The 72089-nt window shown below is 32.9% G+C and overlaps 4 protein-coding genes and 1 pseudogene across 4 annotated transcripts; 1 reads left to right on the top strand and 4 right to left on the bottom strand.

The window, feature by feature from the left end:
* Positions 1 to 7813: 7813 nt before the first annotated feature.
* LOC131613227 (uncharacterized) lies at positions 7814 to 8497 on the bottom strand. Its single transcript, XM_058884915.1, has one exon. The coding sequence runs from the start codon at positions 8495 to 8497 to the stop codon at positions 7814 to 7816; it is 684 nt and encodes a 227-aa protein (XP_058740898.1).
* Positions 8498 to 15628: 7131 nt separating this feature from the next.
* On the bottom strand, positions 15629 to 16222 carry LOC131611249 (uncharacterized). Its single transcript, XM_058883330.1, has 2 exons — positions 16128 to 16222; positions 15629 to 15988 (listed from the first exon to the last, which is right to left on the bottom strand). The coding sequence occupies exons 1-2, from the start codon at positions 16183 to 16185 to the stop codon at positions 15699 to 15701; spliced, it is 348 nt and encodes a 115-aa protein (XP_058739313.1). The 5' UTR covers positions 16186 to 16222; the 3' UTR covers positions 15629 to 15698.
* Positions 16223 to 29373: 13151 nt separating this feature from the next.
* LOC131613226 (uncharacterized) lies at positions 29374 to 29860 on the bottom strand. Its single transcript, XM_058884914.1, has 2 exons — positions 29803 to 29860; positions 29374 to 29663 (listed from the first exon to the last, which is right to left on the bottom strand). The coding sequence occupies exons 1-2, from the start codon at positions 29858 to 29860 to the stop codon at positions 29374 to 29376; spliced, it is 348 nt and encodes a 115-aa protein (XP_058740897.1).
* Positions 29861 to 32878: 3018 nt separating this feature from the next.
* Positions 32879 to 34108, top strand: LOC131613225 (uncharacterized). The gene is made up of 2 exons (XM_058884912.1): positions 32879 to 33462; positions 33799 to 34108. Exons 1-2 carry the CDS (start codon positions 32879 to 32881, stop codon positions 34106 to 34108), a joined length of 894 nt encoding a protein of 297 aa, XP_058740895.1.
* A 6843-nt stretch (positions 34109 to 40951) lies between these two features.
* LOC131613224 (uricase-2 isozyme 1-like) lies at positions 40952 to 44608 on the bottom strand (annotated as a pseudogene).
* Between the last annotated feature and the right edge of the window lie 27481 nt (positions 44609 to 72089).

Raw genomic sequence — 72089 nt, 5'->3', positions numbered from 1 at the left:
TACATTTTGTTCTACTAGCTACTGTTTCACACTTTATTTTCTACTATCTCCAATTATAGTTTCATTTCATTATCATGGTTCCATTTCTATAATATATACCATGATATATTATCTAACAGGGTATATATATTAAAAACAAAAAAACAAAATAAAAGAATAGCACATAATATTGTAGCATTAAATGAAAGCATGACTTAAGTACCAATGAACATGACACAATACACACATAAAGAATAACTAATGATATAGGATAAAAAAAACGTAAATACCATGGCATATGTGGGGTTTCATCTCCATTTTTTATGCTACTATTATAATACATATATCTTAAGTAACAATGTGGCTACATTAAATTAATAAGGCAATGTATGGACATAGAACAATAAACCAAACAAATAACACACATTGAAAAGCTGGGAACGCCACATATATATATATATATATATATATATATATATATATATATATATATATATATATATATATATATATATATATATATATATATATATATATATATATATATATATATATATAGTCTAAGTGCCAAATGAGTCATGGAGCGGTACAACACACACGGCAATAAACAAAAAAACAGCATAGCAGAACCACATGAAACAAAAAATGAAAACAATGCCACTGCACACAGAATTTAACTATTGTTTCCAAAATCAATTTCTATTTCTACACAATAACCTAATCATGTTAATCTACCCATTGACCCAACCATACTAACCCATAATAATAAGGATTCTCCCCCTTACCTCTTCAATTTCTTCAAACCCTAGTTTTTGCTCTTCTCCTCTCTTAGCCTCCTTTCTCCCCTTTCTCTTCTCTTGAAAATGACCAAATGAAATAATATCTCTACTCTCACTAAATCCTTACTATCTTATGGTTTATAAAATGGGCTTAAAAGATAACACCCCTTCTAACTCTAGTAAATAGGCCCAATTAAACATAATCTCTTAATATCTCTATTTAGTTCAATAAACTAAATAAACACCAATACACACAAAGTTAATTAATTCAATTAATTATTGTATCTCATAAAAATTAAATAATTATTTAACACACCAAGTAAAATAAAATAATATAATAAAATAAATATGGATAACATCCTCTAATAACTCAATATCTCATATTTCCGGTCGAATCTTAATTACTCGGAAAATTCCCAAAACGCTAAATATTAACTCATTAATATTTCTAATACTAAAAATATTAAAATTTTCGATTAAATATTGATCCGCTATCCCAGACTAATACCGACTAAGTCGTCCCAAAACGCGAAAATTTCAATAAACATAAGAAATGACTAAATTAAGCAAATAATTATTAAAAACACCAAATAATATAATTACTAATATAATTAATAAAAATATTAATAATAATCGGGATGTTACAACTCTCCCCCACTTAGAATATTTTCGTCCTCGAAAATTCAATCGACACAACCATTCGACACCGAAACCACACTTACTCTCTCCCGATTCATACCAATACAAAACGTTCCACATCTTCAACCATACAAGCTTCCAAGGATGCCACTCCAATACTCGAATGGAATACCATGCAACCACACCGTTCTCTCGATGTCAAACTTAGCAAGTCTCTCCATCTGATAATCTATCATCACTGGAATAAAATAAGCACATCTCGTCAACCTATCCACAATGACCCAAGTCACTTCACAATTACTCGATGTTCTAAGCAACCCGAAACAAAATCCATAGAGATACTATCTCACTTCCACTCGAATATGATAACTGTTGCACCAACTAAACGGTTTCTGACAAGTCCAACTCAAATACACAATTCCGCTATATCCCTCTTCATACTTTGCCACTAAAAATTTTCCTCAAATCTTGACACATTTTAGTAGCATCATAACGTATACTCAAACCATTACGATGCCCTTCATCCAAAATTCTCTTTCTCAAATCTGAAACATCAGGAATACAAACTCGATCATGACTTCTTATGATACTATTCTCATCAATCCGAAAGTTATTACCTTTTTCCTTGCTTCATTAATGTCATCTTGTCAACTAATTCTAAATCCAATTTTTGACTCTCTCTAACCTCGTCAAGAATACCACAAGTAAGCTTCAACATACCAAACTTAACACACGAAGGCTTCATCTCACAAACCAAACTCAAGTCTCTAAATTGTTCCAACACCTTTAATTCTCGAATCATTGACATAGACATATGCAATGATTTCCTACTCAATGCATCGGTTACAACATTCGCTTTTCCAGGATGGTAATTCATCCCAAAATCATAATCCTTCGAAATTCCACTCGCCTTGTTTTTCTCATATTCTATTCTTGTAGTCACTACACACCTCATCTCGAAATCACAAACCTAAAGAAACTCTCTTCCTTTAACCAAAGTTCACATTTGGAAAACTTCGCATATAACCTCTTCTCTTTCAACATCGATAACACAATCTTTAATGTTCAGCATGTTCATCGTCACTCTTAGAATCAAAACATCCTAAAAAACATTACCTCATAGAACCTTATTTTCTTCTTACTCGATAAAACAGGCACGACTCTATGACTATACACTCATACAATTGAACCTCTTCTCAAACAACTCCTCAAATCGACTCTTCAACTTCTCCTTAGTCACTTTACACGCTACCAAGTTAGTAAGACAAGTCTATCTCGTCCAATACGATCTCGTCTTCTATCAACAATAGATTAAGGGTGATCAAGTCCTCAATTTGTCAATAGACAGTCGACAATCATAATGAAACATAAACCATCGTTACTAAACCATAATAGTGTTCCTTCAGAACTCGCACTCGAAATCAATTAAAACACCAATACCCAAAATATCTCTTAAAGTTACAATTACTTGCTCTAACTCCAAACAGTTCATACCAAGATTTTCATCAAATTGGTCTAATGGAAAACAAACTAAATCAATTCCAAAATATCTACCAAAGATGCTCAACGGATAATTCAAACACGCAAAAGAAGTAGAAACAAAACCGCAACAATTGTATCAATAACCATACTTTTATGCATAACAGGTAAAACAAGGTCCAATCTCATAGCGCAATCCAAAGAAATGAAAGAATACGTTGCACCATCATCAATAATAAAATACGTACCTCAGATTAACCTCTCTTTAGCAGTGGTCTCAGCACCAGGCAATGCAAATGTTTTTCCTTTCACTTACTCTTTCTTTGGCTTATCACATTTGGTACTAATGTGACCTCGCTCACCATAATTGTAACAATTCGCACTGGAACCAATTCTACACTTGTGTGCTTTGTGACCAATCTTGTTGAACTTGAAACATGTCACAAGAGTCCTATCACAATCCATGGCACGATGACCTTCAATACCACATCCGAAACACTTAAGTGGAGTAGAAGTTCCTCCCCCACTTAACTTCTTGCCAAAATCAGATTGTTCTATCTTGTCATCATATGGTTTCTCGCTGGATTGTCCTCTTCCTCGCTACAAATTTAGAAACCTCATTTCTTTCATTGCACGCACATCTTCTGGAAAATAGTTTTCCTAAAATGCATCACGGAAAAGAGTCCAAGTAACTTCAATACATTCTCTTTCAAATCTCCGCACAGTATTACTCCACCAATCGTCTGCTCCTTTCGTCAGCATGTGAGTACCAAACCGTACTTTTTGTACATCAGTGTAACTCACGACTTGAAAGATCTTCTCAATTTCTCTCATCCATGCTTGTGCTTTGTCCGGTCCATACTCTCCTTCAAAGATCGGCGGATTGCACCTTTGGAAATCTCCAAAAGCACGTAACTCGTCCTTTCCTCCATAATCGGCACTCTCTTGTGGCGCTTGTCCAATCGCACCAGTCCACCTCATCACTGCCTCAACATCAATGTTACCATTCCTTCTTGCAGCCATTGTCCTGAGACATCCAACAACCAAACAGACAAAACAGTATCGATTGTGTCAGATACACAAATCAAATACAACAGGATTAGATAACATTAACGACTATTGACCAACTGGTCGACCATGCTCTGATACCACTAATGTAACACCCCTTTTATACCCCAAAATAAATAAGCATATAATTAGAGAATAAGCATGCATATAATTCAAAAGGGCGTCACATTGACATTTTCAAAAACTAAAAGCTTTTAAAAAAACGACAACATTTATTTACAATATACAATACACCTGGTCATCCCAAATAACACCTAAACATTTAATTACAATTCATACAGAATATGCATTCACAGCGGAAAGTACTAAAAATACTCATGTATTTCATAAAATGATTCATGTCCCATACTATGATCATAACTCAGTAACACTCTCAATATAGAATAAACCATAATCAGAATATTTGGCTTAAAGTCTCTCAAACAACAAGTAGCCAGATAAACAGGTTCACAAGTTGTAACATAATATATAACCAAATAGAAACATGAGTTCAACACGCCTAGTCTACCCAGTGTTACATGACCAGAGCATTGACTCGCTACTTAATCATCAAACAAACTCGAAAGCTCTCCGACTAAATCTCGTACGAACCACTAATCGCCAGAACCTGCATGTCGCCAAACGAGGGCAACATTAAAACAGAAGGGTGAGAATACGAATCATTATGAAGAAAGTATAATAAGATACAATGATTCAATCAACAGTTATAGGAATTCATCACACTTATATAACCATGTAAATAATACTAACCAACATTTATTTCACATGTTACAAACATACATCAAAACTCAAGGAGTAATAATATTAAATTCCAATACTATATTCCCAAATAATAAACATAACTATAATTATCACATAATCATATATTTTACCAAGTCATGTGTCCAAACATCACCAAATCCAATTATCACATCTCATGTACACATAACAATCACATAAGTGCATATACTCAAACATCACATAACCTCAATGTGACTCAATACAAAACATGTGACTCAATGCATGTGGTACCCAATGTGGATCCAAAGTTCCACCGCTTCCGATTCATATAGAATATAGCCACGATTCAGATCCGGACAAGATCGAAGCCACCAAATGTAAACATATAGTTTACCGCTTTCCGAATTCACTCTAGAATCCAAGCCGCTTCCGATTCGGACAAGATCAAAGCCACTACGCATGTTTCCAATTAAAGATCAACGTAATCTACGTCTATTTCCATTCAAGGATCACCGTCTAATACCGTGTGATCCCACAGTTTCACCGCTTCCACAATAAAGCCGACTATGCCATGAATGAATGTACAATTACCAACCAATTATATATGCAATTAAGATCATCTCTACCATCTTAACATTCCGCATATCACAATAATTCAACTCGATGAATTATCCACTAATTATACACAACATTCACAACACATACATATCATTCACATATAAAAGGCCAATTAATCAATTACGATTCACAAAATCCAATTAACACTAGTATCCATACTATCTCATGTTAATTATCATTTTTGCCAATTATACATGAACACACACTTTCCACATCAAGCAATTAATCATTAGAATTAATGCTATCCAACTACTCATAGAGAATCAATATTAGCACAACATCATGGCATATACATATATTTATTCTCAAAATAAAAATATTCAAGCCAAAACACAATTACGGACAAATTCTCAAAATACCGTAATTTACCGATAAACCGAATAATTTATCCAACTCCAAGTATATTCCAATTAAATAGTCTTATCGAAATTAATTCAACTATCAACTTAATTAATCAATTAATAATTACACTATATTAATTTAATTCACTTCTATTTCTACTCCATTTCCAATTTTTAGAATTCTATTGCTCAAGACCATCTTTTTTATTGAAAAGAATATTGCGCTAGCTTTCTAACGCTTGGAACGGAGACTCAAACGGAGTTACGGTTCAAAAGATATGAATTGTTAAAGTTTCAACAAAAAAACAACACCGACATCACACACTGACAACTCTAAACATGTCAGAATAACACAAAACAATTAAAAGTATGACTCTTAATAACTCAAAACAACTCAGACAATTTATTGTCAACTCTAACAACTCTATTGACAATTCTATTAAATTGTTATAATTATTTATAAAGAATATTTAAATCAAACACAATTTCGGTCGATTCGTAAAATATCACAATTTCAACAAAATAACACCACCACGTTAATCTACTAATTAAACTTAGCTACCACGTAATTTTTCATCAAATTCCGAACAACTAATTATACCGCTTAATTCTGTTATTCGGTCAAACGGAACGATTTTGAATTACATTTTGTTCTACTAGCTTCTGTTTCACACTTTAATTTCTACTATTTCCAATTATAGTTTCATTTCATTATCATGGTTCCATTTCTATAATATATACCATGATATATTATCTAACAGGGTATATATATTAAAAACAAAAAAACAAAATAAAAGAATAGCACATAATATTGTAGCATTAAATGAAAGCATGACTTAAGTACCAATGAACATGACACAATACATACATAAAGGATAACTAATGATATAGCATAAAAAAAAACGTAAATACCATGGCATTGAGGTTTCATCTCCATTTTTCATGCTACTATTATAATACATATATTTTAAGTAACAATGTGGCTACATTAAATTAACAAGGCAATGTATGGACATAGAACAGTAAACCAAACAAATAACACACATTGAAAAGCTGGGAATATATATATATATATATATATATATATATATATATATATATATATATATATATATATATATATATATATATATATATATATATATATATATATATATATATATATATATAGTTTAAGTGTCAAATGAATCATGGAGAGGTACAACACACACGACAATAAACAAAAAAACAGCATAGCAGAACCACATGAAACAAAAAATGAAAACAATACCACTGCACACAGAATTTAACTATTGTTTCCAAAATCAATTTCTATTTCTACACAATAACCTAATCATGTTAATCTACCCATTGACCCAACCATACTAACCCATAATAATAAGGATTCTCCCCCTTACCTCTTCAATTTCTTCAAACCCTAGCTTTTGCTCTTCTCCTCTCGTAGCCTTCTTTCTCCCCTTTCTCTTCTCTTGAAAATGACCAAATGAAATGATATCTCTACTCTCACTAAATCCTTACTATCTTATGGTTTATAAAATGGACTTAAAAGATAACACCCCCTATTTACTTCTAACTCTAGTAAATAGGCCCAATTAAATATAATCTCTTAATATCTCTATTTAGTTCAATAAACTAAATAAACACCAATACTTATTATATCTCATAAAAATTAAATAATTATTTAACACACCAAGTAAAATAAAATAATATAATAAAATAAATATGGATAAAATCCTCTAATAACTCAATGTCTCATATTTCCGGTCGAATCTTAATTACTCGAAAAATTCCCAAAACGCTAAATATTAACTCATTAATATTTCTAATACTAAAAATATTAAAATTTTCGATTAAATATTGATCCGCTATCCCAGACTAATACCGACTAAATCGTCCCAAAACACGAAAATTTCAATAAACATAAGAAATGACTAAATTAAGCAAATAATTATTAAAAACACCAAATAATATAATTACTAATATAATTAATAAAAATATTAATAAAAATCGGGATGTTACAATTTCCACCATTATACACATGAAAAGATAAATCACCATACCGAGACTTCAACACATTATACCGAAGCGAATTTTTCCCTTAAAAAATTCTCCACCTCCACTTGTTAAGAAGGGCTAAATTAAACACCAAAATATTTTTTACCCCCAAACCCCCTTTTTCAAATTTTAAGTTCACATTCTTCCAGCTAACTTAATGAATCCTCCTCTTTTCCTCCACTCCTCCCATAAGAAATTACTTTGAATCCTAGTGAACTCTTTCACCACCTTCAATGGCATCTTGTAGAAAGACATAGTGAAAATAGTTAAAGAACTAAAAATAGACTTCAAAAGAGTAATTTTTCCTCCCAAATTGAAAAACTGATTTTTCCAACCTCCCAACCCATTCTTCATCTTAATCAAAGGAGGATTCCATGTCGATTTCTTTCTTGGATCAAAATCAATAGGAATACCAAGGAAATAGAAGTTGATTTCCCCTACTTTACAAGAGAGAAAGAAAGACGCCGCTTTTAAAAAAGAATTCCTATTATTTATACCAATCATCTTACTTTTATGATAATTATTGCCAAGGCCCGAAACAAGTTCAAAAGCTCTAAGCACCATCTTAATAGCCCAAACATGCTTCCATGTCCCTTCTCCCACTATTAAAGTATCATCTGTAAATTGAAGGATATCCACCCAACAAAAACCTTTTATATCAAATCTTCCAAATTCACCAACTTCAATGGATTGCCTCACTAACCCCGTTAGCCCTTCCGCCACTAAACCATAAAGAAAAGATGAGAGAGGATCACCTTGTCTCAATCCTCTAAAAACACCAAACACTTTGGTAGGACTCCCATTAACAAGAACCGACATATTATTATTGAAAATCAATAACTCCATTCACCCCATCCATCTACTTTCAAATCTCATCCTTTTCAACGTGTAAATCAAATAGCTCCAACTTACTTTATCATAAGCCTTCTAAAAATACACTTTAAAAAGAAATCAATTTCTTCTTTATTTTCTAGCATAATCCACCACTTCATTAACCATTAACACACCATCCAACAATTACCTTCCGGGCACAAAAGCATTTTGGTAAGGAGATATAATGGAATTAAGAACGTCTTTTAATCTCTGCACCAAAAGTTTGGATACTACTTTGTACATGCATCCCACCAAACAAATAGGTCTATAATCATCCAAACTTAAAGGATTAAGAGTCTTCGGAATCAAAGTAAAAAAAAGAGAGGAGGTAATCGACTTTGAAAGAACGTTGCCGTAATAGAAGCAATTGAAGTAATTAAAAAAATCCTCTATAAGAAAATACCAACAATTCTTTAGAAAAGGAATGTGTAACCATCCGGGCCCGCACTTTTCTCTCCCCCACACCCCCAAATCACTTCCCTTATTTCACTTTCCTTAAAAAGTTTTTCAATATCCACCGCTTCCTCCTCATTAATACTTTTAAATTCAATACCTTCTAACAAAGGCCTATCCTCTTCCGAGTCAACAAATTTATTACCGAAGTGATTGAAAACCGCCTCCGTAAACTCTTCCACCGAATCCACCAAACCTCCCTCCACATGAATATGGCCTAAATTCTTAAATCTTATTTTATCTCTCATCACCTTATGAAAGAAACCACTATTAGAATCTCCCTCTTTAATCCACTTCAATCTCAATTTTTATAAAAGCATGTTTTCTTTAAACCTCAAATTCCTCCATGTACGACTAGACACTTCCTTTCTCTTATCAAAATTTTCGGATAGCATAGTGTCGGAATCCACCTCCAATCTCTCATCGACATAGTTTAAGTCTCGAACCCCCTCTTCCACCTCTGAGTCAATCTTCCCAAAAACTTCCTTATTCCACCTTCTTAACTTGTCCTTTAAGAGTCTAAGTTTCTCTTTTAGAACAAAATCGCCTATCCCTTCCATTTTCAATTTTTTCCACTCTTTCTCCACAAAAGGTGCAAACGAATCAAAAGAAAACCATTCATTATTGAATTTGAATAGTTTAGGACCCCAATTAGTAATATTCGTCTTAATCCAAACCGAGCAATGATTCAAAATATCCCTATCTCCAATTAATTGACCAACCACTCCCCATATATTAACAACATTATTCGATTAGAGAAATCTATCAATTCTACTCATCGACTTTCCATCTCCATTATACCTAGAAATTTTTTCCCTTTACTCGGAATATCCACCAAAGCACTTTTATGAATAAACTCCGCGAACAAATCCACTTCATTAGAATATACTACCATAGACCTCCCTTTCCTCTCTCTACTATCTTCAATTGCGTTGAAGTCCCCTCCCATAATTCATTCACCATCTTTGTAAGATTCCTTCAAGTCCAACAATTCACTCCACATTCTTTTCTTCTTGTTCAAATCACGCAAGGAATAAATATTAACCAAATAGTACATGTTATCCTTCCAAACAACTTTGATTCACAAAGATCCTTCCCCTTTAAAACAACTAATGACGTCCACACTACCGACCTTCCACAAAATTGACAACCCCCCCCCCCCCCACATTCCCACTGAATTAGAAAACGAATAACCAATTTCCGCAGAACTCTAAAAACTTTTAGCAACCTCTTCTTTTAAATTTGTAATCTTAGTCTCTTGAATCATAAAAATATCCGCGTTTCCTTTTTTTATCAAAGCGTTTATCCTTCTCTTTTTAAGCGCATTCGCTCCCCCTCTAATATTCAAACTTTCAATAATCTTTTCAACCCCTTTTTATTCACCCTCCCTACCTCCATCTCTTTATCACCTCCATTCTCCAAAATATCAATCCTACTCTCCAAATGACTCATACCCTCCGCATCCACAACCCCCAATGCAACGATAGTCGACAATAATTTTCCACTAGATTTACAATCCAAAAAATCCCAAAGTTTCCCATTGTTCCTACAAATATCAGATTCTTCCGAGTTCCAAGACTCGGAGCCAGTAATTTGAGATTTAAGAATACCTAAAAAAGCAATCGGAGAACCGTAGTTATATTCTCTCAAAATTAAAGAAAACGTCTTCCCGTCAATATCAACCTTGAAAACATCTGGAGTTTTGAAAGCAATGTCAACACCCAACATAATTCTAGCGACATCAAAGCATTCTCCTCTTGAAGTATGTTCGTCAACACAAATAAAAGAACCCATTTGTGCCGCCAAAGCCACAAAGAATTATGCGTTCCAAGCGTGAATCGGAATTCTAAAAGCTCTCAACCACACCACCCTAGTTTCGTCGACCTCTGTCTCGCTCCACTTCTTAATTTCAAGAAACCAATTCTTCAACCAAGTCTCACCCTCTGCTATCAAGTCCTCTATAAATCCTTCCTCCGATTCTTCAAGCAAACATAAATTTCCCCCATCAGTGTGACCTTAATCGCAAACAGTCCCTCTATTTCGAAGTGAGTTTGAATATTGTATGCACAACCCGGAATTGTAACTCGGCCTACATACGCCTTACTGAATCTCAATCTACTCTCCCCTTAGATGACACCCTGAGACGCGGTTCCTCCTCCTTCTTACTATCTTCTCTCGCATCGATTTTGTCCACGACCTCCGCGTAACTCCTCTTATCCCTCCTTAGAACAAACTTTCCCCTGTTATCCCTTCTAGCGCCTAAGAACGGATTCGCTTCCTTCCTAGTCTTACAGTCCGAAAATTCTCTGTTATTCGCCCCTCCTACCACCACACTCCTTTGATACCTCGGTAAATTGGCGTGTATCTTCTTTCCCGATATTTGAATATTTTACAACCAAACCGCCAGCATTCTATCGTCCTCCACCTCTTGAAATCTAGCAAAGCCAAACCTTTTTCCAATCTTATTTCTCCTTGGTGAAATGGTGACTTCCACCACCCTACATATGCACCCAAACAGAATGAAAAGTTCCTTGACAATCGAATAATCTGGAAACTCTAATATATAAATCGAAGTCGACAAGGCAGCCTCTTCTCGATGATTCCTGTTCCTCCCTCCTGCTGGAATGATAACCACCTTGGCTTCAAATCTCTAAACCTCCAATTCTGCCTTACCTCCTTCCATTACCCTTCACGAAAATCCCACCGTCAAGCGCTCATTGGAAGCTTCTGTCGGAATCCTAACCCCCAATTTTCTCTAACCCCCAATTTTTTCTGTGTGTAACACTATTGAATTTATAATTAGTTCTTAAAGTTGCCTCAATTATATATATATATATATATATATATATATATATATATATATATATATATATACTAAATAAAAATAGTTTATTTATAATTCTTCATTAACATACCACAAATATTAATTAAAAATCCTCTTTGGACAATCCTTCTAAGATCCTATATCACAAATATTCCAACAATGATGAACCAAGATATTTCATAAAAATAAATGAGAAAATTTATAATAAAAGATTTTTTCATAAAATTTATATGCAAAATAAGAATAATTAATATTAAAAATATATAAAAAATACTTTAAAGTGGGAGTTATATAGAAGACAAATGAATGGTTTAAAGTAGAATAAATCATTCACTTATAATAATAGAATATAATTTGAAATGTGACATTTTAACATTTTTAATCAATCATGTTTATTTATTTATTTATTTATTTATTTATTTATAATCATAAAGATGAGAAATCTTTCAAATTATTCTTGAAATTATATTATTAATTTTATTAACTGTTCAAGAAACATAACTTTTCATATAATTTTTTTTAGCCAATCATATATAGTCATACTAAGATCAATTTGACAATATAAAATTTAATCACATTCAAATTGCTTAGTTATGATGGAACTCTGCCGAAATTCATCAAAATTATAATCTTAATTGTTCAAAATTAAATTATATAGTTTTACCAAAACCGTGTTTTAGATATAATCATCAAAAAAGTTTATTTGTGAAAAATTCTTCAATAATATTTTAATATTAAATTTGTAGTTTTTTTATTTGCTAGTTATTAGAGGAATGGGCCCTAATAATCAAGAGTTCGTGCTGAGAGGTCATGGTACTGTTCAAATATTGTTCTCACTAGCAATAAACTCAATATTCTCCAAAATTAAACTTATTTACCACTCAAACTCAATTGTTTTGGTTTAATTAAAAAAAATTGTAGTTCTTCATCAACAATACCACAACTAATTTATTTGTAGTTCTTCATTAACAATATTACAACTAATTGCTTGCCACCGTTTGGTCTTTTTGGTTACTTAGGAATGGTGTGCGCTTTCGGAAGGAACCTTGGAGCATTAACTATACCGTTTGGAACATTAAGTTCTTGGTTTGGAAATGGTCATTTTGTGGGAAGATTACCCATCCCAATTATACTTTTTACGATTTTTGTAAGGATCCGCTTTTCTTCCTTTCGTAAGGGTAATTGGTGTGTAATTTTTCTTTTTGTCGGGCTTTCCCGCTCCTCCTTTGTAATCGGGTTGGAGAACCCTTAGTTCTCCGTTTAATATTATTTCTTGATTACAAAAAAATAAATTATTTGCAGTTCTTCATTAACGGTATCACAAATAATTTTCTTCTGAAATCCTTCTAAGATCCTATATGGCTATATCACAAATTTATAACAAAATATGTTTCCATAAAATTTATGGTTAAGTCTAAGGTGAGGGTTAAGTCCCTCACCGGTTAAATATCTAAAAATAATTATAAGATTTAATGAATGATTTAGATTTAATATTAAAAAAATGAGAATATGTCAATTTAAATGAATGTATTTTAAGTGAGAGTTAGTGAAATAAACAATCTACATAGAATATAATAAACTCAACCTAATCTTCTTGCTCTAAGATTATTAATGAAAAACAACAACAACATACAAAAGCATTTATCAACAAAACAATATTATACAACATAACTTGGTATTATAAAATGTTTCTAGGACACACCTTTTATTGAAACTAATCGTACATGGAACATGAATCAATTAGGAGGTTCATCTAGGTGGAGAAGTAATGCAAAAGAAATATAAGGAGTAATAAGTTTACACAACAACTTCATAGTTCTTATATTTCTTCTCATAGTTTCTCAAACCAGGTGAAGTTTTGCTGCTGTTGTTTCTTCATTTACTTTTCTTGTGACTTAATAATATATTGTTCTTGTTTTGAGTCCTACAAACATCATGAAAGTTATCAAGATATGAAACCACAAACTTAATTTTCAACAACAAATACATGCAACAAAATTAAAACACTAACAAAAGTATGGAGTTCATATTATTGTGAAGCTATGAAGAAGAAGTACCAGGTGGATGAAATTTTCAACATAGCTTCATACTTCTTGTACTTTATTCCTGTTAAGGTCGTGAAGACGAATCTAAAAAAACATTCAACAAGATGGAACAAAAGAGATAATCATAAACTATGTAACAAGAAGATGAAAAAATATTAATAACTTATGTATGAAGAACAAGAATCACGGATAATAATGAAGAAGAAGAAGAAAAATGGACGCTAGGGTTTAACAGCGAAGGATACGGCGCTACTGTAAAAAAGTGAGAGTTAATTTGCTTATATATGGGTATACTATTTTACAACGGTTATAACTAACAACCGTAGCGATATTTTATTATTTATTTAAAAATAAATAAAAACGAAAAGGCACGTCTTAACGTTAAAGGAATAAAATATTTGAGAGAGTTGAGGTTCGAACCCATGAAAGTTTCATTCTATTACCACGGTTAAATGATCCACCGTTATTATACGTTGATATTTTTTAATTAAAAAATTTGTTAGCGCCTTAGTTTAGATATGTCACCACATTGTATTGATAAATCGTGGTGACTTTGGCGTTGTTGTATATGCATTTTGTAGTAGTGATTAGATCATCCGAAATTTGAAGAGGCGAAATAAAAAAATAAGTTCTGTAAAATTAAGAAACACTTCAAGTGGCGGTGACGGCGGCGAGGCTATATGTGAAGTGGCGCTTCAAGTGGAGGCGATGGCGGAGAGGCTACGTGTAAAATGGGTTTTGACGAGGCGGAGATTATGTGCAGTTTCAATAAAAATAAAAAAGAAAATTTTGTTCAATGATGTAATGAAGAATAGGGTGAATAAGTTGGAACAAACATGTAAGCTAATATGGAAAAAAAGAACGTGGTGTATTTTCTCTTTGTTTCTAACGGCGACCGTCTAGAAAAAATTGAAACTGTGATTGAGAAATATGGAGAGATACTAAAACTATAAACAATGGCATACGAAGTGTAAATTAAAACATAATAAAATTGAAATTTAACGAAACAAAAATCTTACAAAAAGTAATAACACTTTAACACATGTGAAAAAATACCTACAACTAATTTTACCTATTCTCATATTTATTATAATAGATCTGAAACATTCATTTAATCATGTATATATTTTTAAAGATTTCATCGGTGAGGGACTTAATTGAGCCTCATTTTTTTTTTTTGACAAAAACAAACTTAACTTCTTTCATTATTCAAATAAAAGAAAATACAAAGAGGAATCTCGTCAAACAACATGCGTTGGCCGCCCACTTAACGCTTAACAACAACTTAATAGGAGAAATAATAAAATTAAACTCTAAATTGCCACTTAAGTTTGACCTTAGTCCATGGACTAAGGACTGAGAATCACTTTCAAACAAAACATTGCCAAGGTTTAGGGTGCAAACACTGGGATAGCTTTACCAAAATTTATATGCAAAATAAGAATAATTAATATTAAAATTAAAAATATATAAAAAAAAGTTTTTGGTTGTTGACAAAAATAATTCTAACCCATATTATGGTGGGAGTTGTAGAAGACAAATGAAATAACATGATAATGTAATTTAAAAGAATTAATGAATATTTAATAGTGGGAGTTTATAAGGAGACACCATATTAAACCTCCATGCATATTCATAACTAATTATTACCATAATAAATAATAAAAACGAAATTAATATAAGAATTTAAAAAGAACAAAAAATATCATAAATGGCTAAATATATTCGATATTACAATCTAATATAACACCTCTTAGTGGTTTCAAAACTTATACAATCCGTAACTACTTTATTTTTGTTTAACATTATCATATAGTTCTAACATCTAAGAACATGCAACTTGGGAAGAAATTGGTTTAAATGCAAATTGAGAATCAGAAGTATAGGTGAAGGAGACAGATTTAAATCCATAAAGTGGTGCTCCTTGAATGAGAAGACCATCTTGGCTAAATATTGCTGGATCAACAGGTGTGCTTGATTTAAATCCATTGACATTGAACTTCACTTGTGATTGAGTACAAATACAGTTGTTGGTCACGGTAACATTCCACACTGAACCTGATGTTTTGGTTTGTTTAACCTCAATGGCACTCAAAGCACAAGGCTGTCCATAAGCTACAATATCAACTATAAATTAAACATCAAAATAATAAAAATAACAAATAAAATAAATTAGCTATTATTCTAAAATGAAATAAAAAATATTTTTAGAGATTATTCATGCTTATAAAATATGAAAGGTATGATATGATACCTTGGAAAGCTAGGGCAAGGAAGAGAGTGAGGAAAAGAATGTTGAAAATAGAAGCCATTTGAGATTTTTGAGAGTGTAAGACTTCAAGGTGTAAAATAGTGTTTATGTGAGATATAAAAAAGAGGGGGTAGTTGTTACACTATTTATAGTATCAAGTGAAACCGAAAATTAAACAATTACTAATTTTATGTTGAATTTTTTTTTAGCAAATCTGAATTCTTTTGAAAAATTCATTGATTTTTTTTCTATTTGATTCAATTCAATATTTTATTTAATAAAATATATTTGTTTTCCATCTATTATAAGAATGTTTAATTTTAAAAAAATAATTAATAAAAAAAATAATATATTATTATAATAATAAGAGCTTAAAGATAGTGCATTGTCAATTAGGGGTGGAAATAGGCTAGGCTAGGCTAGGCTTTAGAAGGCCTGAGCCTGGCCTACGATAAACTTAGAAGGCCTAAGCCTGGCCTAAGGCCTATCATAGGCTCGGTTTTTTGGCCTGGCCTGGCCTTTTTAAAAGCCTGGCCAAGCCTGAAAGCCTATATAAAAAGCCTGTATCTCATTAAAGTTTTCAATTAATTTATATAATTTAAGAAGTCTTGTAGGTCGACCTATATATACATATATAAGTGGACCTATTTAGCATTTGTTATATATATATATATATATATATATATATATATATATATATATATATATAGGGTAGTCTATTTAGCTTTTTTCTTCTTCTAATATATGCATACATGGACCAACTTATTTAACATATCTTTAATATATATGAAAATATAGGCCGGCCTATAAGGCTTCATAGGCTTTTTTAGTAGCCTAAGTCTGGCCTATTTAATGAAATAGGCTTTTAAAAAAGCCTAAGCCTGACCTATTTATTAAATAGGACTGGCCTGGCCTAGGCCTATGTAGGCTGGGCCGTAGGCCCCTGTAGGCCGGCCTGGCCTATTCCCACCCCTATTGTCAATATAAAAAAATGTGCGTGTATCACAATCCTTAAAAAGAAATACTTTATATATAATTTAAATAAAAAGTTAAACTCTTATAAAAATTAACTGTTTGGATTTCACTGACAGTGTAAAAACTACTTTACACTTCGGTGTGTTTCCATTAAATTCTAATAATAATGTTAAATTTTTATAATATTTTTTAATAGAAAAATAATATGTTAATGATTTTTTATTCAATTCAATATTGCATTTAATAAAAAAATATCAGTTTCTCATCTATTATGGAAATGTTTAATTTTTTAAATTAAAAGTTTGTATTCAAGAAGGCTGTTTTCATTTTTCAATGGTCAAGGCACATTGTATTTAAAACAATTTTTTATTACTCCTTTCCGTCTAATATTATTTATAGTATTTTACTAGATTTAGAAAAAATAATAAATGTAAAAAGATACGTTTATTTATTTACCCATACAATTTATGTAATAGTATTTTTTAATTGATGGTTAAAAACGTTAATGTATATTTCAATTAAAATATTTTAAACGTTAAAATATTTCAATTAAAATATTAAACGTTAATTGATGGTTAAAACGTTAATGTATATTTCAATTTAGGTGCTAGTATTATTATTTTTATTTTTTTTGAAATCAAAGATGCAATTTAAATTAATAAAGGTACTAGTATTATTTATTTACCCATTTGAAATATACTTTTTATTACAAGTTTTGGAAGGAACTTATTTATAGTTTTGTTTAGATTAATGTTGGTCTGAAATTTTTTCCTTCTGGTTTTGTAGGGTTTTTTTATAATCGGACAAAAGTACTTGTGATACTCTGAATAATATAATTCTTACTTCTAAAAAAAATTATTATTACATAATCTTAGTCAACATTACATTTTATAATCTTTTCTCACTTGAGTTGTTGTTGGTTGAAATTTTTTTATCCGGATTTTCTGTCTTTTGTAATCGGACAAGGGTATCTTTAACAGGGTCGGTCCCGATTTTTTAGAGCCCCTGTGCAAATAAGAAAAATTGAATCATAATAAGAAACTAAACAATCAATCTTGAATTTTTTTTTTTTTTTTGTCGTCGCATCTGAGTCAGAGGTCTGACGATGAAGAGTTAAAAGGGAGTTAGATGCGTGAAAATGTGTAAACATATTAAGAAAGGAGATGTGAATTTTATATTATCACTGATGCAATCAAATCATGTCAATGTAATGAGTAAGAGAGTATTGTACAAAATCAGTTGTTGAATATCCGCTTTCATAAATGATAATGAATTATATTTAATCATAAAAATAATAAATTATATGATTGTCTGATGACTTTTTGAATATTTAATTATAGATAATATTAAAATTTATGCAAAAAATTTGAAATAAATTATAAACAACATTAAAACTAAAAAATAGTTTTAATTATTTCGATTGAGTTTCAAAACTTTAAAACTTTAAGACATAATAGTAAAAACCTCAAAATTTTATTGGAATTAATATATAAACATAAGGGAAGCTAAACTAATTTAAAAGAAAATTATAAAATTTTATAAATACTACATCAAATTAGATTAGCTCTGATCAAATTGTTATAAAAAAATTTAATTTAATAAAAAATAATATTGATTTTCTCAAGTTTTAATTTATAATTATAAAATATAATCCAATAATATATTTCCCAAGTTTTAATCTATAATTATAAAATATAATTCAATGATAAATTTTTTATAAAATAATAATAGACATAAACAATTATGTATTATTTTTTATTATATAAATTTAATAATAAAATATTTTATTATATAATTGTTCTTTTTAAAAATAAACTAAATTAAGTATTTCTATGAGTTATTCTAATACATAGTTGGCTTTTTAGTAAAACAAACAAAATAAAATTGTACAAAATGCACTCATTTAAATAAAACAAAAGAATAAAATTGTAAAATCTATACATCCAAGAATCAAACTAGGAACATAATGATGTAACTACACACCTCTATCCACAGGGCTAACGCTGCAAATTTAAAAAATGTTTACAAGCACAGTATTTATATTTAAAATTTAGTATAATTTGTTAACTCTTTTTTCAATTTTGAGACCCCGATTTTTTGAGGTCCTGGGGCATGGGCCTACTTGCCCTGGCTCAAAGCCGGCCCTGATCTTTAATACTCTCTTTTTTTTATAAAGCTTATTTACAAAAAATAATTACATAATAATAACATAAATAAAAAATATTAAATTTTTCTATTATGAAAAAATTTCTATTCAAAATTTTAATTATATTACAATAAATTAGAGTTTCCAAAATAAACTACCAAGTATATCTCTTCTAAAAGAAATAATAGTATTATTTCAAAAAAAAAAAAATAATAGTATTATTTCAGTAGTGAATATTTCCAAATACCTTCAGGGTAAAATGAAGATATCATATATGAGATTAACCGTAAATAATGATCATTAAAATAATTTTTTTAGTTAAAATTTTAATTATATTACAATTAATTAGAATTTCCAAAATAGACTGTAACGTATATCACTATAAACAATAATAACAATACTCATTAGTGAATATTTCCATTAATTACCTTATGGATAAAATGAAGATATCATGGTATGCTTGCACCTTTTTTGACAAGTTTTTCATCATTACACATATATGTAAAAAAGAAAATAGTTGTTTGGATTTTTTTCTAATATAAGTTAAACATCTATTCACGTATTTTGATTCTTTACCTTTAATATTATATGAAAAATATGCTAAATCTACTTTTTTTTTAATTTAAATCTTCATAAGTGAATTTCGACATAATCCTTCTCTCCCTAGCAATTTTCTTAAATATCATGATTACCGTGAATCATAATAATAAAGTATAATCTCAGCCATTATATTAAACTAAATTAACAAATAAAAAATTTAATTTATTGTTAATTTAACCTTGACTTGTCAATTAAGGAGGAATGTATGAAATTTAGGGATGGCACGGGCATAGTTGAAGATATGGGCCTAAAACTTATACTCATCCTGCAAAAAAAAGTGAGAGCGGAGCGGGAAAAGCCTGCGGGTAGGGATGAAAATAGACCAAACCGCCCTACATAAGCCTATAGCCTAGCCTATTTGTGTAAACAACCTCCGGTTTATAGATAAACAATCTCCGGTTTACCTAGCTAGTCACAATCCAATGCAATCTTTATCTTAAAACCTCCATCTAAGACAAGAGAACCTCCGCTCACTCCCAACCACTGCAATGGTGTTGAACAGTTTCCAATCCCAGGAAATGTATCAACAACTTAGCACTCTCCTTCTATTGATTACATTCTTCATACTACTATCTTGAAGTTACATACTACACCTCTTACCTACAGGCTTCGAGGTTCACATGGTAACCTTCCCTCAACCCGAGAGGTTTACCTTGACAAACCCTAATGATTACATTTTTGAATACTCGGTTGTCTCATTTTCCTAGGTTACAATTGGATTTGGGCTTCTAATCGCAGCATATTTGCAGTTACAAATTAGTAAAAATTTGCAAAGTTTATTCTTTTATAAAGATTTTTATGTGCTATACTACATAAAATTCATAAAGTTTGTTAAACTTGCAAACTTTTGAATTTTGGACGATTTTCACACGGTATACTAAATAAAATATATGAAGTTTGTGAAACTTTTATACATTGGTATCTTTTAAGTTTATCGTGTGTTATAATACATAAAATTCACGAAGTTTGTTAAACTTGCAAACTTGGTATTTTGGAAGATTTTCGTGTGCTATACTATATAAAATACACGAGGTTCGATAAACTTTCATACATTGGTATTTTGGAAAATTTCCGCGTGCTATACTACATAAAAGTCACGAAATTCGGTAAACATGCAAAATTTGGTCTTTTTGAAGATTTTCGTGTGCTATACTACATAAAAGGCATGAAGTTCGTTAAATTTTCAAAAATTTGATATTTTGGAAGATTTTTATGTGCTATACTACATAAAAGTCACGAAGTGCGATAAAGTAGCATACATTGGTATTTTGGAAGATTTGCGTGTGCTATACTACAAAAAAGTCACGAAGTTCGTTAAACTTGCAAAATTTAGCCTTTTGGAGATTTTCGTGTGCTATACTTTAGAAAAGTCACGAAGTTTGTTAAACTTGAAAAGTTTGGTATTTTGGAAGATTTTCGTGTGCTATACTACATAAAATACACGAAGTTCGATAAACTTTCATACATTAGTATTTTGAAGGATTTTCGGGTGTTATACTACATAAAAGTCACGAAGTTCGTTAAACTTGAAAAATTTGTCCTTTTTTGAAGATTTTTGTTTGCTATACTACATAAAATTCATAAAGTTTGTTAAACTTGCAAACTTTGATATTTTGGAGATTTTCATGTGTTATACTACATTAAATACACGAAGTTTGTGAAACTTTAATACATTGATATTTTGTAAGATTTTCGTGTATTATACTATATAAAAGCCACGAAGTTAGTTAAACTTGCAATATTTGGTCTTTTGAAGATTTTTCGTGTGCTATACTACATAAGAGTCACGAAATTTGTTAAACTTGCATGCATTGGTATTTTTGAAGACATTCGTGTGTTATACTACATAAAGTCACGAAGTTAGTTAAACATGCTAAATTTAGTCTTTTTGAAGATTTTCGTGTGGTATACTACAGAAAATTCATAAAGTTTGTTAAACTTGCAAACTTTGGAATTTTGGAAGATTTTCCTGTGTTATACTACATAAAATTCACGAAGTTCATGAAACTTTTATACATTGGTATTTTGAAAGATTTTCTTGTGTTATACTAGATAAAATTCACGAAGTTAGTTAAACTTGCAATATTTGGTCTTATGAAGATTTTTCGTGTGCTATACTACATAAGAGTCACGAAATTCGTTAAACATGCATGGATTGGTATTTTTGAAGACTTTCTTGTGTTATACAAGCTAAAATACAATAAGTTCGTGAAACTTTTATGAAGGATAGAAAAACACTTAGAAAGGGGGGGTTTGAATAAGTGTAACTTTAAAAACTCTTAAGATAAAAACAATGAACACAATATTTTTATCCTGGTTTGTTGTTAACGATACTACTCCAGTCCACCCCCTTAGAGTGATTTACCTCAACTGAGGATTTAATCCACTAATCAATCTTGATAAAAGGAACGTTAGAAGCTACAAAAGGCAAATTCAGTAAAAGCAGAGAAAAGCATGGCTCGAGGCAGTTGACAAAATAGTGAAAACATTAAATGCAAGGGTGTCCAGTCATGCAACGCATTAAATGCACTTCAACGGTCATCTTCTCAAAAAGCCTATATATATGAAGTTCTGATCAGAAGCAACGAACAACTCTTGCAAGAATACCAAAACGCTGCTGAAATCAAAACATACGAACTTCATCTTCAACCTCACATACTTTGTAATATTTAGTGAGTGATAAGCTTAAAACTTAAGAGAAATATCACAGTTGTGATTATAGCTTTCTAAGAAGCATTTGAATACTCTTGTAAACATTTATTTTACATTGATTTGTAAAATGTTCCTAGAGTGATCAGTGAGATCAGTACACTCTAGAAGACTTAGAAGTTTCTAAGTGTTGATTTCCTAGAGTGATCAAGTTGTGATCTGTAGACTCTAGAAGACTTAGAAGTTGTCTAAGTGGAGAACCATTGTAATCAAGTTTGATTAGTGGATTAAATCCTCAGTTGAGTTAAATCACCTTGTCAGGGGTGGACTGGAGTAGTTTAGTTAACAACGAACCGGGATAAAAATAACTGTGTGATTTATTTTTATCTTCCATTTTTGGAAACAACCCTTATTCAATCCCCCCTTTCTAAGTGTTTTTCACTCCTTCAATTGGCATCAGAGCGCCGGTTCTAGGTGCAAACACTTAACCGTGTTAGAGAAAAGATTCAGGGAGAAAAACACAAAACGGTTGAAACAGCTACTTCAACTCCTACTAAGCAAAACAACAATGGTAACAATGGAAGCAATAACTTCAATGGTTACATTAGACCACCAGTCTTTGATGGTGAAAACTTTGAATACTGGAAAGATAGACTTGAAATTTATTTTCTATGTCAAGATGGTGATCTATGGGATTTAGTGTTGGATGGCTACAGAAATCCTGTGAATGCTCATGGAGTCAAGATTTCTAGACAAGCTATGAGTGACGATCAAAAGAAAGAGTTCAAGAATCATCACAAATCAAGAACTATATTGTTAAATGCTATCTCACATGTTGAGTATGAGAAGATCATAAATAGAGATACTGCTCATGACATCTTTGAATCTCTGAAGATGACTCATGAAGGAAATGCACAAGTCAAGGAGACAAAAGCTCTAGCTCTAACACCATTCTGAAAGAATATGACTTGAGCTTCAGAAAGTTCTTATCTAGAGGTATTAGCAGAAGTCAGCTAGCCTCTATGATATATAGTGTTAGTGGAAACAAAGGGATAGGTATAGGCTTTGAGGGAGAAACCCCATATAAATTTGAACCTGTTGATAAAATGATCATTGAATACAAACCTTTATATGAACAGTTCAAGTATGGTCATTCTCATGATATCAAACACACATCTCATTCTAAGAGTTTCCATATCACACACACAAAGAAAAATGCTGTTGCACATTCTGGAAAATCTCATGTGAAATCTCAGTTCAATCAGAACTTGAGAAGGACTAACCCCAAAGGACCCAAAAGAATGTGGGTACCTAAGGAAAAGATAATTCCTGTTGCAAATCTCCTTCATAGATCAAAAGACAAACATGTCATGGTACCTGGACTCTGGGTGCTCACGTCACATGACGGGAAGAAGTCTATGTTCCAAAGTCTGGAACTTAAACCTGCTGGAGAAGTAAAGTTTGGAGGGAATCAGAAGGGCAAAATCATTGGCTCAGGAACCATATGTATTGGTAATTCTCCCTCTATAACTAATGTTCTTTTAGTAGATGGATTAACTAATAACTTATTGTCCATAAGTCAATTAAGTGACAATGGTTATGACATAATCTTTAATCAAAAGTCTTGTAAAGATATTAGTCAAAAGGATGGCTCAATCCTACTTACAGGCAAGAGAAAGAACAACATTTATAAGATTGATCTTTCAGATCTTAAGAACCAACAGGTTACTTGCCTTCTGTCTGTTAATGAAGAGCAGTGGGTCTGGCATAGAAGATTGGGTCATGCTAGTTTGAGAAAGATTTCTCAGATTAACAAACTTAATCTGGTCAGAGGAATCCCTAATCTAAAATATAAATCAAATGCTCTTTGTGAAGCATGTCAGAAAGGGAAGTTTTCAAAACCTGCGTTTAAATCTAAAATTTTTGTCTCTTTCTCTAGGCCTTTAGAACTTCTGCACGTTGATCTTTTTGGCCCAGTCAAAACAGCATCAATCAGAGGCAAGAAATATGGATTGGTCATTGTAGATGACTGTTAGGTGCCAAATTGTGTTAATATTTAGTTTAATTAATGGCACCTTTCGACCGTTTTAATCGTATATTCGTACAATTCCCTGAAGTTTTAGATAATTATTTATAGTTTATAATTTTAAGCTTTCTTTTAATGATAATATGTGTTTTAGTTGTGATTTTGTAGGTTTTAGCCATTTTTGAGAAGTTTGGAGCTTGTTTTGACCATGATAAGAGAGTGCTGGGCAGAAGTATGCGCGCGTCGCGCGGAGATGTGGGCGCGTCGCGCCCTGGGCAAGATATTTTAGAGCTTCAAAGCAGAGAGTTGCGCGCGTCACGCGCATGGGCGGTTTATATTTCTTAAGTGTAATGGCGCGAAGCGCGCTGGAGGGCGCGACGCGCCCTGGACTGAAAATTGTTTTACTATATAAAGAGTAATTCTGATTTTTGGAAAGGGACTTGACATTCTTAAGAGCTCAAAAACCCTAAACACTGTAGCAAACTAAGAGTTGAAGATTAGAAGCCTTGATCGTCGATTAATCGCCTTTGATGCTTGTTGATCTTCATTCTTCACTTCTTGAGCAAGCTACCATCCTCATGGATAGCTAAATCTCTTTTGTATCAAGATAAGATGTAATCTTCCTAGCTTTTTGTATGTGTTCTTGTGAATATATTATGTATGAACATGTGATGATCAATATAGATGGTTTAGTTTGTTAAGTAAAGATTTTCTTTGGTATAAGTGTTTGAGACATCAATATTTGTATCTAGATCTAACTTTATCATCTATCAAACTATAAATTGCAGACATGGATTTAGCGTTTGATGTTTACTTAGTATCGGTTTTAAAACGTTATTTGTATTGTTTAAAGGATGGAGAAATCGTCGGTTAAACAATACGGTAAATCTAACTATATCATTGCGGACACGGATGATATAGGCGTCGATACGTAATTATGTTGATCGTTACCATGTTCATATACGTATATTTATAAGGAGACATACAAATTTAGGTCGATGAAATCGAATCTTGATACATTTTCTTTAACTTAGAACTTTCATTACTTTACTCTTTGCTACTAAAAGTGTTGAATGATCTTTTGCAAACCCAAACTTAAAGTAACATTAACTCACGATAAAATAGGCTATAGAACGGCGGTGATATCGCAATAATCCATGTGGATACGATATAAACGAAAAGTACACCACAATACTCTTTCAACAATGACTATAGCAGATGGACTTGGGTAAAGTTCTTAAAACACAAGGATGAGTCACACTCCGTGTTCTTTGACTTCTGTAATCAGATTCAATCTGAAAAGGAATGTAAAATCATAAAAGTCAGAAGTATTCATGGTGGTGAATTTGAGAACAGGTTCTTTGAAATTTATTTCAAAGAAAATGGTATTGCCCATGATTTCTCTTGTCCTAGAACACCACAACAAAATGGAGTTGTAGAACGAAAGAATAGGACTCTACAAGAAATGGCCAAAACCATGATCAATGAGACTAATATGGCTAAGCATTTCTGGGCAAAAACAATTAACACAGCTTGTTATATTCAGAATAGAATCTCCATAAGACCTATTTTAAATAAGACTCTTTATGAATTGTGGAAGAACAGAAAGCCCAACATTTCATATTTCCATCCATTTGGATGTGTCTGTTATATTTTGAATACTAAGGATAATCTGAACAAATTTGATTCCAAAACTCAGAAGTGTTTCCTTCTTGGATATTCTGAATGCTCTAAAGGCTACAGAGTATACAATACTGAAACTCTGACAGTTGAAGAATCAATCAATATCAGATTTGATGATAAGCTTGGCATTGAAACTAGAGAACATAATAATAGTTAAATAAAAAATCATTATAAAATAGAGAACATAATAATAGTTAAATTAAATAAAATACACAAATCCAAAAACATTACAAAATCAATTAAATAATTTAATCAATAAACTTAATTACTTGCTTTATAATTAAAATTTATAATTTAATAACAACAATAAATAAATATTAAATAGTATTTAATCAAAATTTATGATCTTATTAATACTGAATCTCGATATTTATGATTTCTTTTTTTTGGTTAATCTTTATTTATGATATCACTAATACTAGAAAATTTAAAAATGTTTTTTTGAAAGTATTAAAAATTAAAAACATTTAATAACAACATTTTTTTTAATAGGCAATGAAATATATTGAACAAAGACGAAGCATAAGGTGTGCTCCTCCCATTACAAAAGCCCACTCCCCGCTACTCAAAACGAGTAAGCGGTAAAATGTGCCAAACATGAAAATTACAGTTTTTTGCTATCTTACAGTTAGAAAACAACCACTTCCAAGAGCTAAACATAATTTCCGACATACAATCTAGGAAACTAAACTTTTCGTTCTTGAAAATGATCGCGTTGCGAATCAACCAAATGTGCCAACACGTAGCAAGCCAAATAGCTCATAAAATATTTCTTTTAGCTAAGGAGTTCACTTTATGGTAGATGAAGGGAAAAGTGATGAAATCCACCAACGAAAAATCCGTAAAACAACCTAACCACTCGAACACCTTCAACCATATCTTTTTCACCACATGACAACCACCTAAAAGGTGAGATAAATGCTCCTCCTTCAACCATATATTTTATTATTTGTTATTTGTTATTGATAATATAATAAAATAATGAAATAAAGATTTTTTATATATGGGAAAAATTCAAATATTGTTATAATAGACTTTTATATATATGACAAAAGTGTATTGTTTGACCCAAACACTTCTTTAAATATTGTTATTTTTAACCCACAGGTAACAAACAAATACCGTGTGAACGCACAGGTAACACACCAGTATTATGTGAAAGCACAAGTAATTATTATTTTAAATATACATTTTTTAAAATAATAAATGAAAAATTGAAATATATATTATTAATATAAAACTATTTTGATAATATAATTATGTTTTTTACCTACTTTTTATTTTAAAATTAATTATCTTTTTTGGTTAAATAATTTTGTTTTTATTAACACTTTTATTATATTTTAAAAACAAAAGCGTGCATACCACACATTCCACACCAGTACCGTACGTATCAGCACGGTTAAATGATTCAGTTTAGATAAGTCACCCACAGTGTAATGATGAACCGTGATGACTTTGGCGTTGTCGTATGTGCGTTTTATAATAGTGATTAGATCATCAGAAAAAATATGCGAGGCTACGCTTGAAGTGGGTTTTGACGAGGCGGGGGTTCTTTGCGGTTTCAATGAAAATAAAAGAGGAAATTTTGTTCAATGAAGTAATGAAGAATAGGGTGAAGAAGATGGAACAAACATGAAGGCTAATCAAGAAAAAAAATAAGGTGGTGTACTTTCTCTTTGCTTCTAACGGCGACCGTCTAAAAAAATTGAAACTTTGATTGAGAAATATGAAGAGATACTGAAACGATAAATAATGGTGAAATGATAAACAATGGCATACGTTGTAAATTAGAACATAATAAAATTGAAATTTAACAAAACAAAAATCTTTCAAAAAGTAATAACACTTTAACACATGTGAAAAAAATTACCTACAACTAATTTTACATATTCTCTTATTTATTATAATATTCATTTAATCATGTATATATTTTTAAAGATTTTTAACGGTGAGGGATTTAATTGAGCTCCACCTTAAACTTCACCAAAATTTATATGCAAAATAAAAAATTAATATTAAAAATATATGAAAAAAAACATTTTTAGTTGTTAGACATTTTTATAATAATTAATAGGGTAATGCTAACTTGTGCCCCAAGGGCACATGTTTAAAAATCTATAAATAGAATGTTTGTGTTGGATATAGAAACTTTGTGTTTGAAAATTGTGTATTAATTTGATTAAAAGTTGATAGTTAATTTATTTATTTACTTTTTCAATACAAACATTCCATTTATATTTTCTTATCATGTGCCCTTGGGGCACAAGTTAGCATTACCCTAATTAATATTAAAAATATTTTTATATTGTAATAGTTAAAAAGTAACATAAAAATATAAAAAACAAAATAAAAAAAATTTAATTATAATTATAACAAGGTAAATATGTAAATATAATTATAATTAATATAAATCACCTCCTCTCCCCTCCGAATTCTCCCAAATCGGAAGGACCAAAAAGTGATTTATGATGGAATTTGGTCCTCCCATCTACCTCCCCTCCCCCTCTTAAAAATTTGAACCAAACACCTAAACTATTATAAATCTCCTCCCCTCCATTTACCTCCAACCAAACGGACCCTAACGAAACAAAAATCTTACAAAAAGTAAAAACACTTAAACACGTGTGAAAGAATTAACTACAACTAATTTTACATATTCTCATTTTAAGTTTAAGTGGTGTTTTATTATAATATATCTACTTTTAAAGGTTTAAAAGGTGAGGGACTTAATTGAGCCTCACTTTAGGCTTCACCAAAATTTATATGCAAAATAATTAAGAATAATTAATATTAAAAATATATGAAAAAAATACTTTTAGTTGTTGAGAAAAACAATTCTAACCCATATTATAGTGGGAGTTATAGAAGACAAATGAAATAACATGATAATATAATTTAAAAGAATTAATGAATATTTAACAGTGGGAGTTTATAAGGAGACACCATATTAAACCTCCATGCATTAATGCATATTCATAACTAATTATTACCATAATAAATAATAAAAACGAAATTAATATAAGAATTTAAAAAGAACAAAGAATATCATAGATGGCTAAATATATTCGATATTACAATCTAATATAACACCTCTTAGTGGTTTCAAAACTTCTACAATCCGTAACTACTTTATTTTTGTTTAACAATCAAAAATATAATTCTAACATCTAAGAACATGCGACTTGGGAAGAAACTGGTGTAAATGCAAATTGAGAATCAGAAGTATAAGTGAAAGAGACAGATTTAAATCCATAAAGTGGTGCTCCTTGAATGAGAAGACCATCTTGGCTAAATATTGCTGGATCAACAGGTGTGCTTGATTTAAATCCATTGACATTGAACTTCACTTCAGTTTGAGTGCAAATACAGGTGTTGGTCACAGTAACATTCCACACTGAGCCTGATGTTTTGGTTTGTTTAACCTCAATAGCACTCAAAGCACAGGGTTGTCCATAAGCTGCAATATTAACCATGAATTAAACATCAAAATAATAAAAATAAAAAATAAAATAAATTAGCTATTATTCTAAAATTAAATAAAAAAGATTTTTAGAGATTATTCATGCTTATAAAATATGAAAGGTATGATACGATACCTTGGACAGCTAGGGCAAGGAAGAGAGTGAGGAAAAGAATGTTGAAAATAGAAGCCATTTGAGAGTGTAAGACTTGTAGATGTAAAATAGTGTTTGTGTGAGATATAAAAAAGAGGGGGTAGTTGTTACACTATTTATAGTATCAAGTGGAACCGAAAATTAAACAATTACTAATTTTATGTTGATTTTTTTTTTTTTTTTTAGCAAATCTGAATTCTTTTAAAAAATTCATTGATTTTTTTTTCTATTTAATTCAATTCAATATTTTATTTAATAAAATAGATTTGTTCCCCATCTATTATAAGAATGTTTAATTTAAAAAAAAAAAAAATAAATAATATATTATTATAATAATAAGAGCTTAAAGATAGTGCACTGTATCACAACTCTTAAAAAGAAATACTTTATATATAAGTAAAATAAAAAGTTAAACTCTTATAAAAATTAACGGTTTGAACTTCACTACCAGTGTAAATAATATTTTACACTGTCGGTGTGTTTCCATTAAATCCTAATAATAATGTTAAATTTTTATAATATTTTTAAATGGAAAAGTAATATTTTAAGGATTTTTTATTCAATTCATTATTGCATTTAATAAAAATTATCAGTTTCTCATCTATTATGGAAATGTTTAATTTTTTAAATTAAAAAGTTTGCATTCAAGAAGGCTGTTTTCATTTTTCAATGAATTGCATTTAATAAAAATTATCAGTTTCTCATCTATTATGGAAATGTTTAATTTTTTTAAATTAAAAAGTTTGCATTCAAGAAGGCTGTTTTCATTTTTCAATGGTCAAGGCACATTGTATTTCAAACAATTTTTTATTACTCCTTTCCGTCTAATATTATTTATAGTATTTTACTAGATTTAGAAAAAATAATAAATGTAAAAAAGATACGTTTATTTATTTACCCATACAATTTATGTAATAGTATTTTTTAATTGATGGTTAAAACGTTAATGTATATTTCAATTGAAATATTTTAAACGTTGAAATATTTCAATTAAAATATTAAACGTTAATTGATGGTTAAAACGTTAATGTATATTTATTTCAATTTAGGTACTAGTATTATTTATTTTCCCATTTTAAATATACCTTTGACAAGTTTTGGAAGGAACTTATTTATAGTTTTGTTTAAATTAATGTTGGTCTGAAATTTTTTCCTTCTGGTTTTGTAGGGTTTTTTTATAATCGGACAAAAGTACTTGTAATACTCTGAATAATATAATTCTTACTTCTAAAAAAAATTATTATCACATGAAATTCTTAGTCAACATTACATTTTATAATCTTTTCTAGCTTGAGTTGTTGTTGGTTGAGATTTTTTTATCCGGATTTTCGTTCTTGACTTTTTAAATGCCCTGGGTCATAATAAAAAACTAAACAATCAATTTTGAATTTTTATTTTCTTTTTTTGTCGTCGCATCTGAGTCAGAGGTCTGACGATGAAGAGTTAAAAGAGAGATAGATGCGTGAAAATTGTGTAAACATATTAAGAAAGGAGATGTGAATTTTATATTATCACTAATGCAATCAAATCATGTCAATGTAATGAGTTAGAGTCTTAGAGAGTATTGTACAAAATCAGTTGTTGATTTTCCACTTTCATAAATGATAATGAATTATATTTAATCATAAAAATAATAAATTATATGATTGTGTGATAATTTTTTGAATATTTATTTATAGATAATATTAAAATTTATGCAAAAAATTTGAAATATTATATAAAAATTATAAACAACATTAAAACTAAAAAATAGTTTTAATTATTTCGATTGAGTTTCAAAACTTTAAGACATAATAGTAAAAACCTCAAAATTTTATTAGAATTAATATATAAACAAAAGGGAAGCTAAACTAATTTAAAATAAAATTATAAAATTTTATAAATACTATATCAAATTAGATTAGCTCTAATCAAATTGTTATAAAAAATTTTAATTTAATAAAAAATAATATTGATTTTCTCAAGTTTTAATTTATAATTATAAAATATAATCCAATAATATATTTTCCAAGTTTTAATTTATAATTATAAAATATAATTCAATGATAAATTTTTTATAAAATAATAATAGACATAAACAATTATGCATTATTTTTTATTATATAAATTCAATAATAAAATATTTTATTATATAATGGATTTTTTAAAAATAAACTAAATAAAGTATTTCTCTGAGTTATTCTAATACATAGTTGAACCAGGAACATGCAACCACACACCTCGATCCACTGGGCTAACGCTGCAAATTTAAAAATATTTAGCAAGCACAGTATTTATATTTAAAATTTAGTATAATTTGTTAACTCTTTTTTCGTTTTTGAGGCCCTGGGTCATGGGCATGCTTGCCTTGGCCAAAGCCAGCCCTGATCTTTAATACTCTCCTTTTTTATAAAGCTTATTTTTAAAAAAAAATATTACATGATAATAACATAAATAAAAAATATTAATTTTTTCTACTATGAAAAAAATTTCTATTCAAAATTTTATATATATTACAATAAATTAGAGTTTCCAAAATAAACTACCAATTATATCTCTTCTAAAAAAAATAATAGTATTATTTCAAAAAAATAATAATAGTATTATTTTAGTAGTGAATATTTCCATTAAATACCTTCAGGGTAAAATGAAGATATCATATATCAGATTAACCGTAAATAATGATCATTAAATTAATTTTTTTAGTTAAAATTTTAATTATATTACAATTAATTAGAATTTCCAAAATAGACTATAACGTATATCACTTTAAACAATAATAAGTAATAACAATACTCATTTGTGAATATTTCCATTAATTACCTTATGGATAAAATGAAGATATCATGGTATGCTTGCACCAACCAAGATTTTTTTTTTGACAAGTTTTTCATCATTACACATATATGTAAAAAAGAAAATAGTTATGGAGTAACTCCATAGATGTTTGAAGAAGCTCCAAGACAACACAAGCTTTAAATTTCACCCTAAATGTGAGAAGCTAGGTATAACTAGTATTTGCTTTGTTGATGACTTGATGTTATTCACTAGAGGGGATGAGAGGTCTGTACAACTCTTGATGGATACTATCACTCTGTTTTCTGCAGCAACAGGTCTTAAAGCTAGCCCCACAAAATGCAGAGTTTATTTTGGGGGAGTGGATGAGAATGTTCAACAAAGGATTCTGAGCATCACTGGCTTCCTTACTGGCAGTTTACCCTTCAAATACCTGGGAGTTCCACTCATGAATAGGAGTCTGAATGTTAATGTGTGTAGGCCCTTGATTGACAGGATTACTTCTAAGATAACACATTGGACTGCCAGGCTCCCTAGTTATGCAGGGAAACAACAACTTGTGAAAAGTGTGTTGTTTGCTATTACTAACTATTGGATGCAGGTTTTTCATTTGCCCAAGTGTGTGACCAAACATATTGAAGCTATGTGTAGAAGCTTTGTATGGAGTGGAAAAGCTGAGATTACCAGGAAGGCACCTGTTTCCTGGAAGAAGATATGTGAGCCAAAAAATGCAGGGGGCCTAAACATCACATCACTGAATGAATGGAACATAGCTACTTTGGGGAAGCTCCATTGGAACATTGAGTCCAAGGCTGACAAGATGTGGGTGAATATATACTATATCAAGGACCAGAATTTCTTGCTATGGTAACCAAAGAATGATTGTTCTGTTTTGATGAAGAGTTTAGTAGCTTGCAGGGACCATATTACACAGACTACATACTGGCAGACTGTCCTACAGACTGGTTGCTACAAAACCTCGAGGATGTACCATAGTCTGAGAGGGGAAAGAGAGCATGTGCCATGGAGAAAGATTCGATTCAAGAATCTGGCCAGACCCAGGGCTCAATTCCAGATGTGGCTGGCCCTCATGGATAGAATGAACACCAAATCCAGGCTCCAAAAGTTTGGTATCCAAACTAATCTTAGATTTGTTTTCTGTCCTGAACAGGAAATAATCAATCACCTATTCTTTGACTGCAGGTGGACTAGAGTTATTTGGGCTCAAATGCTACACTGGATAGGCTACCATCACAACCCTGGTATCTGGCAGTATGAGAAGCAATGGCTCACCATGGAAGCTAACAAGAAAGGATGGAGAAGACAAATCCTCAAAGCGGCAGCAACAGAGCTAGTGTATGCATTATGGCAGAACAGAAACTCCATAATTTTTGCTCAAGGAACTCGTGATGACCATGTATTAGATAGAGTTAAATTCATTGTCTATACAAGATGTTCTAGGCATAGAATTATTATCACACACTTTGATGAAAATACTCTTTGCATAGAGTAAGATGTTTATTGTAACCTGGCTCATTGGAGCGGTATGTACTTCATGGTTTTTTTGGAAATAAAATTTAATTGATTCCACGAAAAAAAATTGTTGTTTGGATTTTTTTCTTATATAAGTTAAACATCTATTCACATCTTTTGATTCTTTACCTTTAAAATTTATATGAAAAATATGCTAAATCTACTTCTTTTTTAGATTTAAATCTTAATAAGTGAATTTTGACATAATCCTTCTCTCCCTAGCACTTTTCTTAAATATCATGATTACCGTGAATCATAATAATAAAGTATAATCTCAGCCATTATATTAAACTAAATTAACAAATTTAATTTATTGTTAATTTAACTTGGACTTGTCAATTAAGGAGGAATGTATGAAATTTAGGGATGGCAAATGGTATATCCGTCCCGTTAAGAATTTTTTGTAAAAGCCCACAAAAATAAGATAGAACGGGCATAGTTGAAGATATGGGCCTAAAACTTATACCCATCCTGCAAAAAAAGTGAGAGCGGAGCGGGAAAAGCCTGCGGGTAAGGATGAGAATAGGCCAAACCGCCCTACAAAAGCCTATAGTCTAGCCTATTTATGTAAACAACCTCTAGTTTACAGATAAACAACCTCCGGTTTACCTAGTCATTATCCAATGCAATCTTTATCATAGAACCCCCATCTAACACAAGAGAACCTCCGCTCACTCCCAACCACTGTAATGGTGTTGAATAGTTTCCAATCCCATGAACTGTATCAACAACTTAGCACTCTCCTTCTATTGATTGCATTCTTCAGACTACTATCTTGAAGTTACTTAAAAGCTTCCTTCAAGAACACTACACCTCTTACCTACAGGCTTCGAGGTTCACATGGTAACCTTCCCACAACCCGGGAGGTTTACATTGACAAACCCTAATGATTACATTTTTGAATACTCGGTTGTCTCCTTTTCCTAGGTTACAATGCTTCTATTTATAACCTATTCCCAACTGGATTTGGGCTTCTAATCGTAGCATATTTGCAGTTATAAATCAATAAAAACTTCTGCTAAAAATTAGGTCTTCAATCAAATCCTTCTAAATTGTCTCCATTTATAGAAAGTCTTTATTCTTCAATATTCTTCTTGATTCTTTTTGACCTTTTGTTCCGCGCCAATAAGGATTTGCATAATATTCTTCTGAATATTTTGTATCTGTTTAAATAAAGTTGAATCTTCTTGCATCCAATTCAGCAGGCGCAATGTCGAATGCAGCAAGTCTCGACATCTTCTAAGACATGTTGTTCCAGATATTGTATACCTTCAACCCAACATGTTTCATTATCTCTTGTACCTGTTCTCATACAGATATATTATATTCCATTCTTGTAGCTAGTATTTTTTTTACAAAAATCAATGCCAACCCTAAAATTACAAAACTTACAAACATTAATGAAAAACAACAACAACATACAAAAGATGTTATCAACAAAACAACATTATACAACATAACCTGATATTATAAAATGTTTCTAGGATACACATTTTATTGAAACTAATTGTACATGGAACGGGAATCAATTAGGAGGTTCATCTAGGTTAAGAAGCAATGAAAAAGAAATATAAGGAGTAAGAAGTTTACACAACAACTTCATACTTCTTATAGTTCTTCTTATAGTTTCTCAAACTAGATGAACTTTGTTGTTGTTTCTTCATTTACTTTTCTTGTGACTTAATAATGTATTTTTCTTGTTTTGAGTCCTACAAACATCATGAAAGTTATCAAGATGTGAAACCGCAAACTTAATTTTCAACAACAAATACATGCAACAAAATAAAAACACTAACAAAAGTATGAAGTTCATATTGTTGTGAAGCTATGAAGAAGAGGTACAATGTGGATGAAATTTTCAACATAGCTTCATACTTCTTGTACTTTATTCATGTTAAGGTCGTGAAGACGAATCTAAAAAAAAGAGAACATTCAACAAGATGGAACAAAAGAGATAATTAGAAACTATGTAACAAGAAGATGTAAGAATATTAATACCTTATGTATGAAGAACAAGAACCACGGATAATAATGAAGAAGAAGAGAAAAAATGGACGCTAGGGTTTATTAGCGAAGGATACGGCGCTACTGTCAAAAAGTGAGAGTTAATTTGCTTATATATGGGAATACTATTTCACAACGGTTATAACTAACAACTGTAGCGATAGCCCTTTTCTTATTTATTTAAAAAAAAAAAAAAATGGCGCGTCTTAACGTTAAAGGTATAAAATATTTGAGGGTGTTGAGGTTGGAATGAATGAAAGTTTCATTTTATCACCACGGTTAAATGGTCCACCGTTAATATACATTAATATGTTTTTTTTAATTGTTACCACCTCAGTTTAGAAATGTCACCACAGTGTATTGATGAACCGTGGTGACTTTGGCGTTATCGTACGTGCGTTTTGTACTAGTGATTAGATCATCATAAATTTGAAGAGGCAAAATAAAAAATAAGTTCTATAAATATTAAGAAACGCTTCAAGTGGCGGTGACTACGGCGAGGTTATGTGTGGAGTGGCGCTTCAAGTGGCTGCAAGGCTATGTGTGAAGTGGGTATTGACGAGGCGAAGGTTATGTGCGGTTTCAATAATAATAAAAGAGAAAATTTTGTTCAATGAAGTAATGAAGAATAGGGTGAAGAAGATCGAACAAACATGAAGGCTAATCTAGAAAAAACGAACATGGTGTACTTTCTCTTTGTTTCTAACGACGACGGTCTAGAAAAAATTGAAACTGTGATTGAGAAATATGGAGAGATACTGAAACAATAAACAATGGTGAAACGATAAACAATGGCATACGAAGTGTAAATTAGAACATAATTAAATTGAAATTTAGGGTCCGTTTGATTCAATCGCGGGGAGGGGAGGGATTTTAATTACATATATGTTTGGTTCAAAATATGAAGGGGAGGGGAGGGAAGGAGTTTTATTTACAAATATGTTTGGTTCACAAGGAGAGGGGAAGTATTTTAAAACTAATTTACACTTTTAACCTTGTAATTTTACTATAAGATTCACGATATTTACTATTTATAAGTATTCAATTCGATAACATCAAAAAAAATTTTAAAAATGTAACAATTATAATATATAGTTTAAAAAAATTATCAAATACAATAAAATCTAACAAAAATATTTGAAACAAAAATATTCCAATAATTAAAAAGTAACATAAAAATATAAAAAAAAAAATAAAAAAAAAATTATAATTATAACAAGGGTAAATATGTAAATATAATTATAATTAATATAAATCACCTCCCCTCCTCTCCGAATTCCCCCAAATCCGGGGAAGCAAAAAGTGACTCAGGAGGGAATTTGGTCTCCTCCATCTACCTTCCATTTCCCTCTTAAAATTTGAACCAAACACCTAAACTATTAAAAATACCCTCCCCTCCATTTACCTCAAACCAAACGGACCCTAACGAAACAAATATCTTACAAAAAGTAAAAACACTTAAACACGTGTGAAAAAATTACCTACAACTAATTTTACATATTTTCATTTTTATTATAATAGATCTACTTTTAAAGGTTTAACTGGTGAGGGACTTACTTGAGCCTCACTTTAGACTTCACCAAAATTTATATGCAAAATAAGAATAATTAATATTAAAAATATATGAAAAAAACTTTTAATTTTTGAGAAAAATAATTCTAACCCATATTATAATGGGAGTTATATAAGACAAATGAAATAACATGATAATATAATTTAAAAGAATTAATCAATATTTAATAGTGGGAGTTTATAAGGAGACACCATATTAAACATCCATGCATATTCATAACTAATTATTACCATAGTAAATAAAAACTGAATTAATATAAGAATATAAAAAGAAACAAAAATTATCATATATGGCTATATTCAATATTACCGTTGATAAAAAGAAAGTGGTCGTTGTTGCTTGGAAGACTTGTTGCAGGAGAGTTAATGAGGGTGGTCTGGGAATCATTTCCTTAAAGGCTTTCAATTCAGCAACCAATATGCAACTGTGCTGGAAATTCATGAATGTTAATCAAAACTAGTTAGTTTTGCTTAATGGGAGAGTGAAAAGAAATGGAAGGCTCATAACATATGCCATCAAATATTCTATTTGGAATGGAATTAAAGAAGCTCATGACAATGTTATGGACAATTATATGTGGAGCATAGGCAATGGGAGGAATATCAACTTCTGGTCAGACAACTGAACTGGAGAGATCTTAGCTAACAAGTATCAAATTTCCAAGCAATTTCAGTATGCCCTTACCTCTAAAATTAGGGACTGGTGGAATAATTCCTAGCAAATTCAAGATAACATCCAAGTGGGTCTTCATGATCTTATGAGCAACATTTCCAAATTCTCTATAGTTGCAGCTGAAGTTGATGACCTTTTTGCTTGGAAACATAACTCATCTGGTATCTTTATTGTCAAGGAAGCCTATAATACAATCATCAAACCTTGTCCTTCGATATCCTGGAAGTTATTCCCTTGGGACATTGACTATCCTCCGTCGCACTCTATGCTGGTCTAGAGATACATCCAGAATAAAATGCCAATTGATGAAAACTTGTTGCTAAGAGGATTCTCGTTTCCTTCCTTATGAAACTTATGTAGTGCTTGCTGTGAAACTTCTAGCCATATTTTCTTTGACTGCGGCTTTGTAAGGAGTATGTGGAACTAGCTTGTCAAAATGCTAGATATCAATCTGTTGATCACTAGTATTGATCTTATGAGCAACATTTCCAATTTCTCTATAGTTGCAGCTGAAGTTGATGACCTTTTTGCTTGGAAACATAACTCATCTGGTATCTTTATTGTCAAGGAAGCCTATAACACAATCATCAAACCTTGTCCTTTGACATCCTGGAAGTTATTCCCTTGGGACATTGACTATCCTCCGTCGCACTCTATGCTGGTCTGGAGATACATCCATAACAAAATGCCAATTGATGAAAACTTGTTGCTAAGAGGATTCTCGTTTCCTTCCTTATGCAACTTGTGTAGTGCTTGTTGTGAAACTTCTAGCCATATTTTCTTTGACTGCAGCTTTGTAAGGAGTATGTGGAACTAGCTGGTCAAAATGCTGGATATCAATCTGTTGATCACTAGTATTGAAGATTGCAAAGAAATTCTTAACTATAGCTGGTCTCCTCAAGCTAAGGTAGTCATTCATACTTGCATAGTTGGTATATTCTACCAGATTTGGAATGATAGAAACAAAAAGAGGTTTAAAGAAAAAGTAGCTTCTTAGAATTCATGTGTGACCATGGGATTAGCTCAAGGTAAAGTAGTTGGAAACAATACACAAAGGATCTCTAACTCTTCTATTTCCAACTTCAGCTTGCTCAAAAGATTTGACATCAACATTAAGCCAAGCAAAACTGTTAAAACAATTGAGGTGCTTTGGTCTCCTCCTACTTTGGGTTGGATAAAATGTAACATTGATGGGGTTGCGGTTGGTAATCCTAGAGTTGTTGGGTGCGGGGGAATTTTTCGGGATCACAATGCTAACCATTTGTTAATCTTTAGTGCTTATTTAGAGAAGAACAATTTGGAGTCGGATGAACTCATTGTGGTGATTATGGCATTAGAAATGGCTAAACACAAATAATACACTCAGCTTTGGATGGAAACGGATTGTAGTTTTATGGTTAAGGCTTTCAAAAACCATGCCTTGGAGCCTTGGAAACTTCGGTCTCATTGGCTTTGTTGTTGGGATTACACGTTGCATATTGATTTCAGGATCACCTATAACTTTAGGGAAGCCAATTTTTGTGCAGATTCTTTGGCTAGCATTGGTTTACACTCTAAAACTAACTCTTGGTTCAACCACATTCATAATGATATTATTAGGGATTACTTGTTAAACAAGAAGGGTACCCTTAGGCTAAGGATTTGTCATTAAGGGGTCTTGGCTTGGTGCCCCCTTGTGTAATTGGTTTTATTTTTGTTTAATGATATTTTGTTTTTTGGTTTAAAAAAAATATTCGATATTACAATATAATATAAAGCCTCACAGTAGTTTCAAAACTCATACAATTCGTAACTACTTTATTTTTGTTTAACAGCTAGTCAGAGACCTGTGCTGTCGTCCGGGTGCATTATTTGTGGTGTAGTATTTTTTTAAACAATGCGAAAAATATGAAGTAACGAAGTTTGACCAAATTGCATATATAAAATGGAAATGAATCATTTAAAAAAAATTTACTAATAAGATATTAGTAGTATGAAAATTAGGTTCTAAATTAAAATTATGATTCACAAAAAAAATTTAAGATAATTCAAAAACACAATAGAAAAATAGGGCAAAGTATTGAATTAAATAATTGACGGTCCAACAACAATAGAGCATAACATTACCCATTATATAATTCAACATTATAGCAATAGATGGCCCAGGTTAGCATAAAAATAAATTAAAAGAAAGTAATATGGGACACTATAGGTTAAAGAGTAAATAAAATTGAGAAAAATCATTAAAGATATAGTCACATGTAAACATTCCAGAAAAGGGACAAAAAGGGACATGAGAGATGGAAGAAAAAAAGAGGAAATTTTGCAATTTGAAAATAAGAATTATATCTCTTAAACAAATATAGTTGATGATTGAAATAAAATAAATATTATACAGGTAGTGACCGTAAGTTGGAAAACTAATTGTCTATACATTTATTGGAAGCTCCTTTACGTTGCTTTTGTTTTTTTAAAATGCTACCATCATTTTTATTTATCAAAAATACAAATTAAAATGAACCTAATAGAAATTTAAGTATAATAATATACGAATATGTCAACCAATGTAGCTTTGCTTCTGTTGAATAATGATTGCTACCTCACAGAATGCTTAAAAACTTCAACCTGCGTTACAAATACAAATACAATGAAGATAACATAATGAGACTCAATCCACAGCCATAGTAAGTATTCTCCATATTTTCTAAACCATGAAAAATCTATAAAAATATATATACTCATAAAGTATGACAAATAAGAATGGAGTAAAATATAAGGATAAAAAATATAAAGAACTATGAATAAGGATTAAAAAATATAAAGAACTATGATTACATCAACAAAACATGGAAGTTAAAATATAAAGTTTACCGTGTCTTCAACTTTTCTAATTGCATCAGTTTTTGAACTATTATTAAATTTCAAGTTGTAGACAAACTGTGTGCACACAAATAAAAAATAAGTGAATTCTAAAATATTGATTGATTTCTTAGATATAGGGATTGATAAATATGAATTTAGAAACTAAAATAAACCACTCAAAATCAACTCATGCTTATGGAGAATACACAAAATGGAAAAGGTTAACTGGCATGAAATGAATATTTAGCATCTTTAGTTGAATAAAAGCTATAAAAGGAAACCTGAAGCATAACATATAATACTTAGACAAAGAGGGAAGGACACCGAGAAACCTGTTAATCGTCGCCTTTTCCATTTGGTAGAGAATGCTTTGAACTGATGAACTATAGACTCTTTTTGGAGGTCCAAACAATGTGTCAAGCATAACTCTTTTCGTATCTAGGTACTCAGGGTCGGTCCTTTGAATTTGTGTGTCTTGGACGAATCAAAAGAGTGATGCCCCTATAATTTTTTTAACAATAAATACATAAGGACAAAAGAAATAATTGGATAAAAACAAATTTTTATTTGACATTATGCAGAAAGAATACAAGTATGGATCTTTGAATCAATGTTTATACTACATCAAAACATACCTACCATAAAGAGCCTTATTCTTCTTCCTCTTCTTCTTCTTTTTCTCCTTGATCCGATCTTTTTTCCTATAAAAAAATTGACCAAACTTTTAAAATTATTTAAATATCATCCTCTAGCATTTTTTGTTGCAAAATGATCTAAGCCTCTAGCATGCAATAAAAAAACAATTAAAAGTCTTTAAAGAACTCGATATCATATAACTTGATTTTGATTCAACTGTTAAAACTTCTATAATAACTTTCATTTCTTCATACAAAATTTAATCATCAAGATCAAGAGAATCGACATGTTTTAAACAAGTTTCAAGATGTTTATAACATACTTTTAAGTCCCTATCAGATAATGATCTAAGCCTTTCAATACTAAACAAGAATCCAAAAATATTTTTATATGTGCTATACTGCTAAAATCTTCTATCAAGTGAGTCAATTATTTAATCTACAATATATAAGAAACAGTGATTTCGTAAAGACTCTTCAGCAGACTCAAGATTCAGCTGTGTGGATTGAGATGGATTTTCATCAATGTTGTTTTCTACGAATTTGACGTTTTTGAATAAACACACATTCAATTTCCCGCCCCGCGAGCCCGTGCTCAGGACCACCCCTGCAGGTACTTATCAGTACAATAAAAGGGCTTCAGAGGGACACTATATACTGATTCATATGAATACCTACAGCCACTTTCAATTTAGAAGCATGAATTCAATTTTCTAAGTCAAAGATAAAAACAAAAGTGAAGTGATTTCATTTTCTGGATAGTGTGGTACAAACCTCCATCTTATAGTTTTTGAATGATGACATTTCTAGACATTGTTATGAAATTTATCAATAATTAAACATGCAAAATCAGCTTTTGAAAGATTGAGTAGTCTGATTTTAATCTTATAACTTGTCTATATAAGTTACAGGAAGCCAACTTAGATTGTACTTCTTGTTAATTAAAATTTTCTAAGACAAGTGTCGGAAAAGAAAATTACCTCCACAGGGCTGTTTATTTATATTGCCAGCATCCTTTCGTGTGTGTCAGAAGTACTGTTTCCTTGTCTCTTATAAAACCCTCAAAACCAGAATGCTCACAAATCACAACAATTCCAAAAGAAAATCAGCTTGCATGTTCATAGCATGCAACAAACTCAGAAACTGTATAGTTTCATAATAGGAGAATAAATATTTATCTATTAGTACTTTAGATTTCTTTATGGAGAGAGGGGATGGGAAGTAAAATAAGACATATGGAGTACACTTAACACATCCTTGCAACAAAATATGAGTAAACATTTGGAAGAAGCTTTGGTGAGTGACTCGTATTCATGATAAGTGGACAAGTGCTCGGGCAGAGCGTAGTAATTTGGCAGTAATTGTAGGATTTCCTACCTCCCAATGCCGTAAAAATCACTATTCTCAAATGATAAGATCAGAAGACACCTCAGAAACTAACACATTTGCTAAGTTTCTGAGTATACGACTATTAATGTGTATCATTTACAACCAAGCAGGAAAATTTGAAGACCAGAAAAGGTCATATGAAAATGCATTTGGAAAAACTACATGACAACTAAAGCATAAGTTCTTGTTATATTTTGCCATCTTACCTGGGTTATTTTCAACATTGATAATCCTTCAATACCAAAAGTCAATTGCAGTGTACCAAACTTGCCTACTACTGCCTTTGTTGTGTGCTTCTCAGATCCAAGTTTGAAACCTTGCAAAAACAAAATCAAAGGACTTAAGAATGGAAAAGAAACAAAAACATCAGTATATATTTATAACTGGAATTTTCATGTACATGGACTTTCTAACTAAATATTCTTACAAAAATAATAAAATTGAAAAATGGTTACTTCAAATCAATAGTGTCAATGTTATATACAGTAGTTTGGACAAAACAATATATTTAGCTCAAACTAATCTATTTCAAAAGAAACATGAGTTGTAACAAAAATTAAATACAATAGATAACAAATAACCTCTGCACATAATGTAATGTCTATGTGCACCTTCTAAAATAAGCAATATTCAAGCGTATAACAGTTTGAGTAACTAACCATGTTCTTGAGGTTGACCATCAACACTAACTCGCTCCCACGGTTTCTTCATAATTTTTTCAATTGCAGTGGTAACCCGCAGAAAAACCAAGAGTTTTCTTTTGTTCTTCTAAGTAATGATTGTAAAAAAGGCACAGAGTAAGATAAAGAAAACAAAAGTATGAATAATCTCTATTGATATTAACTTATGAAATTTAAGTCACCAACCTACTTATAAAATCATGTGAAATGGGAAAATCCTCCACATAAAGTATTTTTGAACATTCCTTTGCTTTTGCATATACCTAATTACACATCAATTCAAAATTCAAAATTAATGTGAAGTTATATGATAGAGAATGAAAATGATGTGGCAGCAAATAACATATTATATTAACATACAATATCTCTTTAACCACACACAAACATTTCTATTTTTGTAAAAAATTCATCTTAATATAAACATGTCATAGATGCAAGGTTATCAACCCTGCTAGTTATAACGATACTATTGTGAGAGAGCGGATCAGATCGGGGGTCGGCTGTTATGGCTCTTAAAGTCTTATGGAGCAGGGTTACCAATCATGGTGGAAGTCGTGGAGCAAAAACTCTAGATTTTTTTAATAGGCAAGAGATCTATTAAAATCGGAGTATTAGGGATATTCAACCCAAATTACAAATCGGAAAACCTCTATCTTCCAAAACAAAGAAGAGGAAGAGTATTCCATGTGTAAAAGTTACAACCAACTTTTAATGAACAATGTTGTGAATTCAATGCCAAGAACAAGGTCTAAAACAAGGAAGAATAAAGAACAAGGAAGAAGAACATAAGAATTGGTTATAACTCTTATTCTTTTACTTTCTCTTAGAAAACAAGATTACAAGATTACAATATTACAAGAATAACAAATAACCTCTCTCACTCTAAATTAGGATTTGCAGCCTGTAATAATGACAAACTAGTATGCTATTTATAATAAAACCTAACATATTAACTAATAGGCTTTTTACACAAGGCCCATTACACAAGCTAACTTAATAAACAAGCTAACTTAACAAATTAGGATTTGAACACTAAAACCTAATTTAACATGCTAACAACCCTAGCATCTTCTACACCTGCATGCTAGACTCATCTTCGACTACAACATACACACTTCGACACCAGCATGTGAACAACCTTTTACTTCATGCTTAACCCTGTCGAACTCTCGAACTAAGAAGCTACCCTTCGACCATACTAGAGTTCGATTCAATATCTCACAAATCTCCACCTTGGATCTAACTCTACAACATCAAGGGAACAAACTAGCTTTCTTCATGTAGCTTTAACATCTACATACAATGGAAAAACTTGCAACTCGACAATGACTTGGTGATCATATCAGCAACATTGTGATCTGTCAAAACCTTCAGCACTTGGACTTCTCCACACTCGATTACTCCTCTGACGAAATGCAACCTTACATCGATGTGCTTAGTTCGCTCATGATATGCTGAGTTCTTCGACAGGTGTATTGCACTTTGACTATCTCATTTAACAGTGATACCTTGACCTTGAAGTTTCAGCTCCTTTGCAAAACCTTCAAGCCACAATGCTTCTTTCACAGCTTCAGTTAGGGAAATATACTCCGCTTCAGTGGTTGATAGAGTAACAACCTTCTGAAATGTTTCCTTCCAACTAATTGCAGTGCCAAACATAGTGAAAACATATCCAGAAATAGATTTTCTGGAATCCATACAACCCGCATAATCAGAGTCGACATATCCTTCGTTTACTACTTTACTATCTTCACCCAAGGCTCCACCATAAATTATGACCCTGTTCAGAGACCCATTTATGTACCTTAAAATCTACTTCAATGCTTGACAGTGAGCCTTTCCAGGATTCTCCATGTACCTACTTACAAGACTTATTGCATATGCTATGTCGGGTCTAGTACAGACCATAACATACATCAAAAAACCAACTATATTAGCATATAGGATGCTATTCATATAGGCTCTTTCGACATCAGTACTGGGACACTGATCTATACTCAGCTTGAATTGAGGGTTTGTCAGAGTCACAACTGGCTTCAAATTCGACATACCAAACTTTTCGAGAATCTTTCATAGATATGCCTCTTGAGATGAGCATAACTTCGACTTCTTTCTATCTCTTCGAATGTAAATTCCAAGAATCCTGGAAGCAGCTCCCAGATCCTTCATATCGAACTCCTTATTAAGTTCATCCTTCACCCTCATTACATCTTCACATTGTTGCTTGCTATGAGAATATCATCCACAGAAAGCAACAAAATAACAAATGAATTACCAGGTCGAAATCTGAAGTAAACGTAGTGGTTGAACTGACTTCTAATGAAACTTATGCGTGCCATGAACTTGTCGAATCTCTTATTCCACTGTCGAGGAGATTGTTTCAGCCAATATAAAGATCTCTTTAGCTTGCACACATAATCTTCCTTCCCCTTTTCAACATAGCCTTCTGATTGCCTCATCAGGATCGTTTCATCTAGATCACCATACAAGAACGCAGTCTTCACATCCATTTGTTCCAGTTCAAAGTCAAACTTTGCCACCATGGGAAGCAACATTCGAATGGACATATGCTTCACAATAGGATAAAACACATCATTAAAGTCGACACCTTCTTTCTGAGTGAAACCCCTTGCGACCAACCTTGCCTTGTATCTTTTCGACGCCACTCCTTTAATTCCTTCCTTAACTTTGAAAATCCATTGACAGCTGATCAGTGGTTTTCACACATATATTTATCGTTGTTTTTAAGTATGTTTAAGTTATGTTATTGAGTGTTTTATTTCTTTATTCGCCATTTTATGCTTTGGTTGTATGTTTTAATGTTTTCAGGTTCATATGGAGAAATCGAAGTAAATCAGTGCAAAACTCGGAGTTTCGAAGGAATTTCAAAAACATGCTACAGGAGGCCTTACACGGGTGGCCGTGTTGCCCAACACGGGCCGTGTCAGGAAGAGGGCGCAAGAAGTTGGAAAAACAGTGGTGCAACACGGGTGCCCGTGTTGCTCAACACGGCCCGTGTTGCTAAGCCTGGGACTTGGATCTTGAAAAATAAATGACAGGGGACCAACACGGGTGCCCGTGTTGCACAACACGGCCCGTGTTGGGTTTGACGCTGATTTCAGTGATTTTTGTGATTTTGTCCAGTGGTTTGCCTGCAAGGGTGTTTTTGGGATTTCCAACCAACTTAAGTGAGTCTGCACTATTTAGGAGAGTTTTCAAGAGGAATTAGGGATCTTTTTGCCACAGGAAGAATTGGAGGATTGAGAAAGGAAGCCTATGCAATTGGAGAAGAACAGAGAACTCTCATGAGCGGAAGCCATTGAAGATCAAAGTTCATCATCTCTATTGTAATGTCTTTATTTGATATCTTTGTAATTTCTTTGGATGATATGAGTAGCTAAACCCCCCAATGCTAGGGGGGTGTCCCTGATTAACATTTGTGATGATTTTGAATTCCGAATTTCAATAACATATTTCTCTTTCATGTTCAATTTAATGGTATAAGGTTTTTAATGCTTTCCTCGTCGGACCAACTGGATTGATTTATGACTGACAATTAGGATTGACATCCATTGTTAGGGTTTTTATACCATTATACTTTAGTAGATATCACCTAGGACTAGGGATACCCTATAGTAACCGGATTATTCTTGATTATAATAATACTTGATTTGATCACTAATTTCGAAGGACTTTGGGATTAGGATTTCAATGTTCAAAGGTTTGCCCACTAAGGACTTAGGAGAAAATACCCTTAAGAACCGGTAATTGATAAGTTGAATTTTGTTAATGAAACAAGGGTTCAGAATTGTTACATGTTAATGCACACACCTACCCTGGCATGTTACTCATATTTGGCTAAATTAACCTTTTTAAGTTTATTTGCAATTTAATTCGTACTCATAAAAACCAAAACCCCAAGGCTTTTTGTTTAATTGAATTCCTACTAACTCTATAATATCACGTAGTCCTTGAGATCGATATTCGGGGAGTTTTCCCTTTATTACTACAGAGGCAAAATAGTACACTTGCTATTTTTCCGATCAAGTTTTTGGCGTCGTTGCCGGGGACTGCCGAAAATTGTAGAGTTTTTAGTTTTATTTCAATTAGAATTTTGTTGCTCTGCGACTAAAATTTTATTTTCTGAAAAAAAAAATTTATATTTTATTTGACTTTTGTTCCTCATTCTAATAATTGTCTAATCTGTTTATGCGAGGTAAGGCCTCAGCAGAATTTCTTTTTGACGCGGAAATTGAAAGGACTTTTCACGCAAGGCGCAGACAAACTCGTCAAGCTAAACTGGAATCTGAGGAAGAAGTAATTACAATTCATTCTGGTTCAGACACCGAAAGTGAAGAAGAGATCATGGGCGAGGTACCACCACCAGAGAGACTTCTCGGAGACTATGGTGCTAGAAACACACCGGGAGGAAGACTAACTATTGTCAACCAACCGGTGAATGTTCCTAATTTTCAATTGCATCCAAGCACCATCACTCAGCTCGAAAGAAAGCCTTTCACCGGAAAGGTTAATGAAGATGCAAACAAGCACCTACAGAGGTTTCTGACCATGAGTACAACTTTAAAAATCGAAGGTCATACAGAAGAGGCCAAGAAGCTGAGAATGTTTCCATTCACCTTGGCAGAAGAAGCAGAAGAGTGGTTTTATTCCCTTCCAGCGGGCAGCATTACATCATGGGAAGAGATGGAAAAAGCTTTCTTAAATGAGTATTTTCCGCCTCGGTATTTATAAGGAAGAGGTATGACATTCTGAATTTCAAGCAGAAGGAGGGTGAGCCCTTAGGAGATGCATACAAAAGATTCAAAAGAATTCTAGTAGCATGTGTAACACCCCAAATTCTACCCAAAAATATCATGCGAGAAATCAGAGTATTTTAAAAACTATCAACAAGCATTTGGGATATCACATTTACTTCCTATAAACAACTCATAAACAAATACATAGCACTTTAATCTCAGAGAAGCACAAAACAACTTATAACAGCTCTTAGACAAACCAACTTCATTTTAATATGCAGCGGAATCATAACATTCGAATTTATAAACAAATCATCTTATTTAATCGGAAACAACTTCAAACATCATAGTACTTCTCATTATCCAATTTGGAACTCAACAACTAAAACATGAACAACATAGAAACAACAATATAGACAACCCCCGAGTGCTACGTATCAGAGCGACACACCAACCAGACACGATGAATCTACAAACTTCCACAGTTATACTTGAGTACCTGCCCATTTCCCATGGTAGGGGAAACATCAGCAGAAGGGGTGAGATATCAAACATTATAAAGGAAAGTATGATAATACATATAGCAAAGATAAAATCATACACAATTCACCACTTCTCAATATAAGCAATTTGCATCACAACAATAATGTTAACTATCAACTATAACAATGTATTCAAGTTTACAAGTATGTCATTCAAGCACATAATAACATATACTTCATAATCACAACGTAAATTAATACAACTATCAACAATGGCAAAACATGGTTCATATATTCCACATATATACATATATCATTAATATATATATATATATATATATATATATATATATATATATATATATATATATATATATATATATATATATATATATATATATATTTGCATTCGCATCATATACGTTTCATTTACATATATCACCAAAATCATGTATCAAACATCACCAAATTTAATTATCACATCTCATGCACACATAACAATCACCTAATCACATAATTACATATATTCAAACATCACATAACTCCAATGTAACTCAATGCAAGACATGTGACTCTATGCATGTGGTACCCAATATGGACCCAAAGTTCCACCGCTTCCGATTCATATAGAATCTAGCCACGCTTCAGATCCGGACAAGACCAAAGCCACCAAATGTAAACATATAGTTTACCGCTTTCCGATTCACTCTAGAATCCAAGCCACACTTGTGTTTCAAAGCAATTCCACCTATGTTTCAAGGCACACTATGATATGAATGTATGTACAATCTCACAAATATATGCAATTAAGATCATCTCTACCATCTTAACTTTCCACATATCACAATAATTCAACTCTATGAATTATCCACCAATTGTACACAACATTCACAACACACACATCATTCACATATGAGAGGCCAATTAATCAATTACGATTCACACAATCCAATTAACACTAGTAACCATACTATCTCATGTTAATTCTCATTTTTGTCAATTATACATGAACACACATTTTCAACATCAAGCAATTAGTCATTAGAATTAATGCTAACCAACTAACCATAAAGAATCAATATCAAAACAACATCATTGGCATGACAATATATATTTCTCAACATACATATTCAAGCCAAAACACAATTACAAATAATTTCTCAAAATACCGTAATTTACCGATAAACCGAATAATTGGTCCAAGTCCAAGTATATTCCAATCACATAGACTTATTGGAATCAATTCAACTAATAATTTAACTATCCAATTAATAATTAAACTATATTAATTTCAATTCAACTATTATATTTCTATTCCATTATTTTCCAATTCTATAACAAAACCCATTATTTCACTATCAATGGTTTACTCACAACAAACATAACAATCTAATACACATAGATTATCAATTGCACACAACTTATCACATTTATATCATCACATTCCAACAAATCATCAAATACCCAAAATTGCAACATAGAAGAACATGGATATCAAAGTATAGAATTAAACCCACTATAGCATACTATCATACAACCATTTAGCATGAAAGAACCCCACCCTTACCTTGGCAAATATGAACTCTTTCACCATAGCTCTAAGCTTTTCTCCAAAATAAATCCTTCAAACATAATTTGGAGACACACCTAAAAACCAGTTCGGAAATCAGCTTATCAGACGAACTTAAAATCCTCAAAATCAAAATCGCTCCGGTCAGAACTTACCTCTATGAGTCAGGAACGTTGTGTCAAAACCACGCGACGATCCAACGGTTGGATTGCGAGATACATCCGTTTTGCTAAGGTGACTCAATGCTGAAACTTGCTGCGAAAATGAGGTTTCTTCTAGCTTTTCTCTTCCACCATTGTTCTCTTCCCTTTTGCCTCTTTTCTCTTCTTCCTATTTTTTTCCCCAAATGAAAATAATAACCTCTAAAACCCTAACCTTCTCTTACTATCTCACTTATATCAATTGGGCTTAACCCACCAATCCATCCATTATGTTTCTATCACTTAGGCCCATTTAGTTATATCTCTCTAATAACTCAATTGAGTCAAATACAAACACTCACATAATTAAATACTTAAATAATTATTATATCACATAATAACTAAATAAATAAGTAATTATTAAAAACACCAAATAATATAATTACTAATATAATTAATAAAAATATTAATAAAAATCGGGATGTTACAGCATGTCCCACTCACAATATGGACAAGACTGAACAGATGCAAGTATTTGTCAATGGGCTCAGAATTAAAACAAAACAGTTAATTGATACAGCAGCTGGAGGCTCGACAAATTTCACAACAGCCTCAAGCATCATAAAAATCATTGAAGCAATAGCTGCAAATGAGCATTTGGAATTGTATGACAGGTGTGCTAGCAAACCGGAAGGAATCATTGATCTCAAGCTGGAGACTTCTAAAACTCGGGTTGAAGATGCGATAGCCGCAGAAGTTGAAAAGAAATTGAAGGCTATGAATATAGGTAAACAACAAGTGGCTCAAGTTCAACAAGCTCAACCTGTAAGCTGTGAAATCTGTAATGGCCCACACCAAACGGTGTACTGTTTTGCTACTCCCAAGCAGATTGAAGAAATCAAATTCCTAAGGCAAAACAACCCGTATTCTAACACCTATAATCCAGGGTGGAAGAATAATCCAAATTTTGCTTGGAAAGATCAACAACAACAAGGTACCCAGAAGGCAGAGTGGGAAGTGGCAATTGAAAGATTAGCTGGACAGTGTTCTCAGTTCCAAGAAGAAACAAGAAACAACCACAGAAACACTTCAGCCTCAATTAAAAATCAGGAAGTTCAAGTGGGGCAGATAGCACAACATCTCACTCTACAGGCACAAGGTACCCTTCCGAGCTCAACTCTGAAAAATCCGAAAGACCAAGAGAAGATTAATGCTGTTACTACAAGAAGTAGGAGAGTAGCAAAATCTGAAAAAGAAAAGGAGGAAATAGATGACCCCATGGTAATAGAGGTGGATCTGGAAATAAGAGAGAATCCAAAAGATCCAGAAGTTGTGGTACCACCGGTTAAACCAATTGAAGAAAAAATTAAGAAAGACGCTGAACCGGTGATAAAACTACCCTTCCCCTCCAGAGTGACAAAGAAGGGTTCAAGAGAGAAAGACTTTGAGAAATTTACTAAATTGTTCAAAAAGTTAGAGGTAAATCTACCATTCTTTGAAGCCCTTGAGCACATGCCTTTGTATAAGAAATTTATGAAGGAGGTGTTGGCGAAAAAGAGATCACTAGGAGGAGAACCAAAAATTGCAACGGAGAAGTGTGGTATAGTCTCAACAGCAAGAAAGATCCCAATAAAGAGGAAAGACCCTGGGGCAGTGGCGATACCATGCACTATCAAGAATATAGCATTTAAAAAGGTACTCCTCGATTCTGGGTCTAGTGTGAGTTTAATGCCTATGTCCATTTTCAAAAAGCTTGAATTAGAAAAGATTAGTGAAAGTAAGACACAGTTAAGGTTCACTGATCACACCGTCAAGAAATCCTATGGGGTAGCTGAAGATGTACTAGTGGAAGTTGATAAGTTTGTATTCCCTGTTGACTTCCACATTATGGATATTCCGGAAGACGAAGAAACTCCTATCCTTCTTGGGAGACCATTTTTGTCGACAGGCCGCTGCAACTTCGACATAGAAAAAGGGACACTAACGCTGAAATCATTTGATGAAGAAGTAACCTTGAAGATGTTAGGAGTTAAGAAAAATAGGGCATGTGTGAATGAGAAAACTTCAGCTGGTATGACAGAAGGTGAAAAAGAAGACAAAAATCCTAAAAATCTCCAAGAAAAAGTTTCAAGCATAGCCTCTCGGTTGGAACCAACTTATGCAGCTGTCAAAAGTCCTAAGAAAGCTAAGGAAGTCAAGAAGAATGTGGGAAGTAAACTGAAGAGGATGGTTATCCATGATTTTCATCTTCATGAGTTCACGGTTGCGGAAGTAATTAGCAACAAGGTTTGGAAAAGGAAATACCCTCCATAATAAAGGGTAATGGACCGTCGAGCCATGCGACGTTAAACGAAGCGCTTCGTGGGAGGCAACCCACGGTTTTAATAATTAATTTTTCTGTTTGTTTATGTTATTTTCAGGAAATAAAAGAGGACGTCTCTAGTGAAAGCTCGGAAGTGATCATTGGAGTGCAATACCCTCTGTGAGTCACCTCTCTCGAACTCGTTCTGAAACATTGAGGTCAATGTTTAGTTCAAGTTTGGGGGAGGCTCTTCTCTTTGCATTTTATATTTTTATGTTATTTTTATGTTATTGGTATGATGTGAAACCATAAAGTGAATTTTGCCCAAATTTTAAATTTTTGTTGAAGAAGTGTTGATCCTAAAGAGCAATCGGGAATAGTATATAGAGATGAAGCGGGGATTGGTTGAGGACAGAAAGTTCGGAATAATGTGACAAGAAGAGGTTTGTTTAAACACCCTTGGTTCCCTAAAAGAGATATGAGTCTAACGGGTAGATTTGCACCATAGTACTTGTCTCCTGAGAAGTACTTCTCGAGTAGTTTATTGATACAGTCTGGCATAATTCGGATTCACTTGCATGATGGCTGGTTGAGAAAAAAAAAAGAGATATAAAGTTGGCACCAAATGATGAAAAGGCGGTAAAAGGCAAGCGGCTCGCTAAGTTGGGTAACCCTCACCCGGTTATTCAGCCCAAAGGAGATTGATCCCCAAACGTCGTCCAAAAGGACAATATATAACTGCAAAGTTTGAAAATTTCATCGGTAATAAAAAGTAGCCAATGCTGCTAGTTTGGTGCCAGGAAAAGAAAATAAGAAGCCTTGATTTGTCTCATGCAGGTATGATTATTATAAGAAATGCAGTGCCTTAATATGATTGTCCGAATGAAAGAGGAGGAAAATCAGAAAGAGACTTAAGTGCAAAGCATAGTTGGAGAGGTATCCGAAACGGGAGCTTGAGGTTTAATGTGGTAACAAAACTCGTCGCGTTATGTGAATGCCAAACCCACTGTTTCTTGATCAATACAGACGGATATCTCACGTATGAACACCATGTGCTTTGAAGGTCATTAACTTTTGTAATTGTCGCTTGAGGTCAAGCAACGGTTTAAGTTTGGGGGAGTTTGATCAGTGGTTTTCACACATATATTTATCGTTGTTTTTAAGTATGTTTAAGTTATGTTATTGAGTGTTTTATTTCTTTATTCGCCATTTTATGCTTTGGTTGTATGTTTTAATGTTTTCAGGTTCATATGGAGAAATCGGAGTAAATCAGTGCAAAACTCGGAGTTTCGAAGGAATTTCAAAAACATGCTACAGGAGGCCTGACACGGGTGGCCGTGTTGCCCAACACGGGCCGTGTCAGGAAGAGGGCGCAAGAAGTTGGAAAAACAGTGGTGCAACACGGGTGCCCGTGTTGCTAAGCCTGGGACTTGGATCTTGAAAAATAAATGACAGGGGACCAACACGGGTGCCCGTGTTGCACAACACGGCCCGTGTTGGGTTTGACGCTGATTTCAGTGATTTTTGTGATTTTGTCCAGTGGTTTGCCTGCAAGGGTGTTTTTGGGATTTCCAACCAACTTAAGTTAGTCTGCACTATTTAGGAGAGTTTTCAAGAGGAATTAGGGATCTTTTTGCCACAGGAAGAATTGGAGGATTGAGAAAGGAAGCCTATGCAATTGGAGAAGAACAGAGAACTCTCATGAGCGGAAGCCATTGAAGATCAAAGTTCATCATCTCTATTGTAATGTCTTTATTTGATATCTTTGTAATTTCTTTGGATGATATGAGTAGCTAAACCCCCCAATGCTAGGGGGTGTCCCTGATTAACATTTGTGATGATTTTGAATTCAGAATTTCAATAACATATTTCTCTTTCATGTTCAATTTAATGGTATAAGGTTTTTAATGCTTTCCTCGTCGGACCAACTGGATTGATTTATGACTGACAATTAGGATTGACATTCATTCTTAGGGTTTTTATACCATTATACTTTAGTAGATATCACCTAGGACTAGGGATACCCTATAGTAACCGGATTATTCTTGATTATAATAATACTTGATTTGATCACTAATTTCGAAGGACTTTGGGATTAGGATTTCAATGTTCAAAGGTTTGCCCACTAAGGACTTAGGAGCAAATACCCTTAAGAACCGGTAATTGATAAGTTGAATTTTGTTAATGAAACAAGGGTTCAGAATTGTTACATGTTAATGCACACACCTACCCTGGCATGTTACTCATATTTGGCTAAATTAACCTTTTTAAGTTTATTTGCAATTTAATTCGTACTCATAAAAACCAAAACCCCAAGGCTTTTTGTTTAATTGAATTCCTACTAACTCTATAATATCACGTAGTCCTTGAGATCGATATTCGGGGAGTTTTCCCTTTATTACTACAGAGGCAAAATAGTACACTTGCTATTTTTCCGATCAACAGCTGACTAACCTTGCTCCAACAGGTTTCTTGCTCAGTTCCCAGGTGTGATTATCATGAAGAGATTTCATCTCATCATCCATGGCCTTCAGCCATTCAGTCTTATTTCGACTCCTCATAACTTCCTTATACTCTCTAGGTTCATCATCAAGAACCTCACTCGTAGAGATTAGTGCATAAGCTATAAGATCTGCATACCCAAGTCTATGAGGTGGCTTGATGACTATTCTCGACTTGTCTCTCGAAAATATGTATTCATCGACAGTTTCCTCAACTTCCTCGGCATCTTCTGCTTCTTCGACTTCACCAGGGATATGCAATTCAGCATCAACTTGCTCTACCTCAACAGGAATCTCTACCTATTCCAACTTTTCTGCACTTCAACCATCATCATTAATTTTCTTGAAATCCATCTTAGCTTCATTGAAAACTACATCTCAACTGGTGATACACCTTTTGTGACCTGGCTCTATGCACCATAGCATATAAGCTTTGACTTCTTCAGGGTATCCGATTAACATGTATTTTAAAGCTCTAGGTTCGACCTTGTCTTGCCTATTGTAAGCATATGCTACGCAGCCAAATACTCTTAGTTTGTCGAGATCCGGTGGATGTCCCAACCAAACTTCTTCAGGTGTCTTCATATCTAACATTGTCGAAGGACATTTGTTTATCAGATATGTTGTTGTCGAAACAGCCTCAGCCCAGAATACCTTCTTTAACCCAGCACTAGTTAACATGCATCTGACTCTCTCCAAAATAGTTTGATTAAACCTTTCAGCCAAACCATTTTTCTTTAGAGTACCTGCAATAGTTATGTGTCTTACAATATTAGAGGCAGCACAAAAACTATCGAACGCCTCATTGCAAAATTCAAGGCCATTATCTATTCTCAACCTCTTGACCTTCCTGTTAGTCTGATTTTCGACCAGAGTCTTCCAACTTTTGAAATTCTCAAAAGTTTCATCCTTAGTCTTCTGGATGAATACCCATAATTTTCTAGAATAATCATCTACTATGGATAGGAAATACCTCTCTCCAGAATGTGTTGCACACCTTGCAGCCCCCAAATATCAGCATGGATGTAATCAAGGGATCCATGTGTTCTTTGTTTGCCTTTGTTGAACTTCACTCTGCAAGATTTTCCAAGAACACAGGGTTCACAAAACTTCAGCTTTTCGACTTTGTCTCCACCAAGCATATTTTGTTGCCCTAATTCGACCAGACCCCTTTCACTGACATGGCCCAATCTCATGTGCCAGATTTCTACCTTCGACAAAGGTTTCGTGGATGCAACATTTGTCGAACCACTTACAACTTCAGCCTCAAGGGTATACAAGCCTTGTTTCTTCACGCCTCTCAACACTTCCTTCGACCCCTTCATGACTCTTAGGATACTTTTCTCTCCTTGGAAAACATATCCTTTCTTGTCCAATTCACCAAGAGAAAGCAGATTTCTCTTCAAATCAGGAACATACCTGACTTCAGTCAGCAACCTTATTGACTCGTCATGGAGCTTGAATCTCACAGATCCAACACCTACAATCTTGCAAGCTTTCTTGTTTCCCAGCAGTACAAATCTATCATCTTGATCACATAATTCCTCGAACAAGTTTTTGTTTGGATTCATGTACCAAGTGAAACCTGAATCCATAATCCACTCCTTCCTAGAGTCAGTGCTTGAAACCATAAGGTCATCAGATGATTCGAAATTATCTTGAGCAATGGTTGCATTACCATTATCCTTACCTCCATGATCTTTCAGGCCTTCAGGGCACACCTTTCTTGTGTGACCTCCTTCTTATAATGATAGCATCGAATACCAAATGCTCCTTGCGTTCATTCAAGTCCTTAGAATACATGGCTGATTGAACTTCTTCAAAGGTCAGGGACTCCCTTCCATACAGGAGAGTTTCTTTGAAGTGAGCATGTGATCGAGGCAAAGCGCACAATAATAACGGTGCTTGATCTTCATCATCGATCTTCACATTAATATTTTCAAGATCAAGAATCAGCTTGTTGAACATATCCAACTGCTTAGCTAATAGTTTATCTTCAATCATCTTGAATGAATACAAAGCTTGCTTCAGGTAAAGTCGATTTACCAGTGATTTGGCCATGTACAAACTTTCAAATTACGTCCATAACCCTGATGCCGTCGTCTCCTTTGATACCTGTATGAGAACCTTATCACTAAGGCTCAACAAAATTGCGCTATGTGCTTTCTCGATCATAGTCGTCTTCTCCGCTGCCGTTAATGTAGCATTCATGGTTGCCTCTCCCTTTAACGCTTCCAAGCAACCCTGCTGAACCAGTAGGGTTTTCATCTTCAAGCGCCACAGACCGAAATCATTCACTCCGGTGAACTTTTCAATCTCATACTTTGTTGAAGGCTTCTTCTCCATGCTCACCGCACCGATTTGTTTTGAATTCAATGCCAAAAACAATGTATAAAACAAGGAAGAATAAAGAATAAGGAAGAAGAACACAAGAATTGGTTATAACTGCTATTCTTTTACTTTCTCTTAGAAAACAAGATTACAAGAATAACATATAACCTCTCTCACCTTAAATTAGGATTTACAGCCTGCAATGATGAGAGACTAGTATACTATTTATAATAAAACCTAACATACTAACTAATGGGCTTTTCACACAAGGCCCATTACACAAGCTAACTTAACAAATTAGGGTTTAAACACTAAAACCTAATTACACATGCTAACAACCCTAGCATCTTCGACACCTGCATGCTAGACCCGTCTTCAACTACAATATGCACACTTCGACACCAGCATGTGAACAACCTTTAACTTCATGCTTAACCTTGTCGAACTGTCGAACCAAAAAGCTACCCTTCGACCATATTAGAGTTTGATCCAATATCTCACAAACAGCATGATGAAAGCCATATCCACGATCTAAACACAATAGCTGACATACAATCATTAAAAGAAGGGGCAATCTGATTGAAAATAAAACCGTTTCTCAATAACCACAGACTCCATATCGAAACTAACCAAATGACACCTAAAACTTTCCTCTTCAAAGCATGGTTAATTTTGTCAACATGAAAGAAAAAGAAATTGTACTCCTTCATAGTCAATTCCATGGCAGGCCCTAACCACATAACAACTATTTTCCAAATTTTGTCCGCAAAAGTACAAGATCCGAAAAGATGAGAAATTGATTCTTCATGCGACACGCATAAAACACAGAGAATATCATTTGGATCTGTTATAATACTATGTTTGAAAAGATGATCTTTTGTAACTATCCTATTAGGAATAACTCTACACCCAAAGAATAATAACTTAGTCGGTGCTTCAATCGTCCACATATTATTCAATGCTTTCACAACTTCTTCGTGAAAAACAGTCCCTACGTTTACCTCTTCTGAAAGTAAGGCATAACAGGATTTAACAGAGAAATTACCTTCTGCTTCCAGCTTCTAAACGTGACTGTCTTCAGCTTCCCGCTACAAGGAAAACTCAGACAACAACTCCAACAAATCTTCCCCATACGCTTGTTGCATCAAGTCAGAATTGTCCAGAATGAACTCTAAGTTCCAATTCCAATCTGAATCTATCCAGAAACCAGCCTCTGCCACACTGCAACACTTGTTCCTAGCCGCAGCAAAACCTTCGGGAAAAGCTTCCTTTAAGGATTGATTTCCCAGCCACTTCGAGTGCCACAACGCTGTCCCCCGGCCATTATTCATCTTGCTCATGATTGTTCCTAAAAAAATAAAAATGCATAAAACAATGTTATTTGACAAAAATCAGACCGCGCCACTATTGAACAGTATATTCAAGGCAAATATTTTTGTATCGTATCCACAGAGATTGGGTGATATTATCGCCGTTCTATTGTTACTATCGTTTCAAGTTTAAAATATAACAAATTTGTTTTGGTTTGATTCGCAATATTTTAAAGTAAAGTAACGCTAAAGCAATAAAATTAGACTTGTATCGAATGTAAAAGATTGAATAGATTGGGTTTCACTATTTTTATTTCCTATGTTTCCTCAGTAATCAATAAGTGAACTCAAGATTAATGAAAATGTTCTAGTATCCTCTCAATAACATTTATTTCTAAATGAAATTGTGATAGTCACTATATTAATCCTTAGATGATTTCTCCATTTAACTATTAATATAACAATCTTTAATGCTTGATACAATAGAAAAGTAGTGTGTAAATCTATTTCTACAATTTATCCACTACTTGAAAGAATACTCTAGGTCAAGATTTGAAGAATATTTCTCAACTATAATCCAAATCCAAATACTCAACATAGAACAAAATCATCAATCTAAATACTCACATAAGAGAGCTAGAGGAAATACATAGTAAACAAGAATAGTTACTACCTCCAATCTTGCCAAAATGGGATTTAGCTACTCATCACCATAGTTGACAGCACAAGCAATGGAGAGGAATCAGTGGGCATCAAATTTTCTCTCACAAAATTGGATGAGAATCCACTTCAAAATCTCTCTCCAAACCCTAGTTGATATGTGGTGCTTAGCTTCACCATCCAATACTTAGCTTATCTAATGATATCTAAAAAGTTCTAAAAAGGGTCTTCAAAATCTCACTTAAACATAATTAGTGGCCCAAACACTAAAACAGAATTGCTGACGAAGCTCAGTTCGCGGCTCGAACTCTTGTTTGCGGCTCGAACTGAAATAAATTCCCCACATCAGAATCAACACAAAAACAAGCTGGTTGATAACACTCAGTTCGCGGCTCGAACTGAACAAATATTCACTCCTTTGCTTTCCAAGATCTCTTCAATATTTTCCTCAAATTTAATTCTTCAAGTACTTCAAAATCTTCCATGATCCATCCTTACTTGCACATGCATCCAAAACCTCTTGACACAACTTCTACACAACTAACAAACAAAGTGAAATATCTACTCAAACCTACTTAAAACAAAGTAATTGCATATTTATTAAATTGTGTGAATAAAAGTGTGCAAACTTAATGAAAATTGGTAAAAGGGGCCAATAACAATATATGAAAAATAGTACTTTTTGGTCCCTAACAGCCACCAGATGGAATCATTTCTGTTCAACACGCTTTCATCCCTGATTAACACTTTCCGGAACCTATTCATTCGCTTAATTCCGATTCCGTTTGATATTTCATATGATTATTCGAATATAATGTGTGACTAGTAGGAAGCATGATTTTGAGGTTCTTTGAAGAATTTAGAGTTGTTATTAAGTAGTCTTGAATTGTTTAGAGTTGTGAGGGTGTAATTGGTATTTTAATATATTTTATAATTATCTTTGAGCAACTCTGATAAGTGTAGCAACCTGCTCTAAAAATTTTGATTTTAGATTCGCCACCTATTATGCCAGGGCGAATAGGAAACCCTATGAAGTTTAGAGATCTGGATAAGTTATTATAATTAGGTCAAAGGAAGGTGTTAAACACCCTTAACCCTTTCCTAAGGTTTTATTGTAAGGTAAAGGTTTATGGCTAATAAAGAAAGGTGACAGAAAGTTAAATAGAGTAAACTTTAAAACCTACTAAAGTTTTGGGGAAGGGGACTCGCCTTGTTACCAAGTGCCTACGTACCTCCTTATGGAGGATCAGAGTCTACGTAATTCGGAGTATGTTTGTGTTTTTTAGAGGTTGTATGCCTTTGTAATTTGTATATCGAAGTGTGTTTTAAATCGCAGTTCGCAGTTATGCAATTATCGCAGTTTCGTAGTTCGTAGTTTGTGAAACGTTAATGAATTATTACGTGGCATACAACCCTGTTTAGTCTTTTAAACCTTAGTATTATTAACCACGTTGATCAGTAGTTTTGATCAACATAATTAAGAGGTATCGATTTTATTACTAATTATCATAATCGATTGATTCGATTACAACCGTTAGCAAATTAATTTGTTTTTTTTGGATTAGATTATTTGAATTGTTTAAGGGTAATTGTAAATTGAATTTGAACACCTTAATTTTGTCAATTGTGTTGATCAATCGATTTGATCAACATAATTAACAAATATGTGCTTGACAAAAAATTAACAAATATGTGCTTGACAAATCATTTTTGTTACTAATCATCGCGATCGATTAATTCGATCAAAACAATTAATAAATTGAATCTTAACCTGTATATAGAAAATCCTTAGTTAGCTTGACAAAAAATGATTTTTGTCGCTAATTATCATAATCGATTGATTCGATTAAAACAATTAACTAACTAATTAAATTGGTTAAAAAAACCTAAAGGTTAAAACCTAGACGGAAGTTAATGGACAACACCTACCTAACATATAATTTTAGGGTTTTCAATTTTTCTTCGTTAAAATTAAACCTAATTAAAGTAATTAAAATTAACTAATTATTAATCCAATAAAATAAAAAAAGTTAATTATTAAATAGCTAAAAAACTTAAAATAGGCAAATAACACAATGAAACAAAACATGGGCGCTGGAAATCCTATTGGGGTTGACCTGTTAGGCTCCATGGTGTGTCTGCATATCCCCAAGCGTTGGATTTGATGCTGGCGGAAATCTGATGGTGGTGATTGAAGGTGCAGCGTAGGCTTTGTGTGGGTTGTGTGCGCCAGATCTGGGAGTGTGAACCTATAGAGAAAATTGAACAAAATATTGTCTGGGCTAAGGATAGAACTCACGCCCTTGACATCACGTCCCTGCGCCTTTTACCAATATTGTTGTGCTTTCAATTTGTTAAACCATTAGCCAAGAAATAATAAATATAGAACAATAAATAATGGAATTATTCAAACGATGGGTCTCCTTGGTACACGCGTAACCAATCAAATGGAGAGAGAGAGTGTGTGTCGTTGTTGACCAGCAAATGAGAGAGCCCCATCATGCCACGCCAGCGGTCAAAGGGTCAGCCATACTATTCATCGTCTTCTTCACGTTATTGGCCCAATTTACCTACGGATTTTCTTTCGAGCATCTCTGCGGATTCTCTTGCGATTTTTGGAAAAAATTAAAACTCAACAAAAACTCGTTAAACAAACGCAAGTCATGCCCAGATCCACTAATTGGCATGCTAGGAATTCAATGGTGTGGTTAGTTTTAACTGAAAACGTCCATAGCTACGGATACGGAGAGATTGAAGCTTTGGACCTCAACAATGGCATACACAGATTCCTGCGTGAAGAGTAATTGCTTAAAACAAACCTAAATACTATCATGAACATGTATGTATGTAAAGGGAGAGTCCATAATGCTTAAACAAAGAATTTGTGAAACAAAAACCTATCACGATGATGTAACCTTCGTGGTGATGAACTGGAACGTTGCAATCCTCAAAGATGGTTGGGAACGGATCCTTCTGCCCTTTGAGACGTGAAACAAGGTTTAAAATCGAGAGAAAACGGCAGGGGAGAAAAATACCTCGTGCCCTATTTTCTTTGAATTTCTTGAAGGAATAGTTAGGGTTTTTAGGCTGCTTTTTTTCGTCCCCTTGTTTCAGACTAGGTTCAGGTACTTATAGGGATTGAATTAGGGCAACAAAACTCAATCAGATCTTCATGATTTTTGAGATTGCAATTTGATTGAATCATGGTTATGGAACTTTCTAAAATTGACCAATTTCAATCTTTCTCACTCCAAATCTTCCTTGCACGAATTTGAGTCTATTTTTGTGATATTTTAATGATTGGAAACAAAAGCAAATCACATCTTTTGTATTTTCTCTCAATTATTTGATTTAAATTGTATTTTAAATGAATAAAAATCCAATAAAAATAAAATAATCATGGGATCGGGTTTGGATATTCTTAGTGACTTGGGGAACAAGTTTTGATCATAAAATATTGGGTCTTTTTGCGAGAAAATTCATTTTGGTCCTTATTTGCTTCTCATTTTCACTCAAATTTGTTCAACTTTGACAAGGCATATCTCCCTCAATTTTTAAGATATGGAAGAGTTCTAAGACTTTTGGAAACCTCAAGATGTCCTTTACAAACCAGTTTGGAACCTTTTTTCCATTTGAGGATTTTATCTTGATGATATGGGTTTTGACTAAAAACTGCTTTTGGTTGACTTTCAAAAAGGACCTATAATCTTTTGGACCATATCTCTTAAATGAAGCATGTTTGGCCTTGGCATTAGAGAGACAAAGTTGTAGAGAATTCAATTTCCTTCAAGATAGGCTTTGGTTGAGAAATTTTTTATGTTCCATGTGAGAGTTATAGCTGGTCAAAGTTCAGTTGACTTTTAGGTCAAAAAACCCAAATTTAGAAACTTTGAGTTTTGTTGATTTCTGAACTTTTGACTGAGCAATCTTGTGAGTCAGAGCTTGAAACTTGATGTGAGGATTCTTTGAGGCATATGAGAGGCCATGAGGTCCACTTGAGGTGTCAGAACTTGATTTGGCCTTGAGAGAAGCACAACCCTAGTTACGGGCTTGTTGCTTAGGAGAGAGATAGTCAGGCTTATTTCTTAGTGCTTGAGCCAAAACATTTTAAAATATGATGGGCAAATTTTGGGGTATGACAATAAGTTTTAGATTTATGTTGATAAGTTTAAGAGAGATATTTGTTACCTTAGAATTGTCAAAGTTACTACTTGAGTAACTCTGATATGTTTTAGAGTTGTGTTAAGGATTATTACTCTGTTGATGGTCTAGGACAAGTAATAATAATAGTGAGTTACTCTATTGATGAGTTTAGAGTTAAGTTGACTATTTTGAGTCACTTTTAATTGTGCAAGAGGTGTCAATTGAGTATTTTAGAGTACTTTGGAGTATTTTAGGGTCATATTTTTATTTGTTTTGAGTAACTTTGACTTATTTACAAAGTTGTTTTCGAGTCGTTTAAACTTTAAAGTTAAATATGATAAAATTTACGTTATTTAATAATAATCGTAATAATAATTTAGTATTATAAATTATAATATTTTAGAGTTTAGTTGGAGATATTTATTATTTAGAGTTGTTAGAACAATCAGTTGAGCTCATAAGAGTTATTTTTATAGGCAAGAGTTGGTAGTAGAGTATTTTTTAGCACTTTAGATTTATTTTAAAATTGTAGGGATTGTTGTTGAGTTGTTTAGAGTTTCTTGAGAACTTTGTTAAGTATAATTATATATTATTATAATCAAATCGATTATGCTATTTGGTGATGTTATATGATTAACGAAAGATTATATATTTTGTATGTATAATTTTGGTTGTATATGGAGTGATGTTGTATATAATTATGTGTCGAATTAATTATATATTAAATTGTGGAATATGTGATGTTGTGGATGATGTTGATATTGTTGTGATGGTGATGTTATGTTGAGGTTATTGTATAATATTGATGTTGTTGTTGTGTTGATTAATAGTAGTTCGAGTAGAGAGCTATTATTATTGGGTCATTGCATGTTTTATTTATTATCGGGAGTGGAATTTTAAGTATTATGTTCTTGTTGTATTGACATGTTTTGACATGCATGCATGATATCGTTGTTTTTGATAAAATAGGTGAGTTGTAATTCGAGCAGGGTGGATTGGTGACTTCTCCCGAATTTGATATAGTAGATTTGGAGTTTGTCGCACGCTCGCAAAAAATGAACCAGAGTCGCCACTAATATATTTATCCTATTGAGAGAAAGGAATATCAAAACACCTAGCAAAGAATAAGAATAAGGTCTTACGACCAGAGAACTGGGTACGGGAGTTGGTTACGTAAGGGGAAGGTACTAGCACCCCTCACGTCCATCGTACTCGACGGTATTCACCTATGCTTGTTTCTATCTAGAGGGCGTGTCTAATGTCTAAAGCCTAAATGCGAATGCATGCAAAAGAAACACAGGGAAAAGAGAGAATTATTTACAATTGTGCTCGCTTAGGCCCCGCGACCCAATGCCTACGTATCCCTTACCAGGAATCAGAGCTACCATAGTTTGGCTCAAATATTTTTGTTTTTTTTGTGTTTTTTAGTTGGGCGGCGTTAACATTTTGCATAAGGGACGACCTACGATGCGTTCGAGCGGAAATAACATGCCCTTAAGAATCCACGAAGGCAAGAGAGAAGAGAGAGAATTTGAGTGTTTCAAGTGACTCCCTTAAGCAAGCGAGACTTGAGCTACTCTTGGTTGGTGTTTTTTACGGTTGGGAACCTCCACTCAAGTGATTCCCTTAAGCAAGGGAGACGAGAGCTTTCATTCCCTTTTTATTGCTTTCAGCCTTTATTAGATGTTTTATGTGTTTTCTTGGTGTTTTTTTTAAAGGGATTTAATTTGAGTGTTTATTAAGTGTTTTGAAGTTGAAAAAGGAAAAGAAATGATAGGGGGACTAACCTAATATTGGTTCTAACCTAATGATTATTGTTTTTGTACAAGGAGAATTCTACCTAGAGTGATCATGCTAATGGAATCGATTCTATCCTAAGGGAGCATACAAATGATACTAACAAAATAGGCAAAATATATGGCCAAAAATCACGCAACAAAATCACGCAACAATTATACAAAAAATAACATGGAGATGATACAAAAGAATAAAAGAAGCAATTCAAGCCTTAGTACAAAATTAACCTAAAAATAATACTACTTTTATGAGTTTTTAATGCCAACAATCACCTAAAATTTTAACAAAATTTCAATGATTTTATTGTTTTAGAACCTAAAAAAATAATGGGAAAAACTAAGTGAAAACTATTAAATCTAAAAGCCAAATAGTAAGTCATAAGGGTGTAAATTAAAAATGGTGTATGCAATAGAAATTGCGCAGGGCTTTGCAGGAGGCCCAAGGATTGTTTTTGTTTCAACTAGCTTCCAGCTTCAAAAACTGTGTAGCCATGGGCTAGGGGGTACACGGACATCAATTCGTGAGAAAGCCCAATGATCAATACATATCCAAATTTTTTGTATCAATTATTAATCTCTATTTTTGTATTAATAAAAAAGAAGAAAAAATGAAGACTATCACAGGCAAACGCAGCGTTTTATGACCATTAGACTTTCACTTCAGAATTCCTTTCCCCCTATTATGTTACCTCATCTCCCTTCGCGAATGGTGATTCCCGAAGAAACATCACTGTCGTCGCCACCCTCAAAGCCCTCCTAACCACCACGATTTAAACATAAACTCTATCCTAATTCACGCCCTAAATACGAATCTAGAACTAGATTTAGCAACAAGATCAACAATTAGCAGGATCAAAGGATTCAAACAGAAACCCTAGGTATTGGGATTTCATAATTCAAGCGCGATTTCAAGAAATTGAAGCACATAAAGTCCTAATTGGATCATAGATGCATGGATAAGAGTTAAAAGCGCATTAAAGTGTTAGAACAAGATTTGTTCTGATCAATTATCTTAGTTTTGATGATAACAATAATATGAATTTTGCTTAAGATAATATGGTACTCTAATCCAATGCAATTTCCTTTTCAGGAAATATATAAAGAGTATGCATAATTCAGCGCTCAGAAGCTTTGTCTCAAGGGTTCAGCATGCAACATCAGAACATGGTCTGGCAAGACATCAGAAGATGGTCGAAGCAAAATCAGAACATGGGTCTATGGAAGCATCAGAAGAACATGAGATCAGAAGCACTGAAGTTCTGATGGTATCACGCTCAGAAGCACTTCAAGGTCAGAAGATCAGAAGATGCTTTGCACCAAGCTGTTTGACTCTGATGATATTCAAACGTTGTATTCACAAACATCAGATCAGAAGGAAGTACAAGTGGCAAGCTACGCTGACTGACAAAAGGAACGTTAAAAGCTATTAAAGGCAACGTCAGTAGACACAGCGTGAACAAGGCTCGAGGTAGTTGACAAAAGCGTATAACATTAAATGTGATGCTGTACGGAACACGCAAAGCATTAAATGCACTCAACGGTCATCTTCTCCAACGCCTATAAATATGAAGTTCTGATGAGAAGCAAGGTTAACGATTCTGAACAAAACAACTCATATTAACTTGCTGAAACTCTGTTCTATTCAAAGCTCAGAATCTTCATCTTCATCAAAGCTCACTACATTGCTGTTGTAATATATTAGTGAGATTAAGCTTAAACGTTAAGAGAAATATCACAGTTTGTGATTATAGCTTTTAAGAAGCAATTGTAATACTCTTAGAATTGATTACATTAAGTTGTAAGGAACTAGAGTGATCGTGTGGATCAGAATACTCTAGGAAGTCTTAGAGGGTATCTAAGCAGGTTGTAACTAGAGTGATCGTGTGGATCAGAATACTCTAGAAAGTCTTAGAGGGTATCTAAGCAGTTGTTCCTGGAGTGATCAGTGTGTGATCAGAAGACTCTGGAAGACTTAGTTGCTGACTAAGTGGAGAACCATTGTAATCCGTGCGATTAGTGGATTAAATCCTCAGTTGAGGTAAATCATCTCTGCGGGGGTGGACTGGAGTAGTTTAGTTAACAACGAACCAGGATAAAAATAACTGTGCAATTTATTTTTATCTGTCAAGTTTTTAAAGCTACACTTATTCAAACCCCCCCTTTCTAAGTGTTTTTCTATCCTTCATAAAGAACCTGTTCAGGAGACTTGAATTTCCGTACGGTGGCGGAGAGTCCCGACCACCGTGAAACTCAGGTAACGCCCTTCGTCTTCTTTTTCTGTTCACTTTCTATTCTTCTTCTACTTTACTTCTTTGAAATCTTTCTGAAATTGTTGCGAGAAATAAACTCAGTGAGATTGAGAAAGATTCAGAGTGTTGTTGATTGTTGCGTATTGAGATGAGGGATGGATATTAGTAGTATGAGGCTGAGAGAAGGTGAATTGATGGAGGCTAATCTCGATTGAATGGAGCTTCAAAGGTTTAAGCTCCTTAAATGGTGAATAGAGCGTGTGGTAAGGGTGAGGGAGAAGAGAGAGAATCACAGAGTAAATTGAGGGAAGATGAAGATTGTAGATGAATGAAGGTGAAAGGAAGAGAGAATGGTGGAGGGTGGAGGAGAAAAGTGGCGTGTGTTGAAATGGATGCGTCAACCCTTGAGGTTGAGGTGATGATTCTGTTATATAGAGATTTAGAGGGAAGTGGATTCAGTTAGAGGAGAGTGATTGGGAGTTGTAGATTTGAGAAATCGGTTATGAATTGAAGGGTGGATATTGAAGCAAATTGAGAGTTTGTTGCTTGGAGATTAGGTTGGTTACCATTCTGTTTTGACAATTAGGATAGGTAGTTAGCTGAGCTGGAAGTTAGTTATGTTAGTATTTAGGTAGTTAGAAGTTTGTTTTTATGTTATAATATTCTGTTAAGGGAACTCTATTAGTAGCTTAGCTGAACTCTGTCACAGGCTGGTAGTAGTTATTAGTGAATGGAGTCAGTTATTTAGGAGGTGAATTTGATAGTTAAAACAAAAAGTTAGTTAGTGATTCAAAACTGAAGTTAGTGACAATTAGTTGTTAATGCTGAAAACAAGTAGAAGCTGAGTTAGTTTTTTTGTTGTTTATTGAACCGGTTTATTTTGTTATGCAGATCCGATTTCTTCTATTTTCTGTATGTGGGATTTTGTGAAGGACAAGAAGCGGGTGCAATTCGCTTTTTGATGCAGAGCTGATGTTGCTCGGTTCTGTTCTGCTGGATATGATTAAATAGATTATAGGCGGGCTGCAGTAGGAAGCATGTTGCAGCATCTCTATGGAGCATTTCACGGGATTATACAGGTGGGGTGTTACTTGCCTATTAAGCCCCAAGGTATTTGACCTTTCCCTTTCACAAATTGCATTGATTTTCAACCTTTCCAAGAATGATTTTTCTTAAACTTTGACTAACCGTGTATATTGTGTTCTTCAAGTGAACATAATGGGTATGAACATGGATCCTATCTGGATAGGAGCAATCCTTTTGATATCGAACCCCGAACATAAACATGAATCAGATTGTATACGAGTGACTGCTTAGATGCTGGAGGAGTTGTATTGAACATCACTTGAGATATGAGCAACATCTGTTTGGATTTTGAATCGGCCTCCCTGATCATGTATTTGTCTTCCTTGGATATCACTTGAATCTAGTTCAGTATGCCACTGCTTTGGCTTTTGTGATGTTTAGAATTTAATGTATTAGACTGTCCTTTATTCGAATGGTTGCATCTTGTTTTTTCACATATTCTGAACTGAACAGTTTTTTTTTTGTATTTTCTGTCAACTTCTTTTTCGAATTTCTATTAGCTTCTCGATTTGAGGACTGGGCCGGTTTCGTCTGCAGTGAGACGGTTTGAATGTTGAAGTTATTGGAAGATAAAAAAATGGTAACTAACTGATTACAATTCGAAATTTTGTTAAGCTATGAGAGTGATCTGAAGGAAGGTTGGTTTGATTTTTCTGATGCCATTTTCTTTTGCTTCGGTATTGTATGTTTGGAGTGGCATGTTGAAGTAAACTAGACTTCTTGAATGTGTGGAATGTTTGAGATTGTTTGTATGCAGGTTTGAGATGTATGGTATTCATATGGTTGGGCTCAGGAAGTAGTGAAGGAGTGAAAAACACATAGAAAGGGGGGATTGAATAAGGTTTTCTTCCAAAAACGGTAGATAAAAATAAATCACACAATTATTTTTATTATGGTTCGTTGTTAACTAAACTACTCCAGTCCACCCCTGACAAGGTGATTTACCTCAACTGAGGATTTAATCCACTAATCAAACTGATTACAATGGTTCTCCACTTAGATACCCTCTAAGTCTTCTAGAGTATTATGATCACAACTTGATCACTCTATGAATTCCTTTTACAATAGATTTAAATGCTTCTTAATAAGCTATAATCACAAAGTGATTTTTCTCTTAAGTTTAAGTTCTAACACTCACTAAAATATTACAAAGTTGTGAGGTTGAAGATGAAGTTCTTCTTTGCTTTTGTGTGATTTCAGTTTGACAGTGTTTTGGTTCTTTTTCGTTTAAGAGTTGTATTTGCTTCTAAATCAGAACTTCTATATATAGGCGTTGAGGAAAAGTGACCATTGGGAGCATTTAATGCTTTGCGTAAATAGTACACTGCTGCATTTAATGTTTCACTCTTTTGTCAACTACCTCGAGCCATGCTTCCACTACTTTTACTGACTTTGCCTTTTGTAGCTTCTAACATTCTTTTTTTCAGTCAGAGATTTGACGTTATAGCCTTTTCATCTTGTACTTGCTTCTGGACTCAGATTGTGTAGAATAAACATTTGAATAACAGAGTCTTCAGCTTTGGTGCAGATGCAACTTTTGTCTTCAGACTTTAGAAGTGCTTTGAGCGTGATACCATCAGATCTTCAGAGCTTTACTTCTAACTGCCATCTTCTGATGCTTTCCAGATCATGTTCTGAATTCTGCAGGACCATCTTCTGATGTCTGCCAGACCATGTTCTGATGAAGCACTCAAGAACTTCTGGGTCAGAGCCTCTGAGCGCTGATTTTGTGCATACTCTTTTATACTTTTCCTGAAATGGAAAACGTGAATAATTAGAGTACCACATTCTCTTATACAAAATTCATATATAATGTTATCATCAAAACTAAGAATATTGATCAGAACATTTCTTGTTCTAACAATCTCCCCCTTTTTGATGATGACAAAAACATACAGAATTAATATGAATTTGTATCCAGAATATCAGATGAAAAAGACAATACACAGATATAGCATAAAGCATATTAATCAGAGTGTGTGAATATGTCTCCCCATGAGATTAACAATCTCCCCCTGAAATTAATACTAGAAGATTTTATAAATAAAATACTTCCCTGAGTATTTTCCATTTCAGATGAGACATTCACGTTGAACTTTAAACTTCAAATAATTCAGAGCTTCACTTCAGAGCTTCCATTGGACAGCTTTAGAGCTTTGAATTTCTCTTTGAGAACACTTGGCTTATCAGAGCATTAAAAAGACTTGCTTGTATCAGAGCTTCATAGCTTCTTGTATCAGAGCATAGCTTCTTTCTAATCTTGAAACTTCTTATATCAGAGCAATCAGAACATAGCTTGTATGCTTCAACTCTTTGAGAGATTTTCTCCAGATATGCTTCTCCCCTTTTTGAGATTGTTCAAAGTATCACATTCCTGCAAAACTATCAGAGACAGAAAACTTGCAATATAATTGTTAGGAATGTTAAGACTTAAGCCCAGCAACTGATATTATAAATCAATTCAATTAGCACGCTTCTCCCCCTTTTTGTCATAACATCAAAAAGCATAAAAGATTCAGATGAAAGACACACAGAGTGAAGAAAGAAATATATTTCATTGATTAATCATAAGAGAGAGTACAAAGCAGATGCAAAACAAAACAGATGCAAGAAACAAGAAAAACAACTAAGACACAAGACACAAACTACGACTGGCTAAACTTAGAGGCTAAGGCTGCCAGAAGGTTCTTAATCTCAGTAGTGTTTTCAGCTTGCTTCTTGGAGGATTCTTCTGTTCTCTGCATCCAAGATCTGAATTCCTTATTTGTTTCATCTTGCTTGTCCAGACGACTAAACACAGAAGCTTGATTCACTTGGAGTTCCTTCAGAATTTCCATCAA

Source organism: Vicia villosa, linkage group LG6 (genome assembly GCF_029867415.1).
Source record: "Vicia villosa cultivar HV-30 ecotype Madison, WI linkage group LG6, Vvil1.0, whole genome shotgun sequence".
Classification (NCBI taxonomy): Eukaryota; Viridiplantae; Streptophyta; class Magnoliopsida; order Fabales; family Fabaceae; genus Vicia; species Vicia villosa.
Note: the sequence above shows the minus strand (reverse complement) of the source record. Positions and strands in the feature narration are given on the sequence as shown.

Bases quoted from the DNA above. Each gene is read 5' to 3' on its own strand.
- LOC131613226 (XM_058884914.1), bottom strand. From the start codon at position 29,860: ATGGCTTCTATTTTCAACATTCTTTTCCTCACTCTCTTCCTTGCCCTA. The intron at 29,664-29,802 runs GTATCGTATCAT...TTAATATTGCAG, and splicing joins CCTTGCCCTAGCTGTCCAAG to CTTATGGACAACCCTGTGCT.
- LOC131611249 (XM_058883330.1), bottom strand. From the start codon at position 16,185: ATGGCTTCTATTTTCAACATTCTTTTCCTCACTCTCTTCCTTGCCCTA. The intron at 15,989-16,127 runs GTATCATATCAT...TTGATATTGTAG, and splicing joins CCTTGCCCTAGCTTTCCAAG to CTTATGGACAGCCTTGTGCT.
- LOC131613227 (XM_058884915.1), bottom strand. From the start codon at position 8,497: ATGTCGGTTCTTGTTAATGGGAGTCCTACCAAAGTGTTTGGTGTTTTT.
- LOC131613225 (XM_058884912.1), top strand. From the start codon at position 32,879: ATGGATACTATCACTCTGTTTTCTGCAGCAACAGGTCTTAAAGCTAGC. The intron at 33,463-33,798 runs GTAACCAAAGAA...CTTTGACTGCAG, and splicing joins GACCAGAATTTCTTGCTATG to GTGGACTAGAGTTATTTGGG.